The sequence below is a fragment of the Echeneis naucrates genome, chromosome 11 (genome assembly GCF_900963305.1).
Source record: "Echeneis naucrates chromosome 11, fEcheNa1.1, whole genome shotgun sequence".
Taxonomy (NCBI): Eukaryota; Metazoa; Chordata; class Actinopteri; order Carangiformes; family Echeneidae; genus Echeneis; species Echeneis naucrates.
In genome coordinates, this window is record NC_042521.1 from 4,088,067 (window position 1) to 4,149,014 (window position 60,948).

The 60,948-nt window shown below is 44.2% G+C and overlaps 1 protein-coding gene across 2 annotated transcripts; it reads left to right on the forward strand.

Annotated features, from left to right (window-relative positions):
- The first annotated feature begins 30,100 nt into the window (after positions 1-30,100).
- nedd9 (neural precursor cell expressed, developmentally down-regulated 9) lies at positions 30,101-60,013 on the forward strand. 2 transcript variants are annotated; one of them, XM_029514663.1, is made up of 7 exons: positions 30,101-30,166; positions 45,601-45,957; positions 55,015-55,113; positions 55,616-55,753; positions 57,103-58,278; positions 58,496-58,585; positions 59,011-60,013. In XM_029514663.1, exons 2-7 carry the CDS (start codon positions 45,607-45,609, stop codon positions 59,557-59,559), a joined length of 2,403 nt encoding a protein of 800 aa, XP_029370523.1. In that variant the 5' UTR covers positions 30,101-30,166; positions 45,601-45,606; the 3' UTR covers positions 59,560-60,013. The 2 variants fall into 2 exon arrangements, with proteins under 2 accessions (XP_029370523.1, XP_029370522.1); XM_029514662.1 differs by lacking the exon at positions 30,101-30,166 and adding an exon at positions 33,018-33,188.
- Positions 60,014-60,948: the final 935 nt, after the last annotated feature.

A 60,948-nucleotide genomic window follows, 5' to 3' on the forward strand; every position in this document is an offset into this window, starting at 1 on the left:
CAACCTCAGTGACAGACAAAACAAAGCTTACTCTCTCCTGCTCAGACATCTGATGGAGACCTGAAACCTCCATTACTTCCCAAAACGCACAGATCCAGCCAGCATTCAAGGAAGAGAAATAAATGATGGAATAATAAATTATGTTGTGAATGGATTGCAGCGGATAATTAAAAGTCAGATTAGGGTTAAAAACAGCATTATGTTACAGAAGCCAGCTAAAGTGAAATCTGATCTGCTGGCATCAAAATAGTCTGTAAGAAACTACAAGCCGCCTTTGTCTGCTTCCTGGGTGAAATTTAAGACTAAAAATGACCAATAATTTCAATAGTAAACCTGCCACTGCTACTGTGAGCTGCGTGTGTGCCAGAAATGTGCTCGGATCATTACACAGAGTCCGAGGAAAAACAAAACCTTACGCCTATTTCCCAGAAACGCAGCTACTATTTACTCTACGAGTGTCATCTGGGTGTGAAATATTCCTCTGACTGGTTTAATTTCCCTTTCAGGCGGCTGATCAACTGCTTCATGCCCGGCTGGTTTAATCAGAAGGTTGAGCCTGGGGGCAGATGCCCATTCCAGGTGAGACGAGGATTTGCTGAAGCGGGGGCGAAAGGAGAGAGCAGGTTTATTAATAATTGAAGACAATCGGGGAGGGCGACGGGAGATACGGATGTGGGTAATGATTTATTATAAATGTAATTAATAGTCATGCAAATGTGTCAAAACAAGAGGGTAAAGTATTGTCCGACACCGACCTTTTGCTTTTGACGGCGTAGGGAAGCTAACAAGAATCTTTGAAGCCTTGACGTGACTCAATTCACACAAAAACTGCCATTAATCTTGAGAAAAAGAAACCCGAGGCTGAGGAGGACTCTGGAATTTATGAACGACAAAGGGTAATGTTTTCGTCTGGCATAGATGGATGCCATTGGAGATATTATCATTGTTATTTCTGAATAAGGTGTTTACGTCTGAGGTCAAATTACACCTTTACCTGGATTTTAGGAGGATTGAGTGCATATTAAGGGATAATAAAACGTCAACATCGCACTACACTGGACGTCTTTGTCTCCGAAACCTCAATTCACCAGCGTTGTTAGGATCTGAGAGACGTGTACTAACTGGACAAACACCCATACTAAAGTTACCTCCAAATAAGGCTGCCATACGAGCATTGCAACGCAGAATTGCCCAATATCTGCACAAACAATTAGAGAAGATGTAAGAGCACATTTCATTCTGTCTGTGCATTTGGTGTGAGTCTTTGATTTTGTCGAAATATTTTTAATGAGCAGTTGTTGCTTCATAAAAACAACAAAAAAAAAAACCACTCTTCTTTGGATTTCGTGCCAACAGGCCCGATGTCACTGAGCGATGATGAGCTGTGCATGTCTGAAAATTACAGGGCATCTCCAACAACACGGATACAAAGTGTAAAGGACAAATAACAAACAATGCTCATGTTTGATCTGTTAACACTCAAAAGGCAGGAGTAATTGTGATTAGAGTTAAAATTATATGTTATCAACAAAGTTCTTTTTCGTAAAAGACGTTCGAGGATGAAGCAGTTTGCATGTTTCACGGGTTTTATAACGAGAAGTGAGAAACTATTTTTGGTTGTAACATCCTCCAAGTGCTATAAAAAGGAGTATATAAAAAAAAAGAAGAAGCATATGTCATAGGAGGAGGAAAGTTGACAGAGTGTTAACAGGATGACAGGATGAGATATGGATTAGTTTCCTTTTTAGTTTTTGTGAACTCCAGCTCACAATTCAAACATCTGGATTTAGTTTTGGCTCAATTTTCTCGATTGGTCTTATCCTGCACAGAGTCATATTTCGCTGTCATTATCTGTCTTCAGTTCAGGTTTTATTCATTTGGTTTTGTTTGCAACATGTGATTCTGCTGTGTTGGCCAGGCCTCCGGGTACAAGAGGTTCCCACCCCCCCCATCTATAAGGGTGAAGTAAGAGTTAAAGAAACAGCAGACACTTGAACCCAAACAACATGTACACACAACACCTGTGTGTACGCTGAAATTTTCTTCTCAGGGTAAATACTTGGATAATTAAGGAAAGCTTCCCATCCTGCGTCACAGGGCAGATTGCATTTCACTTAACTACCTGTTGAATTTGATGTCGACACCAATGCAGATTTGATGTTTAATACATGTTGCATCTTGCAGTCTGGCCGGTTGAATCAGACCCGAGGTGCATGTCCTTACGCTGCTCCAATCTATCTCCAGTAAATGGAATCACAGAGGTGAAATGTTCGTTTGTGTCACTGCGACTCGAGGCGTTGGAGCCCGGAGAGAAACTCCTGCATCAAAATTCAGGCGGTATCAGAAAAGGCACAGCTCAGTCATAATGGCATGAAATGACACCAGCTGGTGCAACACTGTGATTGTCATTGTTGAATAAGTTAACAGGGGAAGAGGTGGCGGATGATGACTAAAGCTCGTTCACTGATATTTTTGCCTTTTTATTTAAACCATTGAGACAAACTGAAGACATCCTGATGGTGTTTCTAGCTTTTTAAACCTTTTCTCTTCTCTCTTTTGACACTAAATTCAGACTGTTATGGCTCAGTTCATAGAGATCTGAAAAAATAGAAAACTAATGTCCTATTTTTAGAATAATTTCAAAGGATAAAAAGATTAAGAAGGTTTTTTTTTTTTTGTTTTTGGACCTGAGGTGGGTGATCCCTTTTAATCCCGTATTTACATAACATCTCTTATCTGCCCTCCTGAGTTCAAAGCATTTTAGAGTCTAAACTTCACAGTAGTCCATTCAAAAGGATCTGTTGCAGTTTTCATGCTCTCACCCGTTTTATATGTTTTCTGCCTCTTTTCTTGTGTGTGTGTTGCTTCCTTTTCAAATATTTAACAAGGGATCGGATGTACAGCAGATGCCCTCTTCTCACTTTACTCTTAATTTTCTATGTGTTTGGTCATTATGCGTCTTAGTCGCGCGACTTGATGGGTCACAGTTCAGCGGTGGAGCTTCAAATGAGCAGGAAGGGAGGCCTGGTAAGCATGGCTGCCTTTTCCATCTGCATTACCTGAGTCTGACTGACCCTGTGTCTGCCATCAAAAGAGCACCCACAGATACTTCAGCCTGGACTTAATGGGATCACGCACAAAGGACGAATGTTGCACTTTCAGTTTCCCTCAGAGAGTATCAGAAACACACAGTGGGCACGTTCGGACAAGAGGCTGCATACCAGAGGCTAAAACTGGGATAGAGACTAGATTTCTCTGTATATGTGTGAGGATAAAGACATTCCTCGGAATAAAGCATCCCCACTTTGCCATCTGATATGTTTAGCAGAGTCTCCCCATCACAAAACACCCAGAATGCCGAGTATTTTCTCGATCTGGGCTGAGCTCAAGGGGAAGGCATGCGGGCCCGATCCCAGGGTCACCGCGCCGAAGAGCTGATGTGGACGGAAGCCAACCGGGTGAAGACGCTGCCGCATAATGAGAGACTGACTCAGTGTGTCGGCCTGCGTGTGCGCCACTGTTTGCGTGCCACCTTGTTTGTCCTCCCCAGTGTGACTCAGCTTCTCAAATATGAAGCATTTGGTCTTTGAACCTCCTCAGAGAGCGAAAAACCTCAGCTGGTGGGATCCAGTTCATGAGGCTCCCTGGAAGCGGCTCATCTTTTCCTGCAGAGTTACAGATCTGCGCCGTCTGCCAGACGAGGGAAAGCTGGTCCATTAACAGGAGCAGCTGCCAGTGTGTTCGGAGACCATGTCTCGTGTCTGCTGATGGAAGAACGAGCTTAGGTTTGGTTTCAAAAGTGAAGGAGTCACTTAATTTAAATTAGCCGAGCAAAACACAAATTACATGCTCTTGTTTTTTTCCACACTGATCCAAAACTAGAAATAATATGTAAAACTGTCCAATGTAACCTCACTTTTTGAAATCTGACATCTGATATTTGAATCTTTAATACAAAGAGAACGTTGTGATTTAGTTTTTAGCATAAAAACGCTTAAAAACACATTATACTGTGTGCTATGTTTTTATGGTTTTAAATTAAACTCTCTTATATCTCTTTCATTTTAACCATGAGCACATATATATTCACATCCATCAGCACCACACACCAGTAAAACCAGTCAACGGTTAAAGTCCTGGCAGGTATCATGCAGTTCGGGATCGAAGGAATTGCACCTGATGCCTCAGGTTTCTAGGCAGCAGAGCCTCAGTCTATTTTCTATTTTCAAATCTGCTGGTGTCAAAATAATTCTTTTTCATAGATCTTGTAGCAACTAATGGTTTATCAAGTGTGTCATCTCTTTGGTTATTTATGTTGGGTTTTTTAGTTGCCAGGAGAAAAAATGCGAGTCAGCAAATGTGTGCATTGATCACAGTCCCCTTATTTGAGTGGCCTCGTGCAGGAACCTTTTCCTGCAGAATGAAACTACACATGTGAGTCCAGTCCAGTGCAAACCGACGGGCTTTAGGCTGAGCACACACCACAGACTTTGAGGGGGGGTTGAAAAGCTTTGACTGCAGTTTTGGTTTTGGTCTTTCATGGGATTTACTGGAATAGAAATAATGTAAAATAACACCAGTCTCATCCTTTAATAGGGTCTTCATGAAAATCAGATATGCATTAAAAGGTCAATAATTCATTGAGACTATCTTCAGTGGTTGGCAAAATATACCGACTCTGATTATAAATGGAGTGTTTTCATTCACGTTCAAATGGTGAGAGCTGAGTTGTGTCTGAAGTTGTTTCAAAACAGCAACTATAAGAGGAACTGCATATTGGGGCACTAATGCGTTGGCTGCAGCATTCGGCCCTCGCGGTTGCCGCTTTGCTTTTGAAAAGGTTTTAAATGGTGTGTTAGCCTTCGGCCAAAGGCAGAGGATGAAAATCACAAACCAGAGTTTACTGATCAAGATCAGACAGTGGCAGAGAGAACCTGAAGGAAACGCATGCAAATGGATAAAACAACTGCAGCAGCACGACCACACACAGCAGAAACATACCGAAAAATAAGAAATGCTTTCATCTTCTCAACACGGCAGAACAGAACACCAGCTATTCGCAGAAAGACTCAGAGCATCATGCAGTAGATTTACGTTTTTAATCAGCGGCGTTTTCATTGTGTTTTTGGGATAATGTAACTGACCACAAGAACCTGAACTTTGGAGTTACCACGTTTAACACACCAACAGTGGCTTGTTTAATAAAGCAGCAGGGCAGTAACTAGCAGCCCAGATGCCCATAATAACAGGGATAATAACAGGGTTCCCACCGTGGCCACCCCCACCCCACCTCTCTCTCCTTCCTATTCGGAGCAGGATCCACCCCTAGTGGCTCACCAGCCAGGCGGCACATCTTAAGACCGTGACACTCCTGAATCCCAAAGCCGCAGAGCTTTCACCAGCGAGGCCCCATGGAAAAATTAAACTGGACACTGAGAGGAAGCCCAAGCTCTGCGGTCGTGGCAGGGAAGTATGATTGGATAAACATACGACAAATCCTCAAACTGGTTCCCTCAGTGCCCGGCGGTGATGTGACGAGAGGCAGGCAGTGAGGTTTCTGTTCAGAGGAGGGGGGGTAGGTGGGATTCGAAGGGCACATACTGTTCCCTGATGTTTCAAAGAAGATTGAAAAGGGGGTTTGTACGGTGCAGGGCAGCGACACTGTTTATTAAAAACAGGCCTAATTATCCGACCTGAGCTATTCCGGTCCATGACGAGCAGGTGACTCGTGTTAAAGAAAACTGGGTCGTGTGCTCGTACGTCACTGCTCCCCCCCCCCCCCAACCTGAGCATCCCCCTTCATTTTTCAATTACTGTGCTGGTTCCTGTAGCCAGCTGTGGTCCTGAGGTCATCAGTGTGCTGCCCTGTGTGTGTGTCTGCTCAATACATTGTACGACAATCCATTAAAAGGTCTTAAGGGACATGTGCAACACATCATGTCCACCACAGCTGGATCCAGACGCTTTGAAGTGGCTCATGGGTAGTTTAAGGAAGTCATTCACTTTTAATTCAGACATGGGGATATACAAACAAACATAAAGAAAGCTGAACGAAGAAGACGTGATGGGCCCTATAATATATAATAACTGATTGATGATTCATATAAAGCTATCATAATAATTTGAGTGAGCTGTGTTTCTGTGGCGGGAAACATCCCGTTGATGACTTCTTCCTGCTGTGGTGAGCAGAAAGGCAACGGCCTCTGTCAACGGTTCAATGGTCCAGACTGCTGCTGGTAGTTTTCTTGGCAAACCTTCGAAATACCACTCAATAATAGTTTGAGCACTGCGGTCCTGTCTAAATGTTGTCGATGACCCTTCTCATCCCTCCACCATCCTCCTGAAGTCCACCTGCAGGTTTATAACGAGGCACGTCAAAGCAAAAATCGGTTTTACAGACGTGACGGTGAGTTCAGTGACCTTCAGTGAACTTCAGTGACCTCAGTCTCCAGCAGTGGAGCATCTTGGGGATGTGATCAAACAGCAGCCTAGCAACATGAACGCGCAGCTGATGAAAAAAATAAAACAAACGGAGGCTGTACTGCGAGTCCTGTCCAGTATTAGCATGGTGTTCCTGCTAAAGAGCCTGCTGAGCGTAAAGTAAACATGCTAAATGCCCCAATATGGTAATTACTTGCATGTGAGATGGTGTGTGGGAGCTGCAGTTTAAAATTAAAACCTTGAATCCAGTTTAACTGTGAGTTGAACACAGTACAAGTCTCATTTAAAGAATTAACAACTGAAATCTACTGAATTATAAAACAGACATTTCTCTCCAATATTCCTGCTAATGAATATGATTCTGTTTGAACAGCATTGTTACTTATTAGTAAGCAAAGTTATTGCCAAAACCCATCACAGTTAGACTTTATCTCCCGACGCAGAAGTGTGTGTGTGGATTGTGGATAAGTTTGAAAAATTTCGCCGGAGAATACAGAAGCTTTGAAACTTTTCACCATTATTTACTCACTTCTCGCGAAAATGGATGTTCAACAATTTGGATTGGAATTCCTCTTTTGTCTCAATCCGTCATATTAATATAAACTCATCAGTTTTACACACAGTGCCACGGAGAACATTTCGGCTATCTGTTCCTCATCAGTATTTTTTTTCCCTCCCTCTCTTTCTCTCTCTCTTTCTCTCTCGAACTAATTTGCATGTCATTATCCCGCCGTCTGTGAGAAGAAATGTGGAATTATTTACACCGTGAAAGGCAAAAGAGAAGTGAAAGTAATCTGTCTTCCATGAGAGGGATTGGAATTTGAAATGCAAATCATAAAAGTAATTACAACTTTTAGGGGGGGGGGGGCAGCAGAGCAGCAATTCAAAACTCCGTTGCATTGTTAATGCCATCATCCCGTGTAAATATGATGGCACATTATTTTTTATTTACCCAGTAAATTGCTGTTCTTTTTCCTTTCTTTAACACCATCTTTGAACTTTTGCACCAAAAATTAATTGTTTACAGAAACAGAAAAGTTCATTAACTAGTCATTCGGCTGTTTTTGTCAAAGCAGACCTTGTTAGCCGCATTGTGTGTGTTTTGGCAGAGTCCTGTGAAGAGCAATTCAAATTCTCCACACACGTTTCGCCCAGACTGCAAACAGATGTCGGCATCACACCCACTGTAATCACAAATAAATCAAAAATGCAAACTTCATTTTGGTGATTTAAAGTTTGAACATGAAAGAAGATCATGTCATGACATGTGAAAAGAAAAGGGAGAGGACATTCATCTACAATCAGGATTAATTATATCAAAGTGATGATTGTGTAGCTTTGATGATTTCAGGCTGTTGGTGTCAAACTTAAAAGATTCTCTCATACCTAAAAAATAAAAAAATAAATCAATCTGTTTGGGAGCCAAAACAGAGAAAGTTGAATACAATTTAAAGATGTGAATGGAAACGATTTTTTTAAAGGACCATTCGACTAAATTCACAAAAACATGACTTTAAAAACATACAGTGCAAGTGCAGCTGTGTGAAGCGTGTTTGGCTGTTTTCATTTTAGTACAGTAGAGAAGGCCATAGATTTGCATTCAGCAGAGAGGGGATATTAGAAAAGTTTATATATATAGTGAAACAGCAAAAACACAATAAGCATCAGTACAACATAATACGTCATTTTTCTAGATGCACTCCATGTTGTTTTGTCAAGTCAAGGTAAATTAGGCCTCAACTTAATAGTGTGAACTATGTGCGTCAGTGTTTGTGTGACACACACACGTCCAGCCGATGACAGAGATGAACCTCTGTCCGTGTTTAGACAGGCTTGTCTGGCAGTCGGTCCTTTTGCTTTTTCAGGTGGGACCACAGACATTTGCTGAGGTCAGACAGAGACGGCCCGCCACTTCCTGTCCTGTTTCTGCCCTCCCACCGGAGCTTAAAACGATCAATACGTCTTCTTGTTCCGCTATTCTGTCTCCTTTTAGGGCCATGTTTAAAGTTAAAAAAAACATATAAAAAAATATATATATACACAAAATAATTGAAATGCCGACATGCTCGTTTTTAGCAAATATAGGGCCAACAGTTGTTGAAGATTTGAACCATAAGTGTGAATCTGGTGCTGCTGATGGAAAAGTCAGAGGATTATCAGATTAATGAGGATTCGTCCTCTGTGGATCATGAACGTCTGTGCGAAGTTTCATGTTCATTCATTCTCTGCTTGTGAAGAGTTTTTGGTTCAGAACCAGAACAAACTCCGCCCGCAGAGTCCAGTTGGTCGAGCTAAACGCGTCCACAGTGGTCCTGATTCGTTTGAGTTAAATACAGCGTACCGACAACTTCCACAGAAGGTTAAAGCAACAGGAGCGATGACATAAACCAACACATGCACCGAGACGTTGTCATTTTCTGTCTCTGCCATCAGCCCACTCACATCTCTCTGTCTGTCTGTTTCTGTTTCTCACCCGGACATCCGAACACAACAGGGAGCTGAGATAATCCCCTGAGAGCAGCCGCTGTGATGACACAAACCTGTGGGTGGTCTGATGCCCAACAACTTCTACGTCTCTGCACACGGAGAGCCCAAACACAGTGTGAAACAACTCGCTCTCTCTCTGCTCTCACGTCTCCCCTCATCCAGAAAGTGTTGACTTCTCAGCTCAGCCGGTTACACCAGCTGTGAAGTAAAACTCAATATCGAGGTTTTATTTCATTGTAAACTTTAGCTTGTGTATGACGATCATATTTTTACATTTAAAGAAAGAAAATAATTGGCAGATCATTGAATAATGTAAATAATACTTCCAGCTGTGCAGCATTGGACTGCACGGGTTGAGTAGTGCTACAGATGTTGTAACTGTGCAACCCGGTTTAGTAAAATGGAAACTTAGCTAGTTAGTTTCCAGTCCAGGTGTTCTGGTTCATGCGGAGTGTTTCATGTGGCTTGTGTTGGCCTGATCACAACAGAGCTGGAAACAGATAGAGACAACATGAGCCGTTCGATAATCATTTCTTCCTGACGTCTCCTGACCTTCATCCAACGCCGAATATTTCCACCAGTGACCCCACAGGGCTTCTTCTAAGGCTGTTTCCATGAACATCCTGGCCCACATCAAATCCCCAATGACTCAAACCTAGACCCAGTAAATCTCCTGCCGAAGCGCTGGCTAGCCTCTCGTCAAATGATAAACTGCACACGTGTTCTGTCTCCTGGATTAAGTGGCAGTCTGCGAGCGGTGAACCAAAAGTTAAGGATGAGGTAACGCACGTCTGCACCGTTATTGCAGGAGAGCGTCAACGACCAAAGAGCCGTATCAGGCTGCAGCGGCCCGTCGAACTGAAACTCGTGCTGCAATTATTCTCTTTATTTTTAAACCCGGATACGACTGTCGTGTCTTTTTATTGCCTGCAGCGAGTAAATAAACCGCATACAACAAAACCATAAAAGATTTGTCACAGCTGTATAATCAAGACTGTAAAGCCGTTGAGGTTACTTACTATTTTGGCTCATGCTGCCAATACAGCTTTAAAAAGTAAAAATACATCTGTGTATCAGGAAGTTAGCCGTTTTCACAACAGCTAAAGCATATTTCTCCACTTACAGATGCAGCTATCACATCCATGCTTTTTCTTTTTGTTTTTTTTGTGGCTCTGACAGAAAGAGATGATATCCATCCTCCTTATTCTTTGTCCCAGTGGAAGCTTTCAGATCTCAGGTTGGGAATCAGGGAACATTTGGAAACCAGGAAAACATTTGTCAAAAATGACATGACCCGGATTAAAAAAAGAGAGAGAGAGAGAATTTCCTGATTGAGACGCGCTTTCTAAATGAAATTCTGGTCTCAGTTAGCGATACAGAACTGTTCTTTAAAGACCAGAGACATCTGGACTCCACAGTGATTTTTCACAATCATCAATCATGGGGGTATCGTGGTGTCCTGGAGAGGGGGTTCAGCATCAACCATCAGCTGAAACATCCCTGCTTCACATTCAGCTCCGTCGCTGCATCACTTCCTTCCTCTCTCCTCTCATTTCCTGCTGTCGTCGCTATTTTTGCTATCCATTGAATTTATTAAATGCCAAAAAAAAGGTCAAAACAAGATGCAAATAAAAAGGCAGCTATCTGCTAAATGTCTGGTTTGTAAGGTGGATTTTTTTTTTTTTTAAACTTTGAACAGATAAGGGAGTTTATCAACTTTTGATTTCATCTCTGTGCTCACTCAGCTCCAGGAAAGAAAGCAAATAAGTGTATTTCACCACATGTAGCTGCAGCTCACCGCGTTGCAACACTGCCGATCATGTGGCGTGTTCAGGTTCACAGGCCTCACATCATATCACGCCCTGCAGGACTTAGTTAGTGGGGACATCAAGATTTAAAACCGCTTTCAGGTGAAAGACCTAAAAAAAAGAAAAACAGAAGTCTCCTGAGTAAACAGGACTCGTCAACAGGTCTGCGTCAGATCTGACACCTGAGTGACGCCGGAGCGAAGGCCAGCCGTCTGATCTTCAGCCTTCAGACTGAAACACGTATTGACTGAGCTCTCCTGAGATGCAAACAACTATTTTTCTTTGTTTTTTTTTTTGGCTTCCGCTAAGAATGCGCTCCGCACGCAGCGCTGTCGGCCCCACGGTCCCTCAGCAGCTCTGAGAAGACGCCGCCAGGCCGTCTGCAGATGAACCCCCCCGGGGACTGTCCGGAAGAGGAGATGACTGTGAGATATGTGTTGAGTGTGAAGGTTAAAGGTCAAGGGAAGGGGTAGACTGTGTTGGCGGGGGGGCTTCAGGGTCCATCACTCTGCCCTCTGCCACCGATAAAAAACAAGTCTGACATCAGTTTTCTCTTTGCGGTCATGTTGCTTCCTGTTTTGTGCGTCTTTGTGGTCATTTTGAACGTGATTTTCCTGCTTTGGTTGTTTGTTTGTTTGTTTTTTTGTCGCCGTGGTCTTTTGCCGTGTCCTTCTGTATGTTTGTGTTTCTGCGTGGCCTTCTTTTGTCTGCCTGGTTGACCATCCATTGTGCGTTTGTTTTGTGCATTATCCCGCACATCAATAATCTTTAGAGGCATTCTGCGGTCCTCCATCTTTGACCGTGATGCTTAATGGTTGTAATTCTGCACATGTTTCATGACTAACGTCCATGTGCATCCTGTTGGGCGTAAAATGAGTCATAAATGGAGGCGCTCGCCACCTGAACCGCGTCCTTTTTTCTCCTTAGACCTCGTGAATCGACATCTCATCGAGCTGGCATATGTCCCACTCATTCATTGTGTCCCCACTGATGTCCCCCGGGGGCTTCTTTTAACAAGGTGGGGGGGCTACCTGATCTCTGCTGTGCTTTAAGTGGTTACCTCTCGGGTTACGCTCTCCGCTGGGGGTGAAGCGTTTTGTGTTTTGTTCCCTGTTTTCTCACAGACCCTCGGAGGAGCGAGGAGGACGATCCGTCCTGCATGAAACAGAGGAAACCAGACACCTCCTCTTTCTGCTGCGACCCGGGCTGCGGGGATCGTGGCACGCAGGGAGATCTCCTTTCAGCTCCCACGTCTTACTCCGGGATTTACCTGAAAGGTGCCACGCCACGTTCAGGCTTGTTGGCTCTCTACTGTAAATGCTGTAATAGTAGGTGCAACTTTAGGAGCTCTAGGCACGTTAATCCATGACCTTTACCGCCACTCGTCAGGGCAACACGTGGAGAAATCCCACTCATTACGCAGAGAACAGACAGCAAAGGTGCAGTGATGATGTTTTTACATGAATAAGCAATAAAATCTGGAGTAACGATCTGAAAAGCGATGCTTTTAAAGCCTTTGCAGGTAAAGTAACTCACGGCTGATATTTTATTTTAAATTAAACATTTGTATAAACGTATCGGTCACTCATAATCCAATTTTCAAATTTTCTTTCTAACCTCTGTACCGACTTGTTGATTCTCAAATACTGAAAAGTACGGCGGCTTTAGCTATTTAACCATTCATCAGCCTGGTGAGGCACTCAGGAGGTTTGCCCAATGTTTTCTGGATAAAAATAATACCCTGCTCTGTTCTCTCTCTCAATACTGCCACCCCACTTTCAAATACAGATCCCAATGATGAGTCCCAAAGCTGTAAATTGAAGGGTAGAACGATGAACTGCATCTGGAGGTTTAACGGCAGAAGCAGAAGAGTGGTGCATCAGATCATAATTCATATTTACCTTTTGGAAATTACAGTATTGTGCCATAAATTCATCTCTTGTTATTTTTAACCTTTATTTAACCATGGATCCTCCGGAGAAACATTATCTCTGTAGTGTTCTGCACAATGGAGAAGGAAAATTGTTGTAATTGTTGTATTGTAGGCCAAAAACCACAAGAACTAGTGTGAGCGAGCGGAACTGCATCAAATAATCTAAACCTATGAAATAACATTGTTACGTTTTTATGTTTTAAGCCAACAACATGAAAGACCGTAAAATATGACACATCCGTGTCAAAAGAGATGGATTTCTTATTTCGACGCGCAGCTGGTCTTCAGCTCAGTTCACCAACAGGTGTTTTTACCATCAGACGTTTCCGTCAACACCGCTGTTGCCTCCTTCTCGGCATTTCACCAACTCAGAGAACTCGCTTTTTTCGCCCCCATCTGCAGGGACAACGCTGTCAACTTCAGTTCAATTGACCGGGACTGTGCTCCTCGTGTCTACAAAATCCCCAACAGGATTGTTTTTCAACCTGAGAGACGCTCAGCTCTCAGGGATGTTTTTAAAGGGAAATATCTCAGCTACAGTCGCTGATGCAGCACCAAACTCCACTCACATTACCTGCGTTTTAAGGTTTCGCTCAAGATGGTGTTTTCAGCAAAAAGGAGGACAGACTTTTTTGGTTTGAATTTAGGCCGGATTATGATTTTCTAACCACCTTTTTATTCCCCACTGCATCAATGCTGACATTGCGTGTAGTGAATTTACAGCCTCTGTTCACCTAATGAGCCCCCTCTGGCACCGCACCAGAAGCCTGGTTCTTGATATAAAATAGGAATCCTATGGTTCAGCACAACGGGGATGTTTTATTTTCCGGTGGAGATGCAGACTCACAGGGCTCTGGTATGTGGGCTTCTGGTGTGTACACATAGTATCATTAAAAGGTGTTGACCAGGAACAAGATGGTGGATTTCTGGAAGTGGTAGACTCATAAGAACTGACTGACCGTCTGTTCTGCCGTCACCCGTCAGTAAAACCGTCTTCCGGTGGAGGCGGTCCATTGGTCAGCCCCGTCACAGTAACAGCTGTGAGACACCAGAGCTTTTAGTCAGTGTGGCTTTCGGGCACAGTGACGCTGTTGTGCTCTGTCATTTTGGTCCAGAGTGAAACATCTCAACAGCTCATCTGTTCCGATTCTCAGCCGTTCAGGACTTCTTTCAGGTTTCTGGAGGACATTTAGACCTCCGACAGAAAAGGCCTCTTTGGTTTTAACCCCTCAACACTCACGACTCCCACGATGGGAGGACTCTCAGGACCACCATCCGCAGGTTGACTCCCTGGGACTTCCCATGAACTTCTAGCTGAAGGTGAACCATCTTCCAGGATTTTCAAAGAGCCTCGTTCTCTTCAACCCAAGCAATTTGGATCTGTGATGACAGATTTCCATAAAACAAAGACTGACAGATTTTCCTATTCCCCAGAGGATGAATCCTGCTTCCTGTCATCGCCATCTTGCTTTGAATCTCGCACCACCAGCATTTCAAAATCAGACCTTCTAAGACGTTAGAACATTTTATAGATGGATTGGAGAAAAAAAAACAAAAACAAAAACGAGTTCTATGTTTTTTACTTCAAGCTAATTAATCATAATAACTTTTCTACACATTTACATTTCTGCTGAAATGTCCCAAAGGATATCGGATAGACGGTTTTGTATAAACATTCACACAATAATCCCTTAATAATTGCATTCCCATCAGCCCTCGCTGTCTTGTTAAAGTTCAGTTGTGCATCGTCAGTGGATTATTTCTGGAAATCGTTATTCCTTTCAGCAAACATTATTAAGATGGAAATCTAATCTATTAATACAGAAATCATATATTCATATTTAAGTATGTATATAAAGCCCATTGGGGACCAAAAGATCAGATCTTTTCATATGCAATGTGGTGGTGCTAACTTTTCACTTTCCTGCCTATGTGCTGAATAAAGTAACACAAATCAGTGAAAGTGGCTCGCAATTGTTATTACAAGCCACTAAATTGTCCCGTGAAACCTCTGATTGGCCAAAACCAGAACCAAAATGTGATTTTTACAATTATTTCATTTTGCGGATGAACTGAAAATAAGTTCACAAAGTATTCATCTAAATCTTTTGAATAGTAAACCCACAAATCAAAAAATCTGAAGCTTTTATTAACCAGTGGAACTGTGCAGCACAGTTTCTCCCTCCTACAAAAACAATGATACCACATAGTCCCAGCGCCAGGCACAGAACCAGGACGTGGATTACCGTCGTACCTCAGAGGCTGCAAACTGGTTTCCAACATGAACTCGCTCTGGATGAAGAGAAGGATTCTTGGTTTCCCACTTTCGGTGCTGCTCGTTGCTGCTAATGGACTGCTGGGCGGGCGGAGGGATACGTGGGAAGCGAGTCTGTTAATTCAGCTTACAGCAGGATTTCTACAGGGTGAAAACAAAACCTACTGTCTTAATTGTTCTGCAGTAAAACCAGCAAAGTCACCAGAGAATGAAGTCCGCTCATCGGAATTGTTCTTCAGCAGATCCAAAAGCAAAACAGTTCAGTATAAATCATGCGTGTATCAAACCCCATTATTATAGCCCAGTCCTAATAACTAGCCATTACTTCCAAGGCTGAAACAAGAAACAAGAAGCAATTCATTGAAAGTTCTGTCCATGCACAGCTAATCAGTTCAACGGTAGCAGCTCTATATATCACATTTTGGCTTTACACGTCCAAAACCAGAGATGGCAAAAATTAGATATGTTATACTGTTGACGAAACGTAATAATTATATAATCATTTTATTTATGTGACATTAAGAGCTGAACAAGCCTCTTGGCCTTCGTCAGATCTAAAGGCCAAGGTCAGCCAACAGTCTGGATGCAGTTTATACTGAAACAAGCTCCGGGTGTTTCCTAAATAACGCACACAGGTTGGACAGGCGCCACAGGTAGGAGGGAAATACCCAGCTGATCTGTTCTGCACAAATGTAACCTTGAAGTGGCAATTAAATACACAATGGACAAGGGATTTATCTGTAATCTGGAAAGAGGGAACTGATGTAAAACTGTGATGCATCATCGGATAGTTTATCAGGACTGGATGAACTGGTTTGTTTGTTAAACTTTAAATCAAGAAGATAAAGCTGTCGCCTGTCGGCCAGTTTGTTGACAGTGAAAACGTGTTTGTTGACCCTGGCGTTCCCCTGGGTGCTCTTCACGTTGTCTGGGACGAAGACAAAGCGCCAGAGGAGCAGGGTCAGTGACCTCCACCATCAGCCTGGAGCTGAAGGGATGTCCCGGGACATGAACGCTGGTCCGATCTGATCGGCTCACATTAGTCCAGCACTGATCCTCCAAGCAAAATTAGTGGCAGCCGAAGCAGGTAAATGTTGAGGCAGTTTCCAAACAGGGATGGCTTTTGTGTTATTTCTTTGTCTTATGCGACAATAAAGTGATTGTTCTGTGGTTTTGGACTGACGGTCAGCACAAACAAGCCATGTGAAGACATCAGCTCTGGGAGTTTTTTTCCTGACACCACACTATCAGCAGATCAGTTGATAAAGAGGATAATAGTTGCTGCCAACCACTCATTCTTGTACAATTGGTGATAAAAAAAAAAAAAAAAAAAAAAAGCTTCTAAAGCCGGTGTCTCCCAGTGAATTCATCATAACAAACACAAAGCCTCCATTTGGCCTCTCCTTTATCGTCTGGTTTCATTGTGCCTCAGTTGCATTGTCGAATCACTGCACTTAATTATGTTTCACTCTGTTTGCTGTCAATCACCTTCTGCCCACACAAAGAGAGCAGACTTGCTGCCAGGATACTGTATGTGCTTAAAATGTGTGCGTCTTTGTTTGCTGAAACAGAAGTTAATTTCAAGCTTGGTCTGACGCCGTAAAATTTGTACTATAAACGATAAGAAAAATGTTACTATGAGGGAACACCCCCCCTCCCACACACACACACACACACACACACACACCACCACTATCGTAATTGTGTAGAGCATATATCACTCATAGATTGGGAAAGCTGTGAAGTAGACCGAAGTAAATAATCTATAAGTGAAGAAGAAACCTTGAAATTGGCTGTCTGGTGAAGAGACATCCTGACAGCTGGGTAAAAAAAAAAAACAACAAAAAAAACTAAACAAAGCTGCATCTCTCGCCTGTTAGACCTCAAACCAATATTTCATTGATTTTTTTTTTTTTGCTTTGTTTTTTTCTGTGACAAGATAGAGAATAGGTTTCAAAGACATCACATCCTCGGAGCTCTAACCTAAAAGTAGCAGCAGTGGAAAAGGCCCGAGGCCGTCGTGCCGGTGGGACTGCAGTCTGCAGGATGGGCTCGCCCGGTTAGAAAACTGCCCTGACCCATTTCTTTGGCTTCTTGCGGAGCTCATTTCAGGATTTGATCTGGTCAGATGGGCTCAGCAGATCCACACCAGAGTTGGATTTTATCTGTACGACGCCTCGTGTCTGGGAATTTGAAATACAAACTGAAACTGAATCTGATCTTAAGTAGGAATGCAATCAAACACACAAGCATACGACTACAATTTGAGAAATTATACAGAGGAAACCTGACACAGCTCAACCAGTCTTTTTTTTTTTGGCCCAGTGACAGGCACAGATTCTCAATAAATTGAGCTTGAGATGAAATCTTTCCTGTCGTTTGGTGTTCTTGGAAGTGATGATGAAAAATGTGCCTGAATTGTAGAGAGCCTGTTCTAACAGGTTGATCTCAGTAGGACGTACGAGCGCAGACTCACCCACCTGACAGTGCTGTTGGTGTTCTGCCTTGACTGAAAACATGCAACACGTCATCTGGCCCTGTGACTATCGCGAACCAACGTGAAGGAGGAAGATTTTCTTCAGAATTCTGTTCGATGTTACTCCAAGCAGGTCTTTTCATGAACATAACTGCGGAGAAACAGCAGCAGTAACGTTCTCCTTTCAGGCCTTTTCAGATTGTTGACCTGACTGATCGAAAGTATCTGGCAACAACGCTGTAAAAGTCAGGGCAGGAAAGCCAGCCGGTTGGATCTTGTAATATTTCCGTAAAGAAACAGGGGACTGTGAGGAAACGGTCTCCCATGATTAGACATGAATGTGCAGCAGTTAGGAAATTGAACGTAAAAAGTCTGAAACAGATTGACAAATCTGTCGCTGTTGTGTGTTTTATGTTTGAAATTCATCCACAGGAGATGTTGCACAGATTCATCTCTTAATCATCTACAGCTCAGATCTGTCTCTTTTCATTGCCCTGCTGAGTCGTGCTAAAAACCTCAGAAAGCCACAAACAGCTGAGAAGTTTGAAACACAACACTCTGCCTCTTCTAATCCGTCCTGTCAGGCGTTTCTCTGCCTCTCTGTCTTCTCAACAGCGTTAGCTCATACACACAAACGCACGCACACTCATGTTGACCAAACTCCTGCTGCAGCCTGATTACAACATTTAACAAAAATTCCTGCAGCTACACACATTTCCTACAGATCCAATTAACGAAAAAAAAAAAGATAAAACCAGAAACCTTTTACAAAGAAGCACAAGCAGCCGTGTGATGTTTGAGCCCAAGACGATCACTGACTGTGTGAAATGAAAAAAAAGAAAGAAAAAAAAGTGGTGTGCCTTTGTGGTCAAATTAACGGCATATTGAAAACAGCAGAGGTTTTCCCATGTATTTCAATGAGCGTCATCTGTTGGGGGGCGAGTGAGATCGCAAAAGCAACAAACATCTCAAGCTGAGTAGCAGAAAAACTCCTCAGCCAAACTGCTTCAGCAGCACATTCACCCCCCCGACGCATTCAGACTGCCCACGGAAATTTGAAACAGAGCGGAGAAAACCTTTTCACTGGGACGTCCACAAAAATGCACACTTGTCCGTTATTGTCAGAGTGAAGGAAGCGTTAAAGGAAACGTCGTCGGCATTAACGGGACGTAGATTCATCAGATTCATCACTTAACGTGCACTCTGTCTCCAGAGGTGGAACACATGGCGGCATTATGTCCTTTCTCCACCACGTTTTTTTTTTTTATCTAGACAGTGACAGCAGCAGAGCAGCTCTCGACCAGAAACACACTTAGATTTTCTAACTTCAGGCTAACATTTAGACTGCCCCCCCACCACCACCACCACCATGCACACCCCTTCATAGTTTCTTGGAGATCCACTTAAACATGGAGGAATTGAGGTACAGCAGGGTTATTAAAGAGCTCAGGTTGCCCCTGTGTTCATTCACTGCAGACTTACTATGGCAAACAAACAAGACGAGTGAAAGGCTAACCCTGTTGTTTAGAGTCAACTACATCCTGTACAGTATAATCCCTAAAAGGAGGCCTCTTGTTGTGCAGGACTGGACTAACTGCAGGGCGTGGTGGTATTACTGTGCCATGCCTCCACAGAGCTGTCAGGATGAAATAGAGCTGCCTGCAAATCGCACAAAGAGAAAGAGGAGAAAGGAGGCCGACTCAGAAGCCGAGAGCAGAAGTGATGAGATAAAATAAAAAGTTAAGCAAAAGGGCTTTGGCATTGTAGTTTTGTTGTGAGAACGCCACACCAATTATACTTAAAAAAAAAAAAAAAGAGCGTTGTGTCCCTGATGACCGACAAATCCACCCTCAGTGTGACATTGATGTACAGTAAACAGCCCCGCAGGCTGAAACAGGCCGGGCCGGCGAGGATGGCAGCGATATGCCAGAGAATGGCTCACCGGACTTGTTATTATAACAGGACGTGGCCGTTTGTGGCTCAGCACACACACAAACACACACAAGCCCGCACCAGAATAGGAAATTCTGCTGATAAACTTGCTATTGTTCCAAAAGTGACCAGAAAAATAAACATACCATGGGCTTGGCCACTAGTTATTCCAAACAACAACGCTGGCTCCATGAGACGGATGCAGCAAGGTGCCAATACTGAGGTTTGCACGTTTTCAACAAGGGGGTGAAAAAAAAAAAAACAACAGCAACAGAAGGGCCACGTTAAAATCCATGTTTGTTTTTGTATGGCGGCCCTGTGACGGACTGGTGACCTGTCAGAGGTGAAGCCGCCCTCGTCCAACGTCAGCTGGAATCGGCCCCCCCATCCCTCCCAATGACTCTACGGGGAAAAGCAGTACAGATAATGGATGATGTGTCGCTCAAAGACCGATTAACTGATGTAACTACTCAGCTGAGTGAACCTCCTTTTCGTGTTAGTGTATCTAATGTTATGAAGGAACACGAGGCCGCTGAGTGGAATGATTTTATGATTTTATTGTTTGCTCTTTAATATTTAAAAAAAAAAAAAATAAATGCATTGCTTCGTTTAAGAACTGACCTTTAAAGTGTTTGATTGATAAATTGGGGTCACACAAATTTACCTCACCATCTTAAAAAAACTGTTTATTATTAGAGGATGTTATATTCTCCATGTAAATAAAACACAAGCACAGTAAATATAGATTGAAGCTTTTTAAATATACAGATCTAAGAGTCCTCAAGAGAGTTCGTTAGCGCCCTCAGGACTCGTTCTCTCATGCAAATAAACATCTCTCCCCTCGATTTCAAACCTAACGTGGGCTCCTCGCAGTTTGTGTGCATAACGAGACGAAATGTGGCTGAGAGCCTCAAAGGAGCGACATGCATGATGGTTATTTCGGGTCAGGATCAGGCCTGGATGCCCTGCAGCGGCCCGGCAGAGTTGGTATCCTGCCCTGTTTTCATTCCAGCCGTCTCTGGTGGAATTGGTTTAGCCCCAGGTAGCAGTGGATGAGGAATCCATATCTGCACCTAAATAGCAAAATCTGCTCGCCAGTTCACCTCATCATCAGCAAGAAAAAAAAAAAAAAAACAGACATAGACCGCTCAGAGACAGTTAACTGCCTGCACCGGTCTTCTTGTGTCATGATATCTAATTTTCTCGACAATAAAAAAAAAAAAAAAAAGCCAACTATTTTATTTTATAGCAGTTGAGCTGAAACAACGGCACTTGAAGGAGAGCACACCGAAAAGCTGCACTTCCCAGGATCAGAACATTTCTGCGTAAAGCGCCAGTTTAGCTTCCAGCATGACTTGGAATATGAAATGATTTACAGCGAGGCACATTTTTCACCCGCATTAAAACTCAGAGCTGCTCCCCCGAGCCAGAGGAACACAAATATAAACATCGCTTAAAGTTCCTGCGCCCAGATGATCTCGATAGCAAAAACAAATGGCTGGTTAAGTGAAGCAGTGAGACTTGTGCACATTCTTCCAGCGATGGATTTTTCATGTGCTGTAAAAGGTTTTTTTTTTTTTTTTTTATTGTCTCTTTTGCAGCATCTGTGAATCGGAAACTTGAATACGGCATCAATCTGAGGTGGTAAAAGTTTCTGGAAACGTTTCTGTCATGTGAGGGTGCAGAAACCTGAAACACACCACCTCTGTAAATACAGGGTTTGGGGAAAAAAATAAGGGAAAGGAAATTTGAAGAATGTGGCTGCGGTGATTTGTTATGACATTGAGTTTTCATTATTTTGGTAATGTTTAAAAACGCACGAAGAATTTACAAAAACATGCTACTGTGACTGCAGCACAGCGGCATAGCAGTCAGCGCTGTTGCCCTACAATAAAAAGGTCGTGGGTTCGATTCCCGGGCTTTTCTGTTCGGAGTTTTCTTCTCCTCGTGCCTGCGTGGGTTTCCTCACACCGTCCAAAGACATCATGTTTGGGTTCACTGCTGACTCTAAACTGTCCGTAGGTCTGAGTGTGAGTGGTTGTTGGTCTGTCTGTCTCTGTGTGTTGGCCCCGTGATGGACTGGCGACCTGTTCAGGTTGGCCCCACCCTCATCTGAGCTGGGATTGGCGGTAGGAGATGAATGAATGCTACTGTGAAGCATTTTGGAAACATTGTGAGAAAAGGTTTGGTTATGGTCATAAAAAATATCTTTATACAAACGCATCACATCACAAATGTAAGCACAAGCAGTCTATTTTTAAACTCACGGGATGAACCATCATTTCACACCGTTCCTTTTCAGCTGATGGACACCTTTAGCTGAGCGCTCTCCCCCCGACTGTTGGAGTGCTGACGAGCTCATGATAACGCCGGCCGCTTTGTTCCTTCGACTTCATTCTTCTTCATTTTTCCAACAGCGTACGGTGAGAACAAAGCATCTCCAAATCAATTTTTTTAATCAGAAGAACGAGATGAGGCGAGAAGACGCGCCGAGAACAAGTAGACACATGTTAGCTGACCTGGAGTCAAAATCACAACATAAAAAGCTGAACAGACCTTTGACAGGCAGTAAAGTAGTTCAACCATCTGCAAAAACTATACATAAAAAAACCCCCAAAAGGTTTGTGTGTGGAACCACCGTATGTGTGGCTGCCTTTATCCAGATTGAGTCTGACTGCATGGGGGAATATGGCACTGAGACCAAACCACTCCGGATGGCCGAGAGCAGAAACTGGATCAAACTGTTGACCACAAGTTTGGCTGTGCATGTGCCTGTGTGTCAGAAAGAGAAAGACGGGAGCTATTTAATCGGAGGGCTTTTAGATGACGGTAGAAATACCGGAGGTCCTTCAGCTCGAGCTGACCGAAAACAGCCGACTGCGCTTCTAAATATAAAACTCAGCCGTCTTGAAAAGATTGAAATGTTTCGTGTTTGTGCAGTTGTTGATGTTGAGGTTTTCCTCGCTGGAACATCAGATTGATTACTGCGCAGAAACAGTCGCTGCATTGTTGCGAACATCTGTTTTGCATGCTAGCTAACGTGCTAGTGACTCGTAGCCGAATGTTTTCATGGCAGCCGTGAAAAGATCTTCTTTCGCCGAACTCAGACGACAGATTTACATTCCCGTGGTTCCACAGCACTAACAGCTCAGCTGCTCCGTTTATTGATCGTTAAATTGCAATTAAAATGAGGTCAAAACAACAACACTTTCCAAATTCCCAAAGCAACTTAAGAGCCAACACTAAAAGATGTTTTTGTCACAGATAGTTGAAACAGATGATTAATGTCCGTCACCTGACCGCCGCCACTCCAGGAGCTGGAGCTGAAAGAAGGGTGTCCTCCGTGTAGCCGGGCCATGGAAGGTGGAGACATGGAAATGTTTTGAATGATGACATTTTCAATCGCAGCTAACTTTAACTTTAGCCAAATTTTAGTTGCCACGAAGACATGAAGTCATTTTAAAAACATATGTTTTGCAGAGCTGTCCTGGTTTCCCTTTTTGCTCATATAGAAAACTGCTCTGTCCTTGAGGTGCAACATCTACTCGGCCAGATTGTTTGTTGGCGACGCTTTTGAAAACCTCTGACAAAGTGAAGACGTGTCTCAGTCTGTGATGGACACAAGTGCAAATTTGTGCTGATTAGAAAAGTTTGTCTGGCACCGTCAGGAAATCTGCAGCAGACAAATGAGTTCAGTTCTGGTGTTTTGGCTCTGTTAAGGGCTAAAAATAAAGCACTTCAGAGACCGAATTCTGAAAACGACTCGACTCTATCAGGACTTAATTTTCACTTGTAACTTTACCAAAATATCATTTGAAGTCTCGTTTTAACTCACGCCAGTGTGATGAAGGGTGGCTATGTTGGTCTGTCTGCAATCAATCAGTCTGTCTGTACTCCACTTTGGTCCAGACAGAATTATCTCATCCTTAATGATCTATCCAACGAAAGTTTTGTCAATTTCAAGCATGGAATTTCTAAGACTGAAATCATTGCTATATAGCTAATGTTAGCATTTTAGCCTTAAACTGATAGCATTGCTACTTTTGGCACGTCAGGATGCTAACGTTAGCATCGAACTAAGCATCATGGCTTTCGGCGGATCAGCTTTCTTTTTCCATTGTTGCTGCTGAACGTGACGAACGCGTCGTGTTGCCTCCAGGGAGGCGCCACGACGTAGCTTCAAATCCCACACACCTCCAGCCTGTTGAGGTAATCTGTTTGTTTCCATTTTACGTTGCATCATTAATACCAGCCATGTCCCTGGTTTCACCTTGTCTCATCATGTCTAATCCGCCCCAACACCAAATCTAGATTTAAGCCAAATGCTCGCTTTACTTTTCAGCCGCAGATCCTGGGCAGAGCTCTGCGTCCTGACAACAGCAACCAGAAAGCAATCAGAGCAGTCGGACTCCGCTCTCGATAACCACAATTAGATTTGTAGCGTTTTTTGCTCCAGACTTTGTGTTGAGCAATCCGCCAGCCCAGACTACACCCTGCTATGAGTTCATTAAGAAACTACCCACACTATACCCATTCATCTCAGTCAGCAGAGTATGCAGGAAACCAGAACCTTATTTCCAATGAATACTCGCTCAAAGACCCCTGCACGGGTGGCTTGCATTGTATCATAGACTTTTCTTCCTACAATTTGAGAAATTTGCTTAAGCCTTTTGGCAAGTTATGACTGCGCTTTGTACAATTTTGTTAAGAAAACATAAGGATGCAGGTATGGCTGCATGGGATCAAAGCCACGGTGAAGAGACGTGCTGGCTAAATAAAGCAGGAGAGAGAAAAGCCTGATGTGAACAAAGCTGTAAGGAAAGAAGCTAAAAGTAGGTCAGCTGGTAGGGAGCCGGCTCTCTCACAACAAAACGGTGAGTAACAGGATCGAAGGTGGAGGCAAAGGTCAGGAATCCCTTTCAAAATCATGTTTGTTTTCTCTGAGTGCATATTTAAAATTGTGTGTGTGTGTTTGAGCTGCACTCTGGAGCGCCGTGTACAGAAAAGCCAGAGGCTCTGGCAGTCCTCGGCGTCCACCAACATGTTCAGGATTGGGGAGGTTGTTGCCGCGTTTAGATCCTTCACTTCCCAGAATTCCCACCCGCATTGCCCCTGCCCGCAGAGCACAAAAGGATGGATGGATCCTCTCCATAAATAACCAGCGGAGCAAAGCCAAAACCACGAGCTATGTTTTTCCCCTCCATGCTTTGTTTCAAAGCCCCGGACAGCTTGCTCCGCAAACGCAGCTCCCCTGCCAAATGTGCTGGATCCATCACACGACAGATATGTCTTTGGCACGCACTTAAATAAACGGGAAAATAAAAGCGTGGAATTTGATAAATGGAGAAGAAAAGCGTGAGCTGAAATTAGATATGATCAGATTAGACGGACTTGTCTGCACATGAGATTTTAAACACAGAATAATGTCTGAAAGAGTTGATATGATGGAGATTTATTATTTCTGCGAAAGGAAATGAGTGATCACCAATTATGTCCATGGATTAAATGTTTGGGGAGTATTAAGCAGAAATATCAACTTCTCAAACTCACTTTTTGTCTGTTTCACATTATTTAGATTTCCTATTAAAGGAATTTTAATGTGACAGTCAGACAAAACAAGAAATGAAGTATTTGAGATATCTTAAATATCTTTGGGCTCCAACTCTGGGCTCGAGTTGGATAGCAAATAAGACTCAATCAGACTGAAGACAAAAACAATATTTCAACTTCTAATATTGGTTTTAGGCTATTCCCCCGTTTTCCCCAAACTCAGCTCAATAATATTAAATTAAACATAAAGGCTAGTTGCAGCTTGCGTTTAAATGGCACACAAAGACACACACACTCACAAAAACACCATCATCGTCTCAAGCTCAGCTTAGTGTCTCATTTCACTCCCACAATGCTGCAGCTTTAAAGCACCCCGGGATTAGTGGCCTGATTAAAGCTGCGTGTGCTCAACCATCCCTATAACACACAGCACATACTGTAAACACACACACAAACACACAGTAACGTACACAAGCTCTCCAATCAGACGGAGAGCGGAGGGGGTCAATTCGCTCCGGCTGTCACCTTGCCAACTGGAGATCTTATCGCGCTTTGAGCCAGGTGGTGAATCACAGCACAAGTGTGAGTGTCAACACATTATCAGGCATCATCACACTCAAAATCACACACACACTAAATCCCCCAGCAGCGGTTCAAAACCTTTTCTGTCTACAGTCCCGACAGATGAACTGAAGCAACGCCCTTCATGATCTGAATGTGCTTCACCCAGTCAGCTACATCAAAACGTTCATTGTTGATCGTTTATCCAAACATTTATCTTTTTTTATCAGTTTCAACCTGGTTATTTTTGGGAATCATTTCGTTAGTTTGCCTTTCTTACCTCGGCAGTTAGTCGTAAACCGCTTCAGTGAAGTATTCATTTCTTTAAATGTAATCTCACTCTGCATTGCAGTTATTGATCTGCGTTTGCTCTGACTCTCCCCCTACTGTGATTGAGTTGTCAGCGTAAAATATATAGAGGTGAACGCTACATGGCAGTCGTTCCACATACCAAGCCCTGGCGACAGGAGAAGGACCCCCCTGTTAGCGGCGGGGCGTCACACCACAGACTGCAGATTATGCCGAAAGAAGCAGTTTACCGACTTCAGCCCGGAAAAGTCTGCAGCCATTTGAGGACTGACTGACATATGTACAGGTTTATTGTTCACTGGACTGGATGATTGGGAGCGAGACCCCGAGCCTATACGGTGTCAATATCACACGTGACACGCCAGTGCCCTTCAATTTAGAGTGCAAAACAGGGATTTTTCACCTCTCTTGTTTCCACTAATACTCTGCTGTATGCAGGGATCTGTATGTCGTCTGAATTTTAAAAACTGCTCTTGACACTGAAGCATTATCCTGCAGTAGCTGGTGACAGAATGATGAACAGTTGGCTCTGCAGCAGAATACGAGACCAATCCAGAGGCAAATTACTCACTGGGGAAGGTGTGCCCGGGCAATGTACAATGAATGAACAAGTGAGATGGAGGAAAAACAGAGTGAACATTGAACTCCGGGTTTTAAAAGATGGCCTTGGCGTCCAGTTAAGAGTAATTCACGTTCACACTGAGTGTTTACGTGTGCAGCACAATCTAAGTCGAATACAGACTTTTATGGCCTTGTTTTTCAGCGACCGTGGATCACTTATATCGCTGCCAAGTTGAAGGCCAAATAAAGCAAAGCCTTTAGCTGCGCACAAGGAGCTATTCAGGTCATTGAAATACAACTGTGACAATCAGACGTAAATGAAACCCTTCATGTTAGCGAGGTTGGTCAAACTGGAGCCTTGGAGCGGCAGCTAAAGGCTACGGAGCTATAGTGCTGCGACTGTTTCCTCTGATCTGTGGTTGATTCAGCTAATGGCGCAGGAGAGAATTAATCTACTGTAATGTTTGAGCAGCGTGACCGAGGAAAATTAGACATGAGAAGGGGGAGAGGGTTAGTTTTTAACCACACAGAGACTCGGAAATGTGATGGTTCAGAAAGCCTATTGTCAGTTTCGGTTAATTGTCTGTTGCACGGACTGACGGTCCCTCTGGAGGGGGAGAATGCTAAATCACTTCATTTTATACATTTTCCTGCCATCTCCAGCTCCTTCTCATTAGCTTTCAGGATGAATGCTTCTTAAACGAAATTCCACCGTAAGTGCCCTCTCTGTCAGGATGCCATAATGTTATGTGCTGCTTTTACTACCTTCAAGTTTCGTTTTTAAATATGGAGACTCCCTCTGGATGATTAGACTTCATCACAAATACAGCTGACCCTCGGAGAGGGAGCAGCACCTCACAGATCGCTGCTAAAAGAGCAGCAGTAGATGCCATGTTTATCTCCATTCCTCCCGCAATGATAATGGCACAGTAATGACAGCAGCTGATTGCAAGTCCGCAGACGGGAGACCTCCAGCACCTCCTCTGGACTCAGACTGAATGTAATTTGGACCAGTCCTTGGTGACAGCAGAGAAATGGCATAATGATTGTTTCTGTGGATTGGGTAGTCGTTTAAGTCAGGAACGTTGTGCCAGTGTGACCCAGCCAAGGGCTCTGAAGAAGCTGACACTCAGATCACTTTGAGGATTTTTCTCCTTCGTCTTTGTCTTCTTACAAAGAACAAGGCAGGAAAAATAAAGAGCTGAGGTAAGACAGCAGTTCGAAAACAGAGCGTAACAGTGTTTTGTCAGACGTACTCAAAGCGTTTATGAGAGGAGGAAAAGTAAACAGCTCAGAGTCTGAGGGAGGAACAGGCTGGGATCAGTTTCATCAGTACAAACCCAACATTTTCTCTTTTTTCTGTGTCAGGTACAGAAAAATAAGAATCACCACCAAACGAATCAGCTCACCCATATTTTAAAATATTTCTTTGGTATCCTAATCCTTTTTACTTCTTTTTGTGTCTGCATTTTGTGATTTCTGTTTCTAACTCAAAGGTCTGGTTTGTGGTTAGCACTGAAAACTGAAACCAAGAGCTGTTTTAAAGCAACCCTCTTCATTTGCTTCCATTTCCACCAGGTAAGGGTTAGGAAAGGGCGCGTGCTAGCCAGCTAGCTCTGAGTCCAGGCTGGCCTGAAGAAGCACAGTTGTTCAGATGGTGGGATGTAAACACAGTTGATGAAAACCCAGAAACACATTGGGCAGCAGAGACCCGTTTTTAAAGTACGTCCTCAGTGAGGTGCCGTGAAGTGCTGTCGTATCGCCGCTGAGGACCACCATCACGCCACTGACTTTTTTTTTTTTATTATTATTTTTAGAGAAGACCCTTTAAGACAAATCTATTCAAATTTAAGGAACTGGCAGAAAAACATCCCAGACCCCAACTGTGTGTCAGACTCATATTTTCTCACTCTTCTTGGTTTTGTGTGTTTTGTGCATTCCTCTCTGCTGCTGCCTAGGCGCAGAGCCGCACAAGGTCACGGGGCACAATGAGGGAGACACAAGGGACGAGTGGGGGGCCTCGGGCCCTCCGAGTGCAAGCTTTGGAGTTAGGCAACAAGGAGGGTGGTGGCGTCGGGGGTTGGAAGGGCGGTGGTCCCATAAATCTGCCTGAGCTGGTTTGCGAGAGTTTGAGGGGCAGACTTTCACAGGGAGCAGCTCGGGCCTGGACAGAGGAGCTGTTGTCAGCCTCCTCCTCCTCCTCCTGCTTCTGTCCATCCACTGAAATCTGCAGCTCCAGGCAACAGAGCCGTGCGAGCTCCACTTATGGAAGATATATATCGGGCCTGTCCTCTAAAACCTGGGCTCGGCTCTGCGGGGGCACTTATGTAACGCAGACAGACACCTGGCAGAGATGAAAGGCGGGCGGCTCAGTTTTCACTCGCAGTATTAGCGTCCATTTCCACGCTGAAATGTGCCATAATAACACCTAGAGACCTCTGCCGCCCATATAGACTAGGAGGGCTTTTGTGCTCGAGAAATTCAGTAGGTGTGAGGCCAGAAAATGCTGTGGCCCGTGGTGGCAGTTGTCATGGTGACCGGGACTCGCCGTTCAAGCCCAGATGCCGATGCAAATCTTCTCTCTGTGGACTTTTTGGGCTGCAACTCAAGCTGACGAGGGCGCTTTTGCTCAGGGGCTGCTGTCATCTCTAACCGAAACATGTGAGACTGTGAGCTGAAATGACACGCCACTGGAGATCGAAGACTAATGCGCTCATTCAATCCAGCCAAATGTTGTGAAGAGGGGATAAACAACCTTTTCTGGCTTATTTCAAGCTGTTTTCTTCCAAAGTGCCGATATAAACAGATGGAGAAAATGAGTCGTGTTTGTCAGAGGAAACAGGTGCGCGCATGCACATAATCACATGCCATTCACAGAAAAGAATAGCCCCCCGTACCCACTTGTGGCTCAGAGAATGGGCTCCAGCTGGGCACGGTGTACATTACGCAAACGAGTGTTTTGAGTGCCCTTACAGGAGGCATTCATCTGAGGATATGACTGTTCACGGGGGGACAATGCGAGCCGATAGGGGCCCTGTGATTGTGATAAATTAGCTGACACAAATTAGAGCATTCGGAAACACATGAGAGGCGGGCTAATTACAGGAGGTTCCTGCCCCTTTAAAGCAGCTGTGATGGCGGGCAAGGGCACAGAAAACAGCCTCCGTAACAAGCAGGCAGGCCCCGTGGACGGATGATGAGAAAATGGGCCCCTGGGCACAAACAGAAAAGCCCCCTACTCCTCACATACAGGGCCGTCAGACTGAAGGGATGAGTTCGTGCTGCTTGTAGTCGCTTTGTGCGTTTGTTTTAAACCTCTTTGATCACTTCGTGATGCAAATATGCATAAAGAGAACCTATTTCTGAGGTTTAGGTTGTGTAAAGTTTGTCACTCTCGCTTTCAGCATTCAGGAAGATTTCTGAAAAAATGAAAAATAGATGTTATCACTTCAAACCATAAATATTGCACTCCCTTTAAACAGAAGCTCATATGCAGAGACCCACAGACCTCATTTGGTCTTCAGCGGTACAGTAATCCATCCGTTGCAGGCCCACATCCTTGTGTGCGTGCAAACTTTTAGAAATGACAAAAAATGCATGACAAGAAGTTCCCCCATTTGTTTCTCTGTGTTTGTAACGTTTGATATATAGCTCTGAGACGAGCTGTGAGCATCGAAGGTGTGATCAGCGTGAGGCAGAGAGAGAGGCTTTCCTGTCAGCTCTTTCAGCTCAGAGATAAGTCTCTGTGCTTCTTGTCACCTCTGTCAGATACTGGATTGGGCACAGAAGTGACATCTCAGCTATCGTCCGCGCTGTCTTCACTTCGAGTCAGGGTGAGAACAAAAATAACCTTTCAAACGTTCTTCACTATCTTAACGAAAAGATTTAAAAGTATTCTACGTTGTTTAGAATCAAAATTATTATTAATCTCAATCTGTAATCTTCTTTATCAAACTGAGACCTTGAACTAAATCCCTTTCCTGTGTGACTATGATGCAGCAGTAGTTCTGTGTTTTGCGAAACAAGTCACTTTCACACTTGTAGGTACACTTACAACTTGTTTATTTCCACCTGTAAACATCATACTTTTACTCAGTTTTGAGTTTTCATCTGTTTAATATTTGATCAGCTGGTTAAATGTGAGGTATTTTGACTGAGCCCCACCCAGAGCTGCTGTAGTAGATTCCTGTTGGAGTGCAACAAGAGACTTGAGCTGTTAATACTAGAATATTACAGCAAACAGCAGTGTCATTTCAACCTGTTTTGGTTGCTAATGGGCTTTGAACGTCATGATTGATTTATGTGAATGAATTTAAAATGAGATTGTCTTAAATTTAAAATGTCCTGCACCTGTTAAAGGTAATATTTGCACTTATCACATTGATAATAGGAAGCATAAACACCGAGCTGAATTTCGTCAAACCAGACTTTCACAGAAAAATCCATCCTCTGTCTGTCTTTCTTCAGTCTGTGTAGCAATTACAGCCTTCTAAAATGCAGTGCTGCAAGGCAGGAAGAAATGGAGACACACCTTATTCCTCATAACCTGCATCCAAGTACCGAGTAATCCTCAATGCGATTTCACCAGAGAGCAAATCCTGCTGAATAAGGTGCTATTCAGGCAAACGAAAGCTGTAGTTAAAGGTGTGTAAGTACATGTTTCTGTCACCTGAGCTCTGCAGTTTAGGACAGCTGCCGGAAAGGCAAGCGCTGAGGAGAAAATCCAGGTTCTTTTCTTATTCGATTCATGTGTTTATTTATTCATAGAGGGACATGATGAAAGTGTCAGGAAGGCAAGTAAAACGGCTGTTTGTGGGCGTATTTCATTTTCTTCTGCACTAAGAGACACATTTCCGTGCAGACGCAAATGTAATCACACTTCCTTCACCCTCGGGGTTTAACTATTTCTTAGAAAAACAATCCACACATTTTTTTAAACAATCGCATAATGCAGCAACACTTCTCTCCTTTGTATTCAGATGTTTGCCACATTTTAAAAAAAGGTAGGTCAGCAACAAAGTGCAATTAGCAGTTCTAGTAAACCTAATTTTGTGATATTTATGGAAACAGTTATAAGAAATAAAGAACAACTACAACTACAATACAACTTCTGCTTGTGCAAATTGTGCAATTAGTCAACATAATGACAGAAAAAAAGGAAATTGTGCCGGCTCACAGGAATGCTTTAATATTGGTTCCTATTTGGACAAACTCAGTGAAGGATTTTAAAGGATGTCTCATTATCATTAAAATCATTAAAATGTGACCTGGGGGGATGTTTCTTTGTCCATCATGGAAAACAAGCAAAGAGCAACATCATCATCATCTGAGGTAAATATTTAAAATCTTCATTCAGGTTTAATCTGGCACTGAAAACTCTTTAAAAAATTAAATGGAGTGTGAAACATTCAACGAGCTGGCTTTAAGTTTGTGAGGTGGGTTTGTGGGTTTGGACCCAAAAGCTGGATGCCACTGACCAGGCTGGCAGGCGAGGTCGGGATCCGCAGGCTGCTCAGTTTTCCGGGGCAGAGACAGGAACAGTCTCTGGGTGAATCGGATGGAAAGTCTTGCATGAGGGCCGAGAACGATCTGGCAAAAAGTGAGCGAAGGCGCAGGAGAGGCTGATACATCAGGACCGGCGGAGTGCAGCAGCTGAGGGCCAGTCCTAACAGCTTTTAGTTAACAGTTTACTTAATTATCCCCAAGAAACCGTCTGCAGCAGTGAAAAAAGCAATGGCAATCTCTGCTGCTGATTTTAGCATGCTAACAGCTAACCTACGTCCACCATTGTTGTCGGTCAACAATGACCACGACTGTGATTTCATTTCCTGACCTCACCGCCAATCTGCTTAAGTGAGAGCACAATGCAGAATGCCGCTGGTCAAACCTCACTTTTCCTGATGCATTGTGGGATACAGTGAGTCCAATATGAAGGATCAGCTGTTATAAAATTCGCTTTGCAGTGTAGCATACAGAGTTGTGAGTCATTTCAGACGACGCACAAGACTGAAAGAAAAAAACTTTTTGCACTTTTTGCATGGGATTGTTTTGTGTGTCTCTGTGGTGTCTATTTCTGGCCATTTTGTGACGATTTGGGTTTGTTCACATCTCTGTGTGGGTGTGTGGTTTTTTGTTGTTTTCTATTTTTAGCTTTTTGCGTTTCTTTTGTGTTCTACATATTTACATATTTCTCTCTGGGGTTTCATGGCATGGCTTTGTGCCCATTTTATGGCTCTTTGCGGTCTTTCGGCACCAGCCCGGAGTAGCCTGGCATACGATTGCTGCTGATTTTGTGTGTCTTTGCGGTCGTTTTGCATTTTGTGCACCACACAGAGTCTAATAAAGTGGCTGTCCCACACTTTGTAATATAAAAAAAAAAAAAAATCTGATTTAATGTTGATCCTCGACTGAATGACTGCTGAAAGAAAACAGCTTTGTTGTGTTTGTTGTGTTTGTTGTGTGTCCATAAACATGGTGATGACATTAATCTGCTGGTGGAGATGATGTCACTTTTGCAACATGGGGGAGGAGCAAAAAAAAAAAAAAGGGGGAAGAGGGGCGGGGACAGAACGGATACGGACCAATGGGCGGCGGCCTATGCAAATGAGCCGCAGACGGTCAATGTGCTGAAGCTCAATCCGGTTTGAGGGAGTCTTCAGACGGAGGAGATCCGGAGCGACAGCGGCTCTGCCCGGCCCGAGCTGAAAAACCCGCCCGCTCCCTCCGTCACTCAGATGTGTCGTCCTTTGCTGCGATAAATCGGATATTTCTCACTTTTTGTTTTTGTTTTTTTTTTTAAATTATCATTATTATTACCTGGAGTCGCAGAAGAAGCGCAGGAAGATGAAGTATAAAGTAAGTGAAAAGGCTGTCCAGCTGTTTTTATGATTTGTTGCTGCTCACTTTAATTCTTTGAGGTGAAGTCATCCCGGGTTGTTTTTAAAGGCGACCTTTTCCTCTTAGATATGAGGAAACAGCAGTGATCTGAGGCGCCGTGATAGGAAGAGGATGCTGACACGTTTTGCAACTTGATATTTGTGGTTGAATGTAACAGATCGGTGTTCTGGCTGCGTTTAAACACCATGACAGGGGCGTAAACTGGATAGAAATGGTGCTAAACCCCTGCCCCTGTGCCCCCCCCCCCCCCCCCCCCCAGTCTGTGTTATACATATTCAAATGTTTTGTAGTTGATAATCATTTTACTGTGAAATCAAAATCTTAGATGTGGACTTTGGAGAAGGTGGAATCAGTTCATGTTTTGTATTTTTATGCCTCGGGGCGTTGATTTTGAGTTTGTCTTATGAAGTGAACTGAAGACCTGCAGAAGATTAAAAGGCTCACTGAGGATTTCAGATGGTGGTTGTCTTCGTTGATTCCTTTCTGGATCAATGGATTAACTTCTCTGATGTTCCCACAGAGGCCTTTGTGGTTTTCTAAACCATATATTCATAATTGAAATCTGCCAATGCGCCAATCTGCTGATCCACAAAGTTTATCGAGGCAGCTCTGGTTGCTTTTTGACAAAATTCAACCAAACTACTTGCCAGCTAAACTACACAGAGTTGTCGTGGCTTCCACTTGAGCTGTGATCATTTGTCCCCGGCCCCTAAAAATAATTGGGCTAATTCCCTGATCGCTCTGTTTGAAGCCAATCAGAGTCTCAGTTATGTCTGCCACTGTCCTTCTGTGATGAAAACCTTTTTGGACTGCTCGGTGGCAGCTTCTTGACTTGTTGTTCAGCGTGCTTGTGTGGCACTTTGATGGGAAGCTGCTCATTTGCATGTGGTTATGTGACTGTTTTTATCATTTAGAGAGAGACGCATCAATAGCTTCATACACGGGTCTGAATTCTTTTTCACCACAAAAGGGAAGTAAAAATTATATATTTTTTTTCCTTGCTGAAGCAGAATTGTACAAAGTGTTGGGATGATTCAGAACGTTTCGGGGCAGTGGCTTTGCTTTCTAACCGGCTGTTTTGTGAAGTGTGAAGTTGGTGTTTTGGCTGAGACTCTGGACTTGACACATCTCAGTCTTCACACTGTGTAATTTTGGTCTCCTATCCTCAGCACCCACAAGGCCTGGTGTCACTCTTCGGCAGGGTTTGGTCGTGACTGCAGGGTGTGCACACAAGTATATGTGCGTCATGGTCCTAACTGACTCATTGTCCTGTTAAATACACAGCTGGAGGCGACGGCAATGAGAGGCAAATGAGCATATCAAAGATTTTGACTTCACCTCCACGATCGCTGTATTTATCTTGAACAGGACAATTGATCAGTAGAGGTCAATAAATGTGATCAACACAACAGTTTCTAAGCTGTTATCTGACTGTAGGAGGGAGATTTACAACTTGACTCTGACGTCTACACTTCTCTGTTTGTCTTTAACATTCAGGCGAGATAGTGAGAGCAGGGAAACCATGTTCTTCACTTATGATAAACATATCTGCATTATGCAACCTTGCCGGGGCGACAAAGGGAGGCAAGGAGGGTAAAGGACGCTGCGACAGCAGCCAGCAATCGAGGCCTGGTCACAGTTTGCAGCTCAGAGCTGTTAAATTTTGCAGTGTCAAAGTTTACAATGTCCTCTCTGCTTAGCTGCTTGATCTCAGCCGTGATAAATTATTCACAGCTATATTAAGCGCTCCCATCCTCGCAGAGTGGCAACATTTCAACAGAAGCTTAACCCGGCAGCGGCCTGCCCGTCACATGTCCCGAGGAGAGCCGCCGCTGTATTCCTTCCCAGACACGGTCCTCCTCCTCCTCCCTGACATAAGAGATGGCTTCCAGCAGGTGCTCAGGTGTGAAGAGGAGGCTTGTTTCCATAGGTCACCTAATGCGAATAATCCCCGTGATGGGGTCTGCACACGGATGGATTCCTTCCAGCGTTAGTGAGGCTCAGGGATTTCTGAGGAGACAGAGCATGACAGATAAAGAAAGGAAGAGATAATACCTGAGGCGCTTCAAAGGAGCAGTTTTGGGAAATAAGCCAACTAGTTTTCTGGTTGAAAGTTTAGATGAGAGGGTTGATAAGCAGGGGGAGGTAGACCACTTCCATCCAAACAGAACAAAATCCACCACCTACAGTGTGCCAAGCTCACAAATGATCTTTTAGAACATGTTTGTTTATTTTGTAGAAAAACTCATTTACATAATTTTATCATAAAGTCAAGAGGTCCCCTGAAATAGTAGTCCACAGCCAGCAGCCAGGTAGCATAGCAGAGCTTAAAGAACTTTTTCTCAAAGATGCTGGGAGGCAGATTGTTGCCCAGCTAGCAGTTTCCCTCAGTTTCCAGTCTTTATGCTAAGCTAAGATAACCGGCTACTGGATTTAGCCTGATATTGAACTTTGCATGACGCATTAGAAGCTCCGTATCTAATTCTCTGGCTTGAACGAATCTTTGCGGTAAACATGTAATATGCCAAAATAAATTTTGAGGCAGAGCATAATTGGCCATTTCTGTGCAACAATCAGTTAACCACAAAAGTGTGTTTCCCAGAATGTGAGGCCATTCCCTCAAAGTGTTGTGACACCTTGAGCGAGGGGAAAATTACTAAAAAAAGACTCTTGCGTACTTTTCTTGCTCAGAGACTTCCACAACCTTCTAAGTCATTCCTCAGTAGCTGACGTAACTGTTGCAGAAATAGCTTCACAACCACAGCAAGGAGTGATTAGGTGAACCCGAACTCTGGCCAATGTAAGTGTGTGTCTGTGTGTTTCCCTCTGCGTTTCTTTTTCTTTCTCTCTCTTTTTTTTTTTTTTTAAAGGTTCAGGTTCCAGGCATTGGTCCAACAGCAAAGGGAGCTGGAGGAGAGCGGAGTAGACATTGTTCTGAGAGGGGGGAGGAGGAGGAGGAGGAGGATCTGTGATGCTGAAAGGGCCTGCAGAAAATGAAAGAGAGAGGAAGTTGTGGGGGGAACAAGAGGGCAAACAGAGTTGGTTGTGCATTGTGGGGGTTGGGGTGGGAGTCGGGAGCTGGGAGGTCGAGGAGTGCCCCGTGAGAATGAGAGCAGCCCGGGCGATGGTGCATGGGAAGGTTGTGCAGAAGATGCACATGATTGTTTCAAGGTGCCCCTTTACATTGTTCATGAGTCTGGCAGCTGGGGGCACACCGGGAACTTTTCTGTCTGCGTGCATTTGTGGTTGAGCAGTGGTGGCGGGGGGGGGGGGGGGGGGGGGGGGGGGTTAAGGTTATCAGGAGGAGATATTTGTGTTCCCCTGCAAAACTTAAGAGAAAGACTCCTCAGTTTGGTTCTTTTTTCAGGAAACCTCTGCAAGTTTTACACATTTGAGCGGTGAAATAGTTTTTCCAATCCCCTTCCCGTCGATCTCGACGGAGATGGACAGACCTTTTATTATTCCGCTGCCTCCTGAAAGGTCTTGGTATTTTCATGCTGCGACGTCGAGTAGCTGGTACATTTTAGTGCTGAATGTCCCGTCCAACTTGCTGTGACGGCACTCCAGTGCAGGATTTGCAGTGAGCGTGAAGACCTTCTCCCCCAGGGAGAGTGAATAGCCAGACCCCCTCCCCGCTGCGTCCTCGCACCATGAGCCAGCCATTAACATTTGAAAACGGTCGGGGGGGAGACAGACTACACTGTGTGCTGATTTCAGGCAGAGAGAGAGAGACTATCCAACGTCAGCAACAATGCTTATAATCATTTCCATGTTTGACCTTTGGCGGAAATAATTCTCGCCAACCCCCCCCCCCCCCCCCCCCCCCCCCCCCCCCCCCCCCTCCTCCCACGCCTTGTTCTTCCCCCTTGAGGAATGCTAGCTATTTTGCAGGGTCATCTCTGAAGTCACAGGGAGGCCTCTGCCAGCCCGGACCGATCCTTTGATAAACTGTTTGGAGGTCACCCGGTAAACCAAGAAGTAAAATCTGATGAAAAGCTGATGATGTCATTTTGTCTTCTGTTGTGTCTTTCAGTGCTGTTGAACTGAATTCAGCTTTATAGTTGGCTCATTTGGATTTTTTCAAATTCTCTGGTTCCACTTTCTCTGATGTGAGAATCTTCTGCTTTTCTTTCTCATATATGATAGTAACCAAAATTTCTCTCTGTTTTGGATGATGAATTGAAAAAATAGGGCAAAAATGAAAGGAAAGATTAAAAAATGTGTCTTGTTGACATTTTAGATATTTTTTTTGCCAGTGAACCTCTTTGCAGCTGCAGGAAATGATTCAGAGTTGAAAGAATTCATTTGTGGCCGAACTTAAATGGACAATTATACATCATTGAGGCAAAAAATTCCAAATATTCTCTTAACACATAAATATTCACAATCTTTTGGATTTTTTTTTCTCCACATTTTATCAAGCAAACACTCAAAAAAGTTGGCAAATTTACTGGCAGTCTCCACAGCACTCTTCTTCTTCTTACAAAAACAAAGAAATGACAAACTCTAGAAGCAGACAGCATCTCGAGAAGAAAAAGGGGGTCAATCATTTTTTTCTGACGAACAAAAGCGCCTCTTTTTATCTGAGATAGCCTCCACGTTTCAAAGGGAGAAGATGGCAGCCGCAGTTGTTTGTCTTTTGCTTGAGATCTTTTGCGTGCCGTGAAATCGGGGGGACATGGGGGTGAATCTCCATCTCATTGGATATTCCCATATGTAAAGCCACTCATGTGGCCCTGCAGAGATATCACGAACCATATTTCACATCTCGGCTATTGCCCCTTGGAGGGATTAGCCTCTCGTCTCTGGGGGGGGGGGGGTTACAGCGACATACCCTCGTTTGGCACCAGCTTGGAGGCTTGGATCGTCTCTGCTCTGTCAGAGCTGAGCGCTTGCTGGCTGGATCCTGATGGATGTCATTCATGCTGCTGTTTTGTTTATGTTTCTTTGTGCGTCTGATACTGTCTCGACCCCCCCCCCCCGTCCCCCCCGTCTTCTGTCTTCTGCAGTCGGAGGTCGCTGACAGCAGCCAAACAAAGCAGGGATTCATATACATTCAGCAGCGTGGACACATGTCAACATGACTGTTGAGTTTGAAGGACAGCTTCTCTTCCTGCTGCTTCACAGTAACCCAAAATGACTTGGCAGAATATGAGAAGCAGCGTTGCACAATATACTTCCCCAGCTGCCTTTTCCAGCTCAAATAAACTGATACACTTTGGGGAGAACATCTCCAGTGTGGCTTTCATGTCTAATTATAGGATGTACTTGGTATTCGGGACCACAGCTAGGGGAGTCCAAGATGTGAAAAACGATAAGACCGGGTCAGTCATGGCCTGGATCTCTCTGCGTTCTGCAGGAGCCAGGAAGTGCTCCAGGCGGAGGAGGAGGAAGGCGTCATGTCAGGTTACCTTGTAGTTTATGTGACACGCACAAAAAAATTATAATAATAAAGCAACTGTGATGAATGGATGGACTGAATGAGGAGGAGCAGAAGGAAGACAGGAGTTGCACAAATCACTTCCTGTGAGTTGCTCTAAATACGGCTGACGGAGGTGCAGTTATCTTCAGCTCATGCTTTGTGTCAGGTTTTTTTTTTTTTTTTTTTTTTTTAAACAGCTGTAATTAGCCAAGGCTGATGAGCTTTAGTGTGTCATTCAGCAGAAGAAAAGAACTGTGGAAACGCAGTTGTGTTTTGGTTTGTTTTGATGGATACTGAAGTCACAGTAACAAAACAACTTTAAAGTGAATTCGACAAAATCCTTCTTTAAATTTTAAGCAAACAAGCCAATCCAGTTTTATCCATTGGCTGTATAATAAAGTGCAGCTAACGCTTAAGCACCTTAAACCCGCACTCTGTCTAATCACCATAATTGAAACCCCTCTGGTACAAAGAAGTCAGGTTGTCTTGAAGTCTATGGGGAAATGGTCCAAGTTCTCACTTTATTTATTAGCTCAGTAAATGTTTCGCTAATGAGTTTATGGTCTCACACCTATTTACAAACTGAAGGCTTCAAAACAACAGCTCACCGACCAAGAGTGATGAGTTTGTTTTGTTCCTGATTATTGAAATGAGTCCACGTGAATCTATTGCTGCCGTGGATTGACTGAGGTGGACTTTGCCTCAGTGGGGTCACTTGCAGTTGTTTACCTCCAACAGACATTAAAGATGTTTAACTGGAGTCTAAGCGAAAGCAAAAGTTCGTGTCACATCTGAGACGTGTGTGGCATGAACTGCTGCCTGCTGATCCTCCCTCACAATCCAAAACACTGACCATCAGTGCAAATAACAAACAGACTGATCTACTTTTTTTACTTTTCTGTTACTACAGGAAGCTTTTACACTCGTCCTTTAAAAAGAGCTCAGATTTACTAATTCTTTAGTTTCGTTTGCAGGGAAACTCCTTAAGTTCTAGTCAGGCATATACACTGACTAAACAAATACCTCATCCTTCAAACAGAGTCAACAAAACAATGTGAAAAAAAAAAATCAACTGTTGAGCTTCGTGGTTTTGTCACAGTTTGCTGTGTGGTTAGACACTTAATGGCAAATATCCTGTCAAAGACAGTTGCTCTCTGTTGTCACTGCTTAAGGAGGATTTTTTTTTTTTTTGCCCTCAGTGCTGCATCTCCTGAATCACAAATGAGAGAGGGGAAGGGGAAGGTGGTGGGTGTCATATTTACACTCAGGACACAATAGCCTTTTATGCAGCGCTGTAGAATGAATGGAGCCTTTTCTGTCTGTTTGGGGGAGCCTAGTCTTCGTATCGGAGGTTGAATGAAAACGAAGAAACGTTCATAATGAAAGAACAGTTAGTCTGAAACAAGAACAATACCGTTGACAGTGGCTATCACAGGCCAGGCTGGTGGACCTCAGGGTTATAATACGGCATTGATCGATCACAGTTACAACTTCCCCTGTGCTGCTGTAACTGCGGCGCGGCTAAGTATTGATCTACAACTGCTTACGTCAGAAATAAATCACGGTGAAGCAGCAGTTCGTGTGTTGGATGTAGTTTCCCTTCATGCTGAGGCTTAAAATTATAGCTCCATACTTGTGACATGAATATTTCTTTTTTTTTTTTTCCACAGTAGTTTTTCTCAAGCAGAGGAGCTAAAGTTTCACCAAGTCTGCTGTGTAATTATGCTAATGCACGACCACAGGCAGGACTCATACAGGCTGTAATCAGGGGGTCGACCTTCCTAAAAAACTGTCCAAATGAAGAAATTACCATGTGCCCCGAGCTCGCTGAACCGCTTCCCATGAGCCTTTCTTACCCAGAACCCTTCACACGGCCCATTTATTTGAACTGGCTCTCACCCGCAGCAGGCCGCACTCTGAGGAACTACTCGTAAAAGTCATCAGGTCCTCATTATCGTCATTACTATAATTATTTTCTATATTTAACCATGTGAAATGAGGCCAGATGCGTGTGTACGAACCACCCCGGGACACGTGTTACAGTGGTACGGCCCTAATTTTCACACTGGCCTCCGCTGCAGAGGTACCGAGCGATGGTCTCGAAGTCGGAGCGTACCACTTGTTTTTTTTTTTTTTTTTTGGGGGGGGGGGGCAGTTGATGTTTGTTTGTGTGGAAAAATGTCCTCCTCTGTCTGAATGCAGGACGGCTGGCGTTGCCTTGGCGATGCGGCCTTCCGCTGTGTGCTGTGGCTGTTTCTGGCTTTAGTTTCAGGGGAATTTGAGTATTTGTGAGCTTGTTTAGCCAAAACCACCTTCATTATTATTAGATTGATGTGAACCCTGGAGAGGCAGAGCCAAAACCACCCAGAGAGCTCTTACTGAAAGCAAAGGTGGGGCCCTTTTCAGCGGCAGTTACGTAAGGGCCTTTTTTTATTTTGAGACTGGTCAGCGAAGGTTTCTCCGCACACATGAGAGGACGTTTGTACTGTTTGTGTTCAGGCGAGACGCTGGTGGGGAAAAAAAAAAAAAAAGGCTTGTTGATGTAGAGGTGTGTGAGTCATAGGGAGGGGAGGGGGGCTCGTTCTGAGGGGCTCAGACAGCTGGGTCTTCAGAAGGAACGTGGTGCTCCAGGTGCGAATCCGAAAAGCTCTGCTTTGCACGATCCTTCGCTTTCTGATGACAAAAACACACAAAGCCGTGAGAGCGCCTAAACGCCAGATGTTGCCAGAGGCGGTACGGGACCTGGGAGACCCCGAAGGAAAACACACACGTGTTTCAGAGGCTATGGTCAGAAACACACTTTAAACGTCTTCTTGATCTAATCCAGTTCCCAGAATCAATACAGAAATGGCTCTGGGAAATTCTGATACCAGCGATTCAACAGGCAAAACATTGTATGGTTAAATAGAGGTTGTTACCTGTTCTGGTAAGTTGTGATTAACCTTAAAATCATTATTGTCACCCAATTATCTGTCAAATCACTTCTCTATAAAATATCAGACATGATTTTGCACAGTTCCCTTTTGTGTGATGGAGAATTGCTGCATATTCTCACATCTGGGAAGCTTGAATCTGAGAATCTGGGGGTTTTACCTGCCCATATGATTCGACCTGTTATTTCTGATTTAAGCCATTGGGCAGCTCTTTGTTGGGTGAATAATACAATTTCAGGCGTAAATCAGAACAATGATACCGGTGACGTCTGTTCGGTGACAGACGTCAGAGAGGAGACTTGATAATGAAACCATATTTTGAGCAGGAAATTCAAAGGATTGTTCCTCAGACAGCCTCAATTCCTCAGATATGTCGTTTCACAGCCTGGATCCTGCCTGCAAAGTCTCTGCCTTCTTTGATTCCTTTGTGTTTTTGGACTCAGCAACAAAACACATGTAAAAAGGCTTCACACTGTTTTTTGTGTGTGTGTGTGTGTGTGTGTGTGTGTGTGTGTGTGTGCCTAAAATAGCACAGAAAGCAAAGGGGACTAAGATATTGTATTTAGCATCCAACCCTGTTCTGCACATGTCTGCCAGCCTGTGTTTTATTACTCAGATTCTAGGTCAGGATCGGAAACGCTTCAGAGCTACATTAGGATGCAGCCTCCCGCCTCCCGCCTCGCTGACTTATAACAGATAACTTCCTGGAAGCTCACACTCATCGTGGGTGAAGACGAAGGGCCCTACCTTCCCCCCCCCTGCCTGCCCACTGACAAATAGCAAACATGTGTGTTTATAGGAGGATCAATGGCAAGTGATGGAGTCACCGTGTTGTGACTAACCAGTGTTTATGCCAGAGATCTGACGCCCGGTTTAATAGTCAGTTTCACCTGCTCCGATTACAGTGGTGCAGCGGGCTGAAACAAACAAAAACAAGAGGACGGGAGCTGAGTCTTCCCCCTCTGCTTGACTTCAAAAGGATCTGCACGAAGCTGTTGGCCATTACAGCTAACAACCTGTTTGTTCAGCGTGATTACAGGTGACGTGACGTGTTTCACGTGATCCTCCGCGTTCACGATATCAGTCATTACGCTTGAAATTTGCTCTGATTAAATCGGTGACTCACCATTTATCAGTCAATGTGCTGTAAAGTTATAGTGTCTGCATGCTTCGAACCACAAGCTCAGCCCAAATAAAAGCCAAACCTCAGTAGGGACAAAGCACAAGTGTGTGAAAATGTGTCAGACTGTTCCCTTTAGGCTCTCCGCGGTCTCCAGACTCACCGCAGCAGATGATACTGTCCGTGTTTGTTGCAGAATCTCGGACTGATGTCAGACGTCTGCAGAAATCCAGACGCAGAGCAACTGAAATCGATTTTGTTTTCGAGATTAAACACCATCAGTCGTAAAAATGATCATTGCAGCTATGATTTTAATCCTGGTGTTTTGTTAACCGTGGCTCTCCCTCAGTTTTTGTTCTGACCTTATTTAAACCCAACACATATATAAAAAAAAAAAATCTGTAATTTGTTATTTCATGTCAGTCATTCACTGACAGTATTTTATCACACATAGCTACAGTTACAGAAAGAGACTCTTTTGTACGGTGGCCCTGAAAGCTTATTTAAAAAAAAAAAAAAAACTAAAGCAAAATGAGAAGACGAGCTGCATGGTGCACCTCGTGATGGTCGTGTCCCCGCTGTGTTTAGTCTGTTGGTGCATTTTCTTTATTTGAAGCGTGTTGAGCTTCTCCATTCTGAATGCTGCGTTCTGCACATTAGGTGCCAGAGTGGAGGTTCTTTTCGTTCGACGGCGTGCAGCAAGGCTCGTCAAAGTGAGAGCATGTTTGTGCGAATGTGTCACTGAGCCGCTTAGCCAAAGTGATCTGAGCAAAGCGTTGCTGGCTCGATGTCATCAATTCTTCTTAAACGCAGCCGGTTTTCAGTAATATATCTTTATTTATTCATTATTGATAGACGTGTTGGAGACCACATGTTGGCTCGTGCCTGTGTGCACACGTGGTTGTTTGGTGAAACTGGCAGCTGGTGGCAGCGGCCCCTGATATTAGCAGAGACAAAGGAGAAGTCAAAGGAGCACGACAGGTGCTGCTCTTCTGCCCGAATTCATTTCTCCTGAGCGCCAAATAAAAATCAGGTAACCGCAGTGGGAAGGAGCTTTGCTCTCATCGTGCTCTTTCATGTTTTTCTCCACGAGGGGATGGAAAACCTGGTTTGACTTAAGAATTATAATTTCTTATCAGCAACTTTGATGCCAGTTAGTCATTTTAATAACCCTAACCCTAACTGACACTTTGAAAACCAAAGATTTTTTAGTTTTACTGTCATGCCTGCAAATACACACATTTTAATTGCTGCTTTAAATCTGATTTTAAAATGAACGGCTCAACAAAATTGGGCTAATGGATGACCCACCCAATTGTGTCAGCTCTAACTGAATCACACTTCCTCATATTTTCAAACTCTAGTGATCAGCGTTTTGTTTCCTCGTGGACACCCTGAGCAAATGAACTTCCAGGTCCAGTCTCTTTGGGTTGACGTTGGTGGGAGGGGTTGTGATAGTGCGACGGCTGTTTTCTGGCTAATGGCCCTGACAGTGTATTCGAACAATAGCCAGGGAGGCCAGGCCCGCAGTGGGAGATAACGATGTTACCCATGGAGAGGTTCACATGGGAACCGTTTGAGTCAGGCTGGGTGAGAAAGAGGAAGGCCAAGGAAGGTTCAAGAAAACCTCAAACCAAAAGTGGGCTTCCTGATTCCCACAGTGAGCTATTGAATGATGGGGCGGTGATAATAGGCACCAATAATCAAAAAGCTCTTAGAAGGATAAGTGAAACCAACTGACTTCACCTCTCAAAAGCTCTGTTTCTGTGCTGATATATTTGGCTTTTTTTTTTTTCTTAACATGTTTCTGATAATCCTCAGTCTATAAAAATGTTTTTTCCTGATCCAAAGGTGCATGTACTGTGGCATCCGATCAGAAATTCAATTTCATCTTCTACTCAGCTCATTATATAAGTGAGTTTAATCCGACAGGCAATCCTGAAAGATGAGAGAGTATGAAGATTAAAAACCAGACGCAGTGAAGCTGAAATCCTGTTGTGTATTTTTAACTTCATCTGGAGCACAGAACACAAGTGAAGTGACAACGTATTTAGAGGAAACGGACACCGGCAAAAGTTTTTTCTAACAGTTTCTTTATAAAAGTAAGAGGCAATAACTGTAAAAAAAAAAACAAAAAACCCAGGAGTGTTAGTGTTCTTCACCGTCTTTGGGCTCTGGTGCTGCAGGAAGAAATGAAACATAAACAAACAGTCTCCTCTCCTGCAGCACCCAGTTTTAAGTTGCCGTTGAGCAAGGCGCTTATTTTCTGATTGCATGTATTTGCACGCCGCCAACGTGCCGGGCAGCTACCAGGAGTTCAAGTTGTGTTCACATCAAGCTGCTGAAAATGTGTGTCCATGCTCAGTTAACTCCTTCCCTGGATGAATCAAGGCTAACGGTAAAAGATTGATGCATTCACTGAAGCAATTAGTCTTAAATGGCTCGCTCAGACACAGAAGTGGCACGCTCTGGGGCTTTTCCAATCTCCAAAATCTGCGGTTTTGAGTCATTATCCCTCCGCCCTCACTGGCCCTTTAGATAACTGTGCCCTGGAGCAGAGCTCAAGCTGAGTAAATCCCATCAAGTTCAGATTTGGTTTGAAAGACATCTGGTGTGGAACTGCAGGCTAATGCTAATCCTGCATGGTAATTTAAAGAGCAGGGAAGTCCTCCTGCATGTCGATCGCCAGAAATGCCACAGATGAAAGGCAAATAAGTGATCATGTGGGGGAAACGTGGTTTCTGTCTGTTGTTAATGTGATGGTGGATTTAGACACCAGTTAGCTTGAAGACTGGAACACAAGTGAAAACTCATAAACTCATAAACTCTTTAATTCTGTTTTTCTAACTACACACAGAGATAAATACAAAGAACATTTGCTCTTTCTCACCACAGAACCTAATGGCCAAAGCTTTGTACGACAACGTGCCGGAGTCTCCAGAGGAGCTGGCCTTCCGGAAAGGGGACATTCTGACTGTCATCGAGCAGAACACAGGCGGTCTGGAGGGATGGTGGCTCTGCTCCCTGCATGGCCGCCAAGGCATCGCCCCTGGCAACCGGCTGAAACTGCTGATAGGACCCATGTTCGACGCTCAGTCGCCAGCCGCCGCCGCGGCTGCGCAGTCTCCTGCGCAGAGCTACCAGCAGAAGGCCGGCTCGGGGTCTCAGGGCCTGTACCAGGTTCCTCCTGCACAGGATGTCTACCAAGTCCCACCGAGGAGTACTCTAGCTGCTGACAACACACCGAGCAAGGTGAGAAACAGAGAGAGTTGACGCTCTAACATCAAACCAAATGCTGCACCTGCTGGTTTCACTTACTCTTTAAAGGCAGAGAGGAGACCTGTTAGTGACACCGCCTGCTGATTGGACTCCAGCTGTGGAGTGTTAAACGTCAGCGGCCCATGATTGTGTATCTCAGATTTACTCAATTCGAGGGGGAAAAAAAAAAAGAAAAAGAAAGCTGCAGCAGCTCACTGTGACATCTTTCAGTTGGGTGCTATGTCTGACCAATAAAGCCGAACCCAAGCAACTAACCAAAAAAATATTCTGTTTACAGTGAGATAAAACAGAAAATCAGCAAACCCTCGCGTTTGAAGGCTGCAGGGACAAACATTTTTGCAGCGTGAATGACAATTAATCAACAGTACTCGACTCTTTTATTGCACTTAACACATTCCTGCAGTAATATGATAAAGTTTAAAAACTACATCACAGAAACTCGGAATAAAAATTCTAATTCGAGGGTAAGAAGGCCAAATAGTGTGTAGTGGGTTTACAGAGAGACAGAAAATGGAAGCTGGTTTGTTCCCTGATCTCTCTGGAAAACAGTTCTTTGGGTTCAGAGGATTTAATTTAAATTTAACGTCTACTCTGGCGGGTGCGTCCTTGCGCTGGCGAGGATGTGTATTAGACATGATACGACGTTAATTTATGCATCAACGCTGTGACCTGCTATCCTGCAGACTGCCATGACTCTCATCGGCGTGATTGCACACACAGAAATCAGAGAGGGACGGAGAGATTGTGGGTCTGTGATGTGAAAGGAGGACAGGGTGTGCCTGTCCTGGCGTTCACCACAGAGAAGGGTAGTGTTTTTTTTGTGCAGGGCTCCCATATTACTTGTATATTGGCACATTGTGTGTAGCAGAGCCAGTCTAAGCCACAGAAGGGCAGCGAATGTGGGAACAACTCGTGGAAAAGCAAACAGCACAGAGCTGTTTTTTGGATTTTGGTGGAGCCCAGCTGCCTGAAAGTTGTTTATATTCTGTTTTTAAATGCCGCACAGAGTCGCTGACTAACCCGTTGCACTTGGCTTGGTTATTTACAGTATTACTTTATGTACAATTCTCAGAGCAATGCATCCCTCGTATCGCTCGGTTTATTGTCTACATCAGTCAAAGGCTCTCAGACCGCCCCGGAAAATAAGGCCCATAATAGCAATGAAGGACGAGCGGTTTGCAGCCTCGACCAGTCAGTCTTGATAAATCATAGTATTTATTGTACGTGTACTTATCCACAAAACAGAGGAAGACGAATCAACTGTGCAAAGAGAAAGTTTGAGAACTTACCGCGAGCTAATATAAGTATATATCATGAGCAACTGGATGTTAGCTGATGTTAGCTGTTAAGGTAAATAAAGCTATATTTTGCTTTATAACTGACACTACTGAGTCTTTTCTGCTTGTGGGAGTAACACAAGCAGCTAGATGTAAAATAAGCAGTGGCTAATGATAGCTTTAGCTTTAGCCACTACCAGCGGATCTCATAGCTCTCTGTGCTAATGTTAGCTACAGTAGTTATTATCACATTGTTGTCACATTAATCTGACTTATAATCAACTGATGTCTGCTAAGATCGTTAGCTACATTAGCGTATTGTGGCCTATATTAAAAAATATTGTTTTGATAATGGCTCTTCTAAGCCGGTTTACTGTTTCAAACATTTTCTTTATTTCTCCATCAGGTCGTCATTTTCTTTTTCCCCAAAAGCTTCCTAAGCTTCCATTGAAAACTCCATTTAAATGGAAGTCATGTGCAGGTGCAGGCTGATGCATGAGGGAAATCTTCACGTTTATTCTGCTCAACCGGTTGCAGCACCTCAGACCAGATCATCCCTTCAGGAGGCGGATAGTAATTATATGGTGGATGAGCTTTTGATACCCAAAGGGTGTTTTTTTTTTTTTTTTTTTCCTTATAAATCAGCTCCAGCCATCATAGAAATCAGCTAAGGTGTGCATTTTAGTAGGTAAATAGGCAGCAGGCGCTGGGAGCTTAGCGGGCTTTGTGTGGTTCAGTGCACAGGAGGGAGTGTGATAAAGTCAGTCAGAGCCGGGGGGCCGGGGAAGGGTGGGGGCCGTCAATCAACCTGAGCACTGGTACAGTGATGCATCTGCACACATCAGCCATGTCAACCAGCACATCTCTTTTCCGTTAGCAGGCCTCCAGGCTTTAGCTGAGGAGTGGTATTAAAAAGGCTTTGGTGATAACATGGAAAATGAAATGTGTTTCTAATGAGAGTACCTTTTGAGCTGTAATCATGTGATTGGAGAGATGAAATTAAATCTTGGACATTTAATTTTCCCTCCAATCTGTGGTTATCAAGGCGGTGCAATTTTCCGCAGTTGTTCCTGTCTATTAAACAGAAAGATTTTAGCTGTGTGCTGTTGCATTCACGGCAGCGAGTGTGCACGTCCGTGTGTCAGCGAACTGTCGACTGTTGTTTTCCAGAAACGCACCACCAGCCTTTGTGGCCGCAATCGGCCCTTTTATAGCCAAATTGAATTTTCTGTAGTAAAAATGCAAAAATGTTTTTCAGGGGGACTATTGTTGGTCGTGGAAGTAGTTATTTCAGGCGAGCAGAGTTCAAAAACTCAAAGTCCCTGTAATTATTGCTCAACAATTGAAGTTTATGGTGAATATGGCACACAACTGTCCAAAATACCACGATTGGCTTCATACCCAAACGTTGAAGTTGACATGTTTAAAATCTCTTCCAACACTTAATGGATGACTATGACAGGTCTGTAATTCATATTTGTGAATCACGGCACTGTTGACCTCAACACATTCCTCTTTTAACTGAAATTTCAGAAAAATCTTGTTTGTTTTTTGGAAGAACAGATTTACTCATAGAAAATGCTAGAGATTGGAGTATTTTTTTTTTTTTGTTTTGTATTTCCAACTGTAAAAATATGTGTTTTAAGTCTTGTCTATGGGAGCTTTTCTTCGTGAGAAACGTATGGATGACACGTCAACTTGCGCTAACGTGCTATAAGTTAATGGAGCTGAACTAAAACTGCCATTTTCTTGCTGTCAAGAGCAGCCTCTCCTCACAGAGATAGCAGCCTGTATGTCCTCCCCCATGTGTGTTGAGTCATGCATGCACTCCTGTCTGCTACACACATCCTGCAGAATGCGTCCTTGGGTGTGCATGCCAACCCCACAGTGCAAATCCAGATTGGCGACTGGTTATTTTCTCTTCATGTGGTGTGGGCCTCGGGTATATAAAGGCACACTGAGGTTTGGCTCTTCCCCGCTGGCTTTTGGTTCGATGCTGTGGCCTTGTCCTTGGGTGACCCTCTCGGGAACGACACAGTTGCCCCCCCCAAACCCCACACGACTTTAAGGCCTCTGAGCCGGGACCGTGTGGGACACATGCCTGGAGTTCTCGGCCACACAGAGACTCAACACATGGAGGCCAGGATAGGCCTCGTGGCGTCTTTTATCTTTGCGCGTTCGCAAGGCCTGTTTTTCATCTCGGCCTGCTTCTCTTCAGTTCTTCAGTTCCTCTGAAAGGTGTGCCTGTTTCACTCCGTCCATTTCTCCCCAGTGTTCCCGTTTCCTCTGTGCCTCCCCCCTCTGACTCAGACACTGAGGTCACTGAGGTTCAAAGATGGGCTGGGTTCAGAGTTCAAAGATCTCCGCCGAGCATCTTATCTACTCCTACCAGGCGAGCTTTTCATTCTGCACTTCCTGCTTTCATGAAGTCTGTGCCTTTTATGGGTACTTCCTCTGTTAACTGTGTCATACCCATAGATCCAATCTGCTCTTTGGTCCCATAAAGAGGTGGGGGGCAACAAAAGGATTAATAAACTCTCACACAGCTGAAAGACGTGCTCTGATAACTGTTTATGGGTTACGCGGGTGTGCCATCTACCTTGATAAAAACCCATTTGAAAGGAACAAGGTTGTGTGTAATGAATGGCTTGTTTGTTTGGCTCAGCCATATTTTCTCTGTCTAATCATGCACACAACGATCTCGGCACCAGATAAGTGAGTTATTTCTTCCTGGAGCAGGCCGGCTCCTTCAAATTCTTGTCTGCCCGCCATTGTCGCAGTCGTGATGAATCACCGGCCCGTAAGATTTGACCGCAGGGGCAAGGTCATAAATCAGCTGTAGCAAAAGTCGTCTGCTCTGCAGTGTGCAGAGGAGAAAGAACTTTCTCCTCATGAAGGTTCAAAGAAGAGGATGTAATAAAATAAGAGCGGTATGAGGACAGAGGACAGGAAATGCTTTGCTGAGAGTTAGCATTTTTAGCTGTCCTGCTGAGGGCTCTTTTTTTTTTTTTTTTTTTTTTTTTTTTAATCCAACCAACTGCGTACAACCCAAAGGGATTCAGTTTCATATAAGAAAAGAACCAAGAAAACCATGAAAAATGTACTTTTGAAAGCCAAAGCAAGTGAATTTTTTGGCATTTTGGCCTGCACCGGCAGCTCTACGGATGGCAGCGCCAGTTAGTCCGCCACTTTCATCCAGGCTGAAACATCTCGGCAATTATTGGACGGATTGCAATAAAAGCTTTGTGCAGATGTTCATGGTTTTTCCAGCAGATGAATCTTTCTGACTTTGGTGAGCCATTGACTTTTCCTCTGGTGCCAACAGATGGTTGACATTTGTGGGTTTCACTGAAATATGCCAATAAATATCTGAGAGATTGCCATTGAATTTGGTTCCGGCTTTCGGGATTCTTTGAAATAGCTTTGGCGATCAACTGGCACCTGATCACACCATTGTTGTTTCTTATGAAGTCACATATTCAGAATCAGATGGTGAATTTGCTGTGCCAGCACCCGCGTTTAGTTCAAAGCGTTGCGTTCACGCAGCCACTGACTATTATTTTTGTTCTTCGTTAAGGTTTTGGATGCTGGGGCGGTCAAAATATTTTTCATTTCATTACCTCCTTTTTCCCCGGAGGATTGTGCCATGATATTGTTTTTCTTAGAGTCTAAACACCAAATGTTAGACACATCGTTTTAAACGACTTTTCTTCAGATAATCACATCGGGCAGATTAAGAAGCCGAGAGGATCACCGATGATCCTTAAGTGCTAAAATCAGTGTGCTCTCTTTTAATGCTCCTCATTAAGCCGCCTGTCTGTTTAGGTTTAGCCACTTGGACGTGTTATGGAGACGGCTGAAGGCCTCGCAGGATTCAAGACTTAATTACCTGCATTAATTAGTTTGGCACTTTAATAGACTGGTGCCGCTCCAAGCGATGGAGGGGAACATTATCGAGCAGTTCTGAGGAGCGAGGAAAATGTCCCACAACACTGTAAGAGACGTTTTGGGCGGTGATTCAGCAAACCTACATTTAGGAGATGCAGTTTTATACAAAATGCCACTGTTGCCTATCATGGGGCTGATAGCATGGTTAGTTTGCTGCAGCTGATGGCTCTGATGTGTTGTTCTCTTTCCTGCGTCCTTTGGTTACCCTGTGCTGACAGAGTCGTCCAGATAGGTGGATAAGAGCACAAGGCAGGAGATGAATAGGTGTAAAGGAAGAGATGGATGGAGGAAATTCTATAGAGCTCAGCATCACTGTCACCATCTTTTATGAACTGAACGCCAATGAAAAGCCTCGTTAGTGTTGTTGATTCGTGTCAGCAGGCCATTAACCGGGGGGAAGCAGTTGAGGTGAACCAATGAAAAGGTGTGACATGATGATTTCCTGTGAAATGTTGCCACACAGAGGAGCCATAATGTCCCACAGGTAGTCATGCAGAAATGAACCGTGCCAGGGCTGGACAGCATGGCGGAAAATATAATGATACAGCAGAAACCAACATACAGTCGACTGTAAAGTGCTGAGGCCTCCATTAACAGCTTCAATTGGCAAATATTCGTCACGTTAGAGACTCTGCTGGAGGGATTAAACACCAGATATCCCCAGAGATATTCCCTCATTTTGGTGTTTTAATGACAGCGGTGGAGAGAGCATGTTTCCAAAACCTCCTGCTGACATTTAGTTGGGTAGAAATGTGGTGAGTGCAAAGGCCAAACTATAGGATTTGCACAATTTTCATACTTTTCAAACCATCGTGTGTATGGAAGAATCTGAATTTGCTCATATTTATTCTGGTTTCTCCTTTGATTTTTCCATCTGGCCTCATATCATAATATGGAAAACTTTAGAAAATGTCAATCAACTGTGCTCCACTTTGATATACAGCTGCAACTAATTATCATTTTCATTATATATTTAATTCAGTATTTTTTTTTTTTTTTTGGAGGGGGGGTTGGCTGAATATTATAAATACAGCCATCACAATTTCCCAGAGTCCAAGTTTTTTTTTTTAAAGTTGGTGATTCAGTTTAATGTGTAAGAAAATCAAGGAAAAGAATAAAAAAAATTTACTACTTAACCGGTTCAATTTGATGGAAATGGACAAAATGACAAACACATCGGTCTTACCTGTATTCAAAGACGACAGCAGGGATAAGATCATATTGTCATAATTTGATTCAGGAGGCTGAATTATCTCCACGAGCCACAGCACAGATTATATGTTGTACCACTCAACGGTGCATAAAATATAACAATATACAACAACCTCATGAGGCAGTTGTTGACATTATGACGACAGCGCTCTGAAGAAAAGCTGAGAAGCCTTACCTGCCAAAGCTGAGCCTGCCAGGATGCTAAGTAAACACGGTATTGCTGAATGAGCCATGATTCACTCACTGTAACACGTAGGAGCGTTAACAAGGCACCTATTTGGCTCCTCAGGGCACTCGTTTAAACCTGATCCCTCTTTAGTTTGCTCTGCCGCCGCCATGAAGGAATGCTAAGAGCCCATCACCTGAGTGGCAGCAAATGTTTGTTCAGTCGCCCCAGCTCTTCATGATGTCATCGCCCTCTAAAAAGGACTCGCCACTGCCGCCATGCAAGCGCCAATCTCATCGGATGAGGTAAATATTTACCCAGCAGCAATTATGGCAGCGCCGAACGGGCTTCAGAGCAACAGCCTGCTGGGTAAACAGCGGTCGGAGATGGGAAATAAATGAGCAGTGTGCATCTGGCAGGAGCTGAGAGGAGCCGCTGATGGCAGGAGTTCTGCTCGAAGCAGTGACACGTACCTGTGGAAAAGGTCACCAAGGTCTTTGACAGAAACCCCGCCGCCATCTGTGTGGGGCATCTGAACCCAGACACCTCCTTCCTTTTTCGCCAGCACACAGGCTAAACCCGCAGGGAAAGCAGCCGGGTCGGAGTGACCTTTTACCGAGCATCACTTTGTTGTTAGACGAGCTCCCTGCATGCCGTGTCAGGTTACAAGCTCTGGAAAGATTCAGCAGCCTCCTTTTAATTCACAACACATTTTCACTTTGCAAACAATTAAAACCAAATGAGTAAAAGTCAGTAATGCAGCACCCGGTCCATGCTAATGACACTGCAGGGGGAACCAACATGGAGGCACTTAAGGTTCTGAGACACATTAAGTTTTAGATTAATTCAGTGAGTGCATTGGAAACAGGAGCAGCTAATAGTAGATTCAACACATTTAGGTTTAATAAATTTGAATTTTAGTCCCTCAGCTACTGAAGAACAGGAAATCTGATTCTATCGAAATGTTGGAAATATTTCTTACATCCTCTTTTCATAGTAACTAAAAATGTTGCCTGTACACCTTGAAAATCCTGAATCCCCCCCCCCCTCTGCTGGTTTATTTCAGATCTTGCGTTGGTGCGTTTAAAGGCCCCAGTGTATGTTTCAGCTCTGACCCCACAGCCCCTATAGGGATGATGTATGCACAGACAGGAATGCCAACAATGAACAACTTAAATCATCCCGTGCTTGTTCAGATTGGATTTATGGGAACCATATGGACTACTGTTAGTCAGACTCCAGCTCAGATGAATGGCATTCCTTTCCATACTAGGCGACGTACTCTCATTTTCCGCTCCTTCCTCACCACCTCACCCCCCTCCCCCTCCTCCTCCACCTTTGTTACCTTTTTTTTTTTTTTTTTTTCATAAATCTCTTTTACAAACCTCTTCCTCTTCTCCTTCCCCCTCAAGAAATATTAATCCCATTCAGAGTTGGCCGAGGTCACGGCTCCTGCTGCTCACGCTCCGATAAATGTGTCCACAGTACAAGAGGTGGTATTAGGATATTAACTGGGCTGTATGGCGACTCATGACTGGATACCAGGACTAAAGTCTTATACGTCTCCGGGGACTTTCTCCTCTGCCAGGAAGCCATGCGTATGGTTCCTATTTTCGAGCCCTGTTAATGAACCCTGCTGGTTCCACTGCAGCAACAGTGGTACGTGGGGGCAGGAGAGGAGTGCTGGGCCGGGGGAAGGACATTCCCAGCATTCCTCTGTCTGTCTGACGCAGCGAGGAGGTCTGCAGCTTTGCTTTTAGGGGCCATAAGAAAGCACTGGGGAATGGAAATGCTGGGATTAGGAGGTGTGGAGGGACTGATTAACACTGATGGTAAAACAAGGGGAGGGATGAAATCTGGAAAAAAAAAAAAAAAAATGTCACAAACGTAATGTAGGTGATGTCAGAAATAAGTGTTTTGTTATTTCCAAGCAATAATCGCACTGTCTGTGCCACTGTGTACCAATGACTCACAGTCCAGCCAGTACAACAACAGAAGTCCTTCGAGGTCTATGAAAACGGACCTGACAGAAAGCGGTCCCAGGTTGGACCAGAACAGGGGGAGCTGAAGCGTTAAGCCCTCTGATAAACAGGATGATCCGCTGGGGATGTTTTTCAGGCTGCTGACCCTGCAGCTCCAGGTTTCTGTTTATCACTCGGTTTCCTGGGTTCTGCACAAATATCCTGAAACATGGAGGATGTTGGTCTGTCTCAGAAAATATCTGCCTGCCCTGTAATCACTGTCTGTCTCCGGGTCATTTGAGGATGGGAAATGGGAAACAGGCAAAACAAGGCAGAGACAGAAAGAAAGAAGTCAGCACTGCTGCTCTCCATGTGTTGTTGGTTTTTTTTGGGGTTTTTTTTTACTATTATTTGACAGTAGATCTAATTGTTTGTCTCTCCCCACCCCCCTGCTGTGATTGGACAGGTGGTGACCCCGACCAGAGTGGGACAGTCTTACACCTACAGCCCAGGCCAACACAATCAGCAGGACCTCTATGACGTCCCACCCAGTAGATCACAGGGGGTGAGTGTCTCATGTCCCACAGAGCCAACAGCACATCAGCGGGACTCAACCCTGTTAAATCTTAACAACTCTACGCAGGACTTTTTCTTTCTGTCAGACATCTAAAAGCTTTCATTCATTCACGTTTTTTGAGTCTTAGCTGAGTTTTGTAATCACACTGGTCGTGCAGTGAGCAGTAAGCAGCGGGCTGTTGGTGGGACAGCAAACAAGCATTTACCATCCGTCCAGCTGCATGTCATATTCTGATTCACAACCGTATTTTCTGATTAACGAAGCATGACATGAGGAGGGGATAGAGACCACCTCCTAGAGCTAAGACACAGTGAATGTTGCATTTGCATTCATCAGCATGGACGAACAACTGCAGATTAATGACAACGTACTTCCATAACTGACGTATAAATCAGAAGCTGATTGCTGATATTTATAACATATAATGCGTCGCTAGAAACATTTTGTTTTAAGTGACAAAAAACAAATATACCTCCTCCCGATGTTTCAGGTGTACGATGTTCCACCCAGTCAGATGTTCCCAGGTCAGCACGCCGCCGCCAGGAATCAGGGAGTGTACGATGTGCCCCCGTCCCAAATGGACCACAGGACACAAGGTGTCTATGACGTCCCTCCCACTTCACAAGGGGTAAGAGAAGATTTCAGCAGCTCGTGGATCCTTAACCACAATTAAAGCGCACATCATTCAGAAATGTAAAGTCGAATCAAGGAAGCGGTAGCCACTTATGTCCGGAAAATGGTATTTTATGTTTATTGATATAGTTCCTAGTATTTCTCTTTATTTGTCTGCAATAAATGAATAATACGTCAAATGTCATATTTATGACATTCTTGCGGCTCCTCTAAATGAGAGCTTTGCCTGCCAGTAGAGTTTAACCAAAACTCCAAGAGTATGGTTCTCTGTCTGAACTCTTTAGCTTTAGGGGAAAAAGAAAAGAAGTCAAGGACATAACTCTTCTCTTTCCAGAGCCTCTAAGATTTCACCAGACTTCCAGGCCCGACCAGGCAGAGAGCCATCAGTTTGTTTGTAATAACCTGAAATATGCTGGGACCTGTTATTTGCGTCGTTCCTAATTACAGCTTGGGGCAGGCCTGTCTAGCTGTAAAGAGTGCATTTCAAGGCTGATGGAAATCACTTACAGGCTACCTTTTTCCCATCATGCTTTGAGCCATGTATATCAGGACACACACTGCGATGCTCCGTTAGAGGAAAGAATACAAAGCATATCGTTTTTGGTTTCAAACACACCACCATCTGCACAAAGACAGAAGCTGTTTCACTTCCTCACTCTCTAACTGCAGCACTGCTGCACAAACCGTATCCGGCAAAAACCCACATTTTGTTCATTTGCATACTCACACTTAAGTCTGTTTCCAGGAAGCTGATTTTTTTCACTGTCATGTAAACAAGGAAACTGCTTTCTGTAATTATGGGTAAGATGATTCTATCAGATAGTTATTTATTTCATGGAAATATCTCAACTTACACATGCATATGACAAAAGACTGCAGGCAAAAGAGAGCGTTGATGGAAAGGGATATTAGCGATACTACAGATAGATATTAATAGATGTAACAATGAAATAATTCCACCCAATGTCAAACTAAGACAAAGTACCCTCTGCAAGCGTATTGACTGATAGGAGCAGCTCTGCTGTGGCCTCAGTTAAAATAAGAAAACTAAAATAAGGCCGGGGCAGCAGAGGGGATCAGATTACTGTTGGATGTATACACAGGTTTGCAGTAACCAGGTTACTACAGAGCATGTACGTTTAAAGTACGTCATGTTCCTGATGGTCTGTTGATGTTAGCCAGAAACTAAAAACGATGATTTTAAGAGGCTTGAACTGTCTTCTAGGAAAGAAGGAAGCGTGTGTGTGGCAGATTTTGATTAATAAATAACATGAACACACTTACTGTGCTGAACGGTTCTGACTTTTCTCTGAAAATGAATGTAATGATTGTCCTCTCCCACAGGTCTACGCAGTGCCTCCCTGCAGGACCAACCCCGCCCTCCAAGAGGGAAACTACGATTTCCCGCAGCCTCTCAAACACAAGCAGGAGGGAATCTACGACGTACCGCCGCCCGTCCTCACCAAGTCCGCACAGAGCCCTCAGTCACATTATGATTTCCCGCCTAACGTGGAGCCCGCCGCCCATCACCAACACCCGAACACGAACGGCAACGAAGGCATCTACGATGTGCCTCCGCCTGCCCTTCACTCGGGGGCCGGGTCTCAGAGGGACATATACGATATCCCCCGGTGCAAACAGCCCTCCCAGCACAGAAACTCGCCCGCCGACAGAGACGGAAGCAAAGGCATCTACGACATCCCCGCTCAGGATGCCCGAGCGGTGGGAGACGTGACGGACGGCGTGAACCGTCTGTCTTTCTCCAGCACCGGCAGCACCCGCAGCAGCATGTCCACCTCCTCGTCCTCCACGGGCTCCAGCACTGAGGGCCGCCTGGCTCTGGATGTGGATGCTGCCGTCCAGAGGCTGCACCGAATGCAGCAGGCCGTGGAGGCTTCGGTCTGGGCTTTGCATTCAATGGCGGCTTCCCCCCACTGGAGGACTTTTCCCTTCATGGAGCGTCACGCTAACGACGTCCGCACGGTGCTGGACAGGGTCCGGGCAGCCCTGGGGGACTTCATCGTGTTTGGTCGAGGGGCCACAGTGAACGCCACGTCGCTATCAGACTCCAGCCTGCACAGCAAGATGAGGCGGCAGCTGGGGCGCCTGGAGGACTCCCAGCAGATCCTCCTGCAGATCTACCAAGTGCTGGAGAACTGCAGCTGGGCTCTGAACGCCTTGGCCTCCTCCGGAAAGCACCACAACAAGACGGACGACCTGGACCGCTTCGTCATGGTCTCCAGGACCGTCCCCGACGACGCCAAGCAGCTGGCCTCCACGATAGGCAGCAACGCCGAGCTGCTGTTCAGGCGGACGCACATGGACGGGTCTTTCTCTAACGGGAGCACACCTGACGAGAACATGATCCACCCGCTCACCTCCCCCTCTTCAGATAACGACAGCTACGGGGAGCAGACCAAGCCCTTCCCCGTGTCCTCCAGCCAGGACAAAGACAACATGAACAACAGTGAGAAGTGCGTGAAGAGCTGGATGGAGGACTACGATTACGTACATTTGCAGGTAAATGCTGTGAGTTGTCTCTATTTTGTCAAAACATTTTCTACTCTAACTCATAGGATCACTTTTTTTTTTATTAATAGAAGGTAGAGCTGCAGCTCAGCGAGTTTTAAAGGCTCATGGCCGACTTTTACTGCTTCATTGGGATTGTTGTCCAAGTCATGAAGCTCGTCGAGCCAGGGTTGACTACCTTTTCTCACGTTAGCATCTTCCTCTGCAGGGCAAAGAGGACTTTGAGCGTCAGCAGAAGGAGCTGTTGGAGAAAGAAAACATAATTAAGCAGAGTCCAGTCCAGCTGGGCCAGGAACAGGTGAGGCTTTCTGTTTCCTTGGACATGATCCTTTAAATGTTAACGCATTCATTTACCACATCAGGTGCACACGGCTGCTGGAGCCTTTTTCATCCTCTTATTCACAAAACATGATTTATGTTAAAGGCCCTCATTTTCCAATGTGTGTGGTTTTTTTTTTTCTTTTTTCTTAATTATTCATTTTGAATAATAATTATATAGAATACTTTGATCTGACACTACACTGAAAAGAAGTTTGTAGTCACATGCTATAACTGGAAATAGCCCATTTTCAAGAAACAAGCAGCAAATCTTCAAGTGTAAAACCAGCAGATCTTTATATCTGCTTGAGAAATGTATCATTCAGCCATCTAATGTTCTTCTGACTGATTAAACGACTCACAGTTACAAAGAAGAGAAGAGCTAAATCCTGTCACTCCTCACAGATCAATCAGTTCAAGAAGCTGGAGCAGGAAGTGATCAAACCCGTGGAGAACGACATCTCGCAGTGGTCGTCACACCAGCACTCGGGTGTGACCTCGGCCTCCCCGTCGGACTCTTCCTCCCCTCTGTCCACCTCCGCTCAAGTGTGCGCTCGGGACCGCCAGCTGCTCAGCTTCTACTCAGAGCAGTGTGAGCAGCACTTTGTCACACTCCTCAGCGCCGTCGACGCCTTCTTCGGCTGCGTCAGCGCCGGGCAGCCTCCCCGCATCTTCGTGGCACACAGCAAATTCGTCATCCTCAGCGCCCACAAACTGGTCTTCATCGGAGACACTCTGTCCCGGCAGGCCTCGGCCCCCGAGGTAGCGAACAGGGTGATGAACTCCAGCAACGTGCTGTGTGACTTGTTAAAGACGGTGGTGGCTGCGACTAAAACGGCCGCCCTGAACTACCCGAACACAGCCGCCATCCAGGAGATGGTGGACAGAGTCACCGATCTCTCACACCACTCGCAGCAGTTCAAAGAACAGTTACTGCAAATGGCTAATTCGTGATTTTCACCTTTATCACACCTGTACATTTCACCACAGACTCCGCATGTACATTCATCTAGCACAAATCTATAATTTACAGTGTGTGTGTGTGTGTACGTATGTATATATACATACGTACACACACACATTGCTCTTCATCTTTAAGCCTGTTTTGGATGTTGTACATAGTCCGTTCTGTAAATATTTGCTATATTTTTGTGTAGATTGTTTTATATTATGTTATGAATATATATGTAGATGCAGCATTGGTGTTTCTGTAGGTTATGTGGACATTTTTCATAACATTCCTGTTGCATATTATGAAGCACCTTATGAGATGTCCCATTTTCGTTTCATTTCCACCTGTAAATGTCGTCGATGTGTGTTACTGCTGGGTGTGATGGTAAATCTCCTTGTAGATCACGTTAATGTCGATGTGAGTGGAGACCTCCACAAAGTAAAGGGTTGTTCTTCACCACGTGACCGTGTCTGTTCATTCCTCTGACGTAAATGCCCCCGAGAGTGGAACGGATCAGTGAAGAGAATTGGAATTGACGTGAATATTTTGAATTTGGGTTTTAAAACAGAAAAGGGAAGTTACCTTTTGAAACAGAAACCAAAGTCTCTTTGGATTTTCAGAACATGAAACAAATATATACATCTGTAATATACATGTGGATCCAAAAGGCCTTCATTTATGGGAACAATTGTCTTTTCTGAATCAATCATCTCTTCAAGCCTCATTTCTCATGTCAGGAGATTTTTGAAAACAACTGTAATCGTCTTATCACCTACAATAACTGGAGACATTCTGATCCACAATAACTTGTTACTTAATACCATGTTATCACATCGGTCTTCAGTACCTGGGTCAGACCACACCCATCTTCATCCTGATCTCAACTACACACCTATAAATCCACGCTGTTCACATTCAGAGTGACAAAATCATTTTCCAGACCGACACCTCCACCAAACTACTAAAAACTGCCTCTCTATTTGTTTCTTCATTTTTGCTTTGATGACACGCAGACAAGAGAAAAAAAAACACCACCATCAAAACTGGCACAAATTTTACATAATTGAAGCCATTGTTAGAAAAGAGATGTACTGACTTTCTGGGATTTACGACACTGTGGTAAGGCAACAGACAATGAAGCTGAGGTTAGTGTCAACAAAGAAAGAATCATCCCCATGTGTACTCGACAAACATAATCAAACCTCAAGTTCCTTTCCTGGGAAAGAAGAATTACAAATGCAGAAATTCATAGGAAACAGAATGAAGGTAAAGGCCACACTGCTTTAACGCTGATGGTAAAACTTCTGACGAATGTGGAGCACAATGACCGCAAAATTTTATTATGTGTACGCTGAAAAAGGGAACCACCTAAAGTTCTTGGGAAATTATAC

Bases quoted from the DNA above. Each gene is read 5' to 3' on its own strand.
- nedd9 (XM_029514662.1), top strand. The intron at 55,114-55,615 runs GTGAGTGTCTCA...CCGATGTTTCAG, and splicing joins CACCCAGTAGATCACAGGGG to GTGTACGATGTTCCACCCAG. The intron at 55,754-57,102 runs GTAAGAGAAGAT...CCTCTCCCACAG, and splicing joins TCCCTCCCACTTCACAAGGG to GTCTACGCAGTGCCTCCCTG.